The following is a 72,089-nucleotide window of genomic DNA, read 5'->3' as shown; positions in this document are numbered from 1 at the left end:
AAATGGAAAGTTGCCTACCACTACACAACGCATTCATTAAAATGAATGGCTGGCATAGATATCATTTTCTGGAGCATAAAAAGCTAAAAGGATCTGACAAATACAGTATATTAAGAAGTATCTTACGCCATGGTGGCTACAGGTTTAGGAGTATTCATTTCTCATGGTAGGTACCTACACTAGGTACCAAACAATTAATTTTCTGATTTATTATTCAACTGTCAATTGATTAGCCCTACTAAACAGAAGTTATAATATATGGATTTTTTAAAGGTATTAACCAGCAGATAAAGGATTAATCTGCAAGTTAAATGCATTATGAAGTGGCTCTGCAGCTCAACTGAAAGCGCCACTTTTCATTGATGCACTGTTGATTGGCTGTCAGTCAAGGTGCAGAGGTGTGGTTACAGCTGTTGCTCTCAGTGCTGTGACCGATGACTGTAGTCACATCAGCTCGCTTGCATGTCTGAAAACTGTCTGCTCTCAGTGGCCAGGCACCATCATAATGATATTAATCTGCAGATTAACCATTTATCTGCAGATTAATAGTGTAATTGGAGCTTTAGTACACACGCACTGTGAATTAAGATATCACCTGTGAAATTTGAATATGTTACTATGCAAGGTACAGAGTTATGAAACATGCCGCCAGATTGAGATCTAACATAGGTCTTTTTTTCTCTATGTGCAAAAGGTAATTGAGCTCTTATTTGAGTAGATGTTTATAGTAAAATAATCTGCAATAAACCCCTTTTGCCATTAACATACCAATAAACCAAGGAAATTTATGCTTCCAGTGTCATCCTCAGACCGAATCCCATTAGCTCAGTAATTGAAGCGGGCCCAGATCATATTTCACATTTTGCTTTTCCCCCGTGTGCGCATACAGGAAATGACTGCTCTTTATATTGTTATGTGAATAAAACCTCATATTACTGTTGTTTTGGCGTTTGGGATGTTCAACATTTTTACACGATCAGTTGAGGGAACACAAAAAGTCATGTCAAACTTAGCTAAGAAAAATTTGGAAGAACAGAAAGTTATGACAATATAGAAATTATACATATTCAATTTTGTTTTTGGTTATATTATTTAAAGAATAATTAAACTTTAATTTTGTTTTAAATTATTTTGTCCAGTTTTTATATTTCCTCTTGGACCTTCTCCTGTGATATTTGCTTGTCATATTCAGACCATGAAATGCAGGAGATATCAGGTCTAGAACCTCTATGCTGTTCAGGCTCTGTTCAGCCAGAGATACTAGTGTGGCTGGGCTATGTAATGTCACCCACTCTGACAGCATGGGTGTGTTCTGTGCTGAAGGGAAATGGAGCAGCACCACACCCTACTTAACTCCCTGCTTCTGTTCAGCCTGCTTGTTTAGTCTTTCCTTTTGCATGAGGTTTCTGTTCCTGTCCCTGACCTCCTGGTATTAATGTGACTTCTTGACCATCCTTGCCAGTTCACTGCATTAGCCAGTAACCACTTTATGAACCCAATCCAGGGGTCCTGTGTAAGTTCATATACCTGTACAAGTGTTAAAGTGTGAAGGTGTGACACAGTCTGGGATATGCTATGTGGAATGACTAGCACAAAATCTGTAAGTGGGGTCCCTATTAAGACATGCCAGCCTCTTGAGGACAATACTAACAGTATAACTGACCAAATTATGGATTATCTCCAGTTGGTGATCAATCATATGGAAGACCCGATCCAGTTGGTCCAGAAACTTGCAAAATAGATTCCACATCATGAAACCACTTAGTTCCACGTCACTACAGCATCTCCCATGACCGTTCCTGAACTTAAAATGAACCCAAATGACTAATTTTAATGTGATATTAAATGTATTTTTTAGGGAAAGTTGATTGTTTTTTGACCTATTTTGTCTGGCTATGAAACCTACCATGTAGAACTTATCAATTACCTGCTGCAGGGTGGCACTAGGCATGGGCCTTCGCCTTAAGGCCCTTTTACATTTAGCGATGCACCAGCGATCCGACCTGCGATCCGACCCGGTCAGGATCGCTGGTGCATCGCTAAATGATCGCTAGTGAGCTTTCACACAGAAAGATCTCACAGCGATGCAGCAGCGACGCAGCGCACAATACTTACCTTTCACACACAGCGATCCAGACGTCCTCCCGACAGCATCCAGCGTCGCTCGTCGTCACAGCAGGAAGTCTCAGCAGGAAGCTGACTATGAGAAATGGAGCCGGACATTCTCGCGCGATCAGCGATGGACAGCGGGGGAGCCGGTCGTTAGTAAGTATCACACATAGCGATATCGCTAGCAATATCGCTATAACGTCACAAAACCGGTGACGTTTTAGCGATATTGCTAGCGATATCGCTTAGTGTAAAACCTCCTTTATTCTCTGATGCTCCTGAACTCTGCACAGCTGACTATTTCTTTGAGGCTCTTGGGTTCCAGTATGATGACCTTGATCTTTGAGCCATGACAGAGAGTAAATTAGCCTTTCCATACCAAGGACAAAGGACTGGTGAAGAATACTGTAATGAGCTCCAGGACTGACTATGGAATTCCCTGGCCCTTTGCCATTGGCTTCATACTTGACTTTCTGACCAAATCAAGGACATGTTAGTACATTTCCATCCTTTTGACCTTTTGATTCTATTGGCACCTCTATTTCTTTTGGCAATCCATGTTGATTGTCAACTGTGTGAATGAACACAGGAAAAGGCTCCTACCTCTGGATCTCTACCTCAGATTTGCATACCTATTTCACTTTCTGAGGAACCCATGCAGATTGTGGTATCTTTCTCCCATCAACAACAAGGGGAAAGCAACACATGCTGGAATTTTATAGTGTACCTGCCCAAGACAGCTGCCAGAAAAGTGCCACATAGATACACAGGTATTTCCCTATGATTCTGTAAAACTATTGTTTCTTGTTTGTTTCTATAACCTTGAAAATTTGGCTTAAGGCTTTTGGTGATTTCAGTTCAACAGCAATTTATTGTTTTTTCCCAGAGTGACAAAAGATCTTGGCTTACCCTTGCAAAAATATATTTTAGTATAAAACTTACTGCCGTTGATAATACACCCAGGCTCTGGTGAAGTACGTCACTAAGGAGGTCTCTTTGCTTATTAATATTTTACATTTCGACTACTTTTTTGTTTTTTGTTCTTGAAAACCTGTTTGTGGCGGTGGAGTTGGGTACGTCTTGGTTATGTAAACATAATACGATATTGACTGACATCGAGGCGATATTATGCGCCGTAATGCTGAGTTTAAGAACTAATGAATATCTTTATCTGTGCACTTGTCAAAATCAAAATCATTACACAGAGGTTTATGTAAAATATTTAGAAATTTTGTGGTTATATATTCTGTATCTGAATCCACACACAGAAGTTATGATTATCCTATTGATGTGGCACCAAACTCCTGTTTTCCTTTGGGTAAAATAAATAAGCTTTCAGATCAAACCATGAAAGATTATATAGCATACATTCTGCTAAAAGAGTTTACCTAATTTTCCATGTCACCAGCAGATATTGGTTTCTTTTTTGCTGGTAAAAATTATGGTAGTCTAAGATCATTATCCTATTCCACTCATCTCTGCTCTTTATAACCAGTTGGTAGGAGCTTGTTGGTTCACCAAGCTTTCTCTCAGAGGTGCATATAACTTATCCTTAAAAGACAAGGAGATAAGTGGAAGACAGCATTAACACACTTGAGTGTGAATTTCAGCATCTTGTGACGCCTTTTGAACTTAGTAAAGTCCAAGACTTTTTTTTTTATTTTGTTAATGACATCATTGTTAATATACAGTGTGATCCAAAAATAGGTGGACAGTATGTGTAATAGGGTTATGAAGGGGGAGATTTATCAAACATGGTGTAAAGTGAAACTGAGCAATATTGCTTCCAGCCAGTCACAATGTCTAGTGGATAGAGATGAATGGACCCAATCTGTAAAGTTTGGGGTTCATACTGTGTCAGTTGCTGAACTCCAAACACAGACTTCTCCTAGAAGTCCATTTTAGTCTTTAGAGTGCCCATAAGAGAGGAAGCCCCAGCTCTTACTATGACCATCTTACAGCACCAAAGTTCTGATCTCCATTGACTTCTATGTGTTTTGGGTTCTGGTTCAAGTTCAGGGAGAGTTCCGGTACCCGAACCAAACTTTGGACAAAAGTTTGGTCGAACCTGACAAACACGAACATTCATCCTTATTTTTGGATGGTCTAACAAGAAATACTGGTCAGTAGACCAATATAAAGGCTGGTTTGACACCCAATCAGTAGTCCCAGCACCCTTGGTGTTTCATCTGCAGACAGCTTGTTATAGAGAAGACGAAGTTGAACAGATTGATATTTAATTTAGTGGGAGAAGTTTCAATACAACTTGTATTTTACCTATTGAAATCCCTAGTCTTTCTATTTTTAGGAATTCAGTGGGCGATATTATTTTAGGAGAGGAAACAGAAGGGAATTTCCCACTATTATCTTTGCAATAAAGAAAATCAAAGCATTGGGTATTATTTTCTATCAATACTTGCTAAGCCTGAAAAAGCATCTAAAGGGTAATCAATATATATACAGTGGGGCAAAAAAGTATTTAGTCAGTCAGCAATAGTGCAAGTTCCACCACTTAAAAAGATGAGAGGCGTCTGTAATTTACATCATAGGTAGACCTCAACTATGGGAGACAAACTGAGAAAAAAAAAATCCAGAAAATCACATTGTCTGTTTTTTTTTCATTTTATTTGCATATTATGGTGGAAAATAAGTATTTGGTCAGAAACAAGCAATCAAGATTTCTGGCTCTCACAGACCTGTAACTTCTTCTTTAAGAGTCTCCTCTTTCCTCCACTCATTACCTGTAGTAATGGCACCTGTTTAAACTTGTTATCAGTATAAAAAGACACCTGTGCACACCCTCAAACAGTCTGACTCCAAACTCCACTATGGTGAAGACCAAAGAGCTGTCAAAGGACACCAGAAACAAAATTGTAGCCCTGCACCAGGCTGGGAAGACTGAATCTGCAATAGCCAACCAGCTTGGAGTGAAGAAATCAACTGTGGGAACAATAATTAGAAAATGGAAGACATACAAGACCACTGATAATCTCCCTCGATCTGGTGCTCCACGCAAAATCCCACCCCGTGGGGTCAAAATGATCACAAGAACGGTGAGCAAAAATCCCAGAACCACGCGGGGGGACCTAGTGAATGAACTGCAGAGAGCTGGGACCAATGTAACAAGGCCTACCATAAGTAACACACTACGCCACCATGGACTCAGATCCTGCAGTGCCAGACGTGTCCCACTGCTTAAGCCTGTACATGTCCAGGCCCGTCTGAAGTTTGCTAGAGAGCATTTGGATGATCCAGAGGAGTTTTGGGAGAATGTCCTTTGGTCTGATGAAACCAAACTGGAACTGTTTGGTAGAAACACAACTTGTCGTGTTTGGAGGAAAAAGAATACTGAGTTGCATCCATCAAACACCATACCTACTGTAAAGCATGGTGGTGGAAACATCATGCTTTGGGGCTGTTTCTCTGCAAAGGGGCCAGGACGACTGATCCGGGTACATGAAAGAATGAATGGGGCCATGTATCGTGAGATTTTGAGTGAAAACCTCCTTCCATCAGCAAGGGCATTGAAGATGAAACGTGGCTGGGTCTTTCAACATGACAATGATCCAAAGCACACCGCCAGGGCAACGAAGGAGTGGCTTCGTAAGAAGCATTTCAAGGTCCTGGAGTGGCCTATCCAGTCTCCAGATCTCAACCCTATAGAAAACCTTTGGAGGGAGTTGAAAGTCCGTGTTGCCAAGCGAAAAGCCAAAAACATCCCTGCTCTAGAGGAGATCTGCATGGAGGAATGGGCCAACAGACCAACAACAGTGTGTGGCAACCTTGTGAAGACTTACAGAAAACGTTTGACCTCTGTCATTGCCAACAAAGGATATATCACAAAGTATTGAGATGAAATTTTGTTTCTGACCAAATACTTATTTTCCACCATAATATGCAAATAAAATGAAAAAAACCAGACAATGTGATTTTCTGGATTTTTTTTTTCTCAGTTTGTCTCCCATAGTTGAGGTCTACCTATGATGTAAATTACAGATGCCTCTCATCTTTTCAAGTGGTGGAACTTGCACTATTGCTGACTGACTAAATACTTTTTTGCCCCACTGTATACAGGGTGATCCAGGTGTCTTGATCTCAGTGCGGGTTTGTCTCGCACACTTGGGGTTAATGTCTGGAACCAGTGCTGATGACTGGCACTTCTGGGGTTAAATGTTATGATCCCAGTGCAGGCTCTTACCTGCACACCTGGGCCTATTATTGTGGCCTCTCCCTGGGTCTGGGAAAGCTTCTTGTGGCCTCAGGAAGCTCCCATCCCCGTCAGTTGTACTTTCGCACTTGGCAGAGTTGTGTTTGACCCCTGAGTGTTTTAGTGCTGTGTTCTTGTTTGCCTGTTACTCTGTGTATGACTAGGTCTGTTCTCTGGATACTGCTTGTTGGATTCTGCTTGGTACCTTCTATGTCTGTTTGACTTTGACCACTGCCTGGCCCCGACTCTCCGTCCTGTCTCATCCCGGGTACTTTATTGCTATCTCTGTGTATGACCCGGTTTTGTCTGACTTTGAATATTCCTGTATTAGTGTCCTGCCATCTCTGGCAGCAGGATGCTAATCCCCACCCCCTTGCAGTCACATGACCGTAGGTCCTTCACTGCTCACTGACTTCAGCTCCTCCAGGTCCTGTTTGCCTGAACTGTCTGGCCGTGTCTGACCCCAGGCCCCTCTGCAGTGTGGGTGAGTCCTTGCTCAGCGGTGGCTGCACGCTGACCCCAACAGGACCGTGACAGTAGGTGGACAGAAAATAATAGCATTTATTTTGATTTATATATAAAATTATATTTACTAACTCAAGCATAACATTGACAATTAAATTTTATTCTGAATAATAATACAAAAGCCCTTAAATTTTATCAACGCAGGTGCTCAAACTGTTTTCCATCACAATTTGCACAGCTTTGAAGTCTGCCTCTTACGCTTCGACAAACATTTTTGCTCTTTGGGTAATAACTTCTTGAAATGCATCTCTTATGGAATTTTTCAAATCACTGACACTTTTTGATTTTCAGCTATAAACTTTGTCCTTGAGTACTCCCCAGAAGAAAAAATCCATTGGGGTCAAGTCTGGTGAACGTGCCGGCCAATCAAGTGGGCCTCTTTGGCCAATCCATTTATCAGGAAATGTTTCATCAAGATACTCGCGGACTACTCTTGAATAATGTGGAGGGGCCCCATCTTGTTGGAAATAAAGATCATTTGAATTAGGCTGTTGCTGTAACAGGGGAACAACTTGATTCATTAGAATTTCGAGATACTTATCTCCTGTGACTGTTCCATCAAAGAAAATGGTCCAAAAACACCAAAACTTGAAATGCCACCCCAAACATAGACACCAGGCTCATTTAGTTGTTGCTCTAATATTAAATGCATGTTCTCATTATACCAGTAAATACAATTATGTCTGTTAATATGGCCAGATAATTTGAAGTTTCACCACTCCACATAATGTTATCTAAAATTACTGGATTTTCTTCAATTTTGTTAAGCATAATCTCACTAAATTGCAGACGCCTGTCTGGATCTTCCTCCAATAAACCATGAATTGGACATGGATGATAAGCTTTCCACCCAATAGATTTCAGGATTCACATGATGGAAGCTCGCAAAATTCCCAATTCTAAAGAGACTCTTCTGGTGGACTTTTTTGGACTCTGAACAAATGTTTCTGCAACAAGGTGTTTATTATTTTCTGTACAGGCTGTATTGCGTCAACCTGTTTTTGGAGCATTAAGGATTGAGCCAGTGGCATCGAACTTGTCATGAATGCGGTAAATGATTTGTCTCTTTTGGGCTTGAGTACCAAATGTTTCAACCCAATTTGCTCTGTTTCAGCATTTTGAGATTTCCAATACTCTTTTAAAATCCATTTTCATTGATCTGTATTTAAATTATTTGCCATTATGGGTTATCTGAATTATCTGAAAAGAGAATAGATTTGGGGGAGATTTATCTGTGAAAATTGGATCTGTGAAACTGACAGATTCCACCTTTCATTTTCCAAAGAGTCTGTGAAGAATGAAAAGTGGAATCTGATTGGTTGCTAAGGGCAACTGAGTCAGCTTGACTTTGAAGCCCTGTTCAATGTGCATGCACCGCTCTGCATCTCTTCTTGAACCACCTTGGATACCCAGAAACACGGTAAGTTTGTTTCAACTCTATATTTTTATTTTGTATGCCTATATATATATATATATATATATATATATTTATTAATAAATCTTCCTTAATGGGCATTAGTGAGAATATGTGCCAACTCTTGGCTTTGTCAAATTATCAGCAGATTGGCTGATATAACTTATGAAAATCACAATAATCTGGAATCAATCTGCTATAATAGTAAAGTGATGGGAATTGTGCCTAAATACTATAGCATTTATACATGGATACAATATTTGTTGTGTGCAAGTTTTCTATTTTTTTTAGTTGCAGCTACTTTTATTTATATATCTATAATTTGAAATAGCATGAAACATATCAGGTCTTTATCAGTTTTTATTTTATAATCAAAGTATTTATTGATCCTGAAACCATTTATCAAGGTTCACTTTGCTCATATGGTTGGTGTAATTTCCCCAGAGATAAAAATGGAGAATGAGTCAAGAGGTGAGCAAATAGTTTTTAGACCCCTCATAGCATCGTAAGTTTATTGCCAGTCCCCGTGATATCATTTTGAGATTGTCAATCAGCAGTGGATGCTGAGGATAATACCATATTATTCTCTATTTTGTATTTCTGCCGTAAAATAAAGCATTGGAACACAATGCATGAAGTACTCAAAATATCCCTCCCATCATGTGCCCCCAAAATAATGCATTGTATACAGAAAAGTCTGATTTAAATTTTATTTCAATCTAGTGGGTTTGGATAATAGTCATTTTGGTTAGAATGATTGTTGTCAACTTATTAGGTTGATTTCATATTGCATTAACATTATGCATTACCATATACTCTGGAGGATCTCTCATCACATATTTTAGATGCTTTCATAAACCCTCTTCATCCAAAGCAGACCTACAATCAGTGTTAGGGCTCATACTCACTTGCGAGAGACTTGCACGATTCTCGTGCGAGTCTCTCACATGAAAAACTTGCACTGCCGCCGGCACTCGGACTGAAGCGTGCGGCTACATGTATTTCTATGCGGCTGCATGCTCCGACCCAGTGCCGGCGGTAGTGCCAGGTTTTTATGCGAGAGACTCGTACGAGAATCATGCGAGTCTCTAGCAAGTGAGTATGAGCCCTTTTGGGTTCAACTATTTTTTTTTGTATAGAAAATGTTCCATATATTTGCAAACTTTAAAAAAGGTATAACATGGTGTAAACATGTTTATTTAAATGCCCTTCATAAGGTGATACTGTAGCTTCTTCTGCAAACATTGGTATTTGTTTCTAGCTGTTAACTGAAGGAAACTTATATAATATAAGTTATAAAAAATAATTAATATAACTAATTTTACTGAATTTTTGGCTGCTTTCAGTTTTACAGTTTGGCCATTTTTGTAAGCCAACAGCCAGAGAGGTAAGAAAAAAATTTCTAATTACAAGTTATCTAATCTTATGTTTTAGTCCTGGTTATGGTTTACAAAATATTAGTATACAATAATTATCAAAATGGCTATGATAGAAAAATGGGACATTGAGGTCAAGGTTCTGAAGGTAAGGGTTTGTGCAGATGGACATTGATTCTCTCATCATAAAGAATCTAGCTGATTATTTAAATTGCACTCTGATCAGAGTGTCAGCATAGTGTGACCTGATTCATTCAGATAGACGACAGAATCAGAGCACACTGTGAAGAAGATGGAGAAAAAGATTTCTCCATCTTCTCCATTGAGTCAGGGCACAGAAATTAGACTGCACTCGGGTTTTCCACGCACTCATTGACTTGCATGGCCAAGTGCAATCCGAATATCTGATCAAACTCAGCCATGCCACAATATTTTCCTCGGACAGACTCTGCAAAGGAAAAAAAATCAGACATATGTACGGATCCATAGACTACTATTGGTCCGAGCGCAATCTGATGTCTTGTTCAATCGCACATGGACTGAAAATACAATTGTCTTCACCTGCCTTTATTGGGATCCATTGTAAATTTGAAACGCTAACAGCAGTGTGAATTGTACGTCAGACCTCAGTTTTTGGTATGTGTGCTATCGGTTTTCTTCATGGATTTACCACAGACTGTATCTCATATTCTTTTTTTATGCAGACTGATTGTCAGCAAAAGGAAGCAAAAATAACAGAGACCTGTCCAACTTTGATGTGTTTTACAGTTCAAACTCACTAATGCAAGTCAATAGCCCCAGGAAAAAAAGACGGATCTTGACAAGATTTTCCTCTTTGTTCTCTCCATATGTACTGTATGTATAGTGGGTAGGAACAGATAAGAATTTTTTGTTTCTTATATGAAAAAAAGTATGTAAAAAATGACACATGGACCAAAAATGGGTCCAACAGCCTGACAAATATGGCCTGATTTCAACATATGAAGAAAAAAAACAGTCCGGCAGTCTTATATAAGTCAGTACTAATATGCAAAAGGATCTGATGCTATGTAGTGTTATTTGCATAAATCTACTAAATTATTTGCACATAGATTTCTCCTATAAGAGAGGTTTTACAGTTGTATTGCTATAAAGATTGCTATTCAAGTGCAGTCATACAGCTATTAAAACTCCAATTTAAGTGTAACAATAATCTCCACAACCTCAATATTGTGTGACCCGCCTGTAGCCTGTAGAACCTCCCTCTTACATGGGACACTAGAGTAACTCCCCAGAGGTGTAGTCATAGCTTTTTACCATCGTTTCTATTGTAATGAGAATCAGCTTTAATATATCATTTATCTTTTCTACATACCCCTTGGCCTGCTTTCAGAGCTATAGATTTTACAATCAGGTAGACTGACAACATTTCTTTTTATAAAGATTATGATTTGATATTCAAAATGTCTTCCCTTAATATGGTTGTATAAATTGAGTTAAAAGAAGCTGTCTCTTTAATTTTTTTAGAAAAAGGGCCAGTCTTGCCCACAGCAAGGCAGAGTCTTGGATTGCAACTCATCCCTATACAGTACAAGTGTTTGGAGGTGAGATGTGATATGGACAAGTTTTAAAGGGATTTCTCTGGGCATTAACATTGATGACAAATCCTTAGGATATGTTATCAATTTCTGATCGGTGGGACACCTAGCTAGCACCCCTGCTGATCAACTGTTCCCAGTGTTGGCGACAGCCGGAACAACCCAGCTATAGAGCTGCTCAGCATAGCTCTGCCAACTTTATGGTGGCCATAGCCAAATAATGCTCATCTGATCCCTATTCAAATCAATAGGGGCATAAGTGCAGTACCTGGCAACAAATACAATTGCGTTGATGAAGCTGTGCAGCTCTATAACTGAACAGTTTGGCTGCCATCAAAATTGAGAACAGCTGAGCAGCGGAGGTGCCGTGTTTCACAACTCCAGCTATTAGATATTGACGAACTATCTTAATGATAGGCTATCAATGTTAAAGTTATGGGCAGCCCCTTTAAAAAGGCATATCACAGGCATAAGCGACAAATATATGATCAGTGATGACCTGGCCTTTGGGTCTACCATTGACCACAAACTCTGAGGTCCTCTGAATGAGACAATTATTAGTTTGCATGGATGACCAACACTCCGTTCACACACCTACACTACTTCTCTCATAAACCCATAGAATTAAGTTGATTGACAATTGCATCCTCTATTCATTCTGCACATTGTGATCCCCATCTTTTCAATCAGTGGTGTGAGTTTTAATGGTCAGACCTCCAATGATCATACATTTTATAAATTACAGTAACTTTTATACTTTCAAAAATAATGTATCTCCTCCATTCCACATATTTTTGCTTGACTTCTTCTTACCATTGCAAGCATGCCACTTCAGATGGCAAATTAACAATCACAGCTAACTAGTTTTAAATCTCAGGCTGGACTTAAACACAGTGATTGTCTTACCACTGTTTCTAGCATCATGTCCTCCCTCTATCTGAAACTGAACCTGTCAAAAAATGAACTCTTGTTTCCTCTCTCTACGGACCTACCTATGCCCGACATTGCCATTTCCATGTGTGGTTCAACCATTGCTCCCCAACAACATGCCCGCTGTCTTGGGGTCATATTTGATTCTGAGCTTTCATTCACCCCCCACTCCGATCACTGTCATGCTCTTGTTATCTGCACCTCAAAAACATTTCTTGAATTCGACCCTTTCTTACTTTCAACTCTGCAAAAACTCTTACTGTTTTGCTTACTCATTCTCGTCTGGACTTTTGTAACTCTCTACTAATCGGTCTCCTTCTTACCAAACTCTCCCCTCTCCAATCTGTCCTGAATGCTGCAGCTTGGATCATATTCCTCACCAATCATTGTACCGATGCCTCTACCTTGTGCCAGTCCTTACACTGGTTACCCATCCACTCCAGAATTCAGTATAAACTTATAATCCTCACCCACAAAGCACTTAATGGCTCAGCACCACCCTACATCTCCTCCCTCATCTCAGCCTACCACCCTACCCATGCCATCCATTCTGCTAATGACCCAAGGTTAGCATCCTCAATAATCAGAACCTCCCACTCCCGTCTCCAAGACTTTTCACATGCTGCGCCAATTCTTTGGAATGCACTACCCAGGTTAATACAACTAATCCCCAATCCCCACAGTTTTAAGCGTGTCCTAAAAACGCATTTGTTCAGACAGGCGTAACGCCTCAACACATTAACCTAAATATCCCTCTGTGGCTCATTCAAAATATCTTTACCATAACCAGGTTCCTGGCATCATGTTCTCACATGCTTAATGCATTTAATAGCCCTCTGTGTCTGTGCTGATACACATGTAGACTGTTAACTGGTTCATGCAGCATCACAGGAACACCCGATTCTTACGCTATGGCTGGTCCGAACAATAAAAACAATTGTTACCATTCACCTTTCGCGTCTCCCCTTTTTCCTTATAGATTGTAAGCTTGTGAGCAGGGCCCTAATTCCTCTTGGTATCTGTTTTGACCTATGTGTTTATTGGTATGCTGTAATGTCTATTGTCTGTAGAAGTCCCCTCTATAATGTAAAGTGCTGCGGAATATGTTGGCGCTATAGAAATAAAATTAGTATTATTATTATTAAGTGCTCACAATGTGACAGCATTTTAATATCTATATTAAAGACTGAAAATCCAGGCCTCCTGCAGTCAGATGATAATGCAGACTCTAAAAGGGGACCTTTATCTCGGCTTTTCGAGTTCTGACTATATTAGATATTCTATAGGATTATCGACTGTTCCCATTGCCAATATTTCCTAAATAGAGCAGGGCAGTAAGAGGATCTGGGAATTCCCTGCAGCAGTTCGTTATCAGCCCATCACTAAACTGTAATCTGTTTTATGTTAATGTACAATGTGTCCCATCTGCAGACTATAGATTTTTGAAAATGGGTCTCTTTAGCTTGCTGCCAGATACTTTGAAGTACAGGGAATACATAATGTTCCCCTGTTGTCCTGCTCTATTTTGTTGGCAAAAGCAGTGATTGTGGTCTGAATAGTAACATTATATAGAGGGATTTTAAGCAAAATAATGTATCTTTACAATAAAATGCAGTGAAATAGTACAAAATAGCACTGCAACTATTTAAACATCCTTGCCCTTTCAAACAAAACCTGCAGAAATTCATGACCTTGCTGCTAAAACTACATCTGGTGCCTTTGCTAATCTAATACATATGGTATGACTAGTAACTGTCCTAATTCTGACGCTTTACTGGATATCTTTCCATACTTGTCTTTTCAGTGAAAGGTTCCACTCCATAGGCATGCTGCCAGCACTATAGGAGATGGAACTTCATTTCTTTCTTTTCCCAGCTCATATTGGTCCTTAAATTGTCCAATGGCTTGTTTTCTCAGATCTAAAAGCCCACCCCTCTGTTATGCCTTCAAAAAGTTTGACACAAAGGAGAGCAGTAGCAGAAAAAACAAAAACCTACCCCTGCTTTATGATAATCACCTTGATGTACAAATTAAGCAAAGGTTATAATGACTCCCAACACACCTTCTTGATGCCTCATCACAGAAGGTTATCTCACCTATGAGGATTAAGATAACAAAATTGCACAAGTCATTGACCCATGTCAAGTTGGGTGTTAAATTGCACATTTTTGGTGCCATGACACCCCAGTGCTGTTATCTGAGCCAAGATAACCTTTGATACATCTGTATTTGCCACTTACATTTAACAGAAAGTAGTGGACTACAAAGCAAGGGAGACAATTATGGGCCAATTCATTAAGGTTCAGAATTCTGGTGTAAAATACCTTATGCCACTAGTTTTTTGCACAACTTAGAAATTGTGCAAAAATAATGGAATGTTTGATGTTTTCACATCAGTCAGCTATGCCAATATGAGCATTGCATGGGTGAAATAAGGGCATGATGCAGCGTGGCTACACCAATCCGTCAAATTCATGATAAGATAAATCACCGTAGCGTTGTGAATTACTCCAGAATTGTACTCTAGTCACTAACTGGGAGAACTTTTCTGGCAAGGGTGTCTGCCTGTTATGACTTGGCCCAAATGTAAATGGTTGTTGTGCAATTCTAAATGATTTAGGGGCATTGTGCATCAGCGAGGCAGATTATTAAGATTGGTGGGTAAAATGCCACTCTTAATAAATTGAATTCTTCATAGTCATGACTTTGAGAATAGATGACATGATTTGTAAGTAACGCAATTTAATATTTTTCATAAAGTGCAAAGACAGTTTAGTTATTAATGGTGTTGGACTCTATTTTTTAACAGATGTGTTGTGGACATGATTATGTGGCACTTACTAATATATGTCTTAAAGGTTCTTCTTGTGTTAATGCTGCTTTCCTCATATAATAATAATAATATTTTTTATAGCGCCAACATATTCCATAGCACTTTATAATTTTAGAGGGGACTTGTACAGACAATAAGGACCCTGCTTGCAAGCTTACAATCTATAAGGAAATAGGGGAAACATGAAAGGTAAATGGTAAAATGTGCTTATATTGCATGAACTGGTCGCCAGCCAATATGTGTACTGTACAGACACAGAGGTCTATTACGTGCATGGATGGTGTGAACAGATGCTACGGGGTCATGATTTTGAATAAAAAAAATTATGGGTCAAATGGGGATATTTGGATAAGTGAGGTGGGGCCAGTCTAAAGAAATGCATTTTTAGGTCACACTTAAAACTGAGGCATTTGGAAATTAATCAAATTGCCCTGGGTAGTGTAATCCAAAAAATTGTCACAGCATGCAAGAAATCTTGGAGATGGGAATGAGAGGTTAAGATTACTGACGATTTTAATTTTGTCATTAGCAGAATTGAGTGCATGGGTAAGGTGGTAGACTGAGACAAGGGAGGAGATGTAGGGGGGTTCTTAACTGTGAAGCTCTTTGTGAGCAAGAGTGATGGGTTTATATAGAACTCTGTATTGGATGGGCACCTTGTGTAACTACTGGCACAGGGTAGAGCCATCGGTGTAGCGGTTGGAGAGAAATATGATCCTGGCTGGTGCATTCAGGATGGATTATAGAGGGGAGAGTTTAGTTAGAGGGAGACTGATTTGTGAAGAGTTGCAATAGTCCACATGGAAATGAAAAAGAAGTTGAGGAAGGGTTTTTATTTCTTTTCAAACATCATAATGAGCACTATGGTGTGAAACTATTTTGTGTACAATAAAAGACAATATTTTTGCAAAGTCTCTGTGAGTGCGGCTGATCACTCCCCACCTGACAACTTAGATCTGGTCATTCAGGCCAGCACCCCTACAAATAGCTGAGTGCACAACTGCGCATACTTTCTATTTACCTATAGTGTAGGGTTGGCAATTCTTTTGGAGGTGCCGTAGAGCTTAGCTCAGCACTGTCTATAATTGTAGGGTTTGCTTTTCCTTTGATTGTCCCTGTCACGATCCATTTCTTGGATCTGTGTCAGATCTGGATTTCGTCACATTTAAACCTTTTTTTCCTTTTCGTCCATTGGTTGTTAATATGAGTTTTGCCCTGGGTGGCCACTGGTGTTACTACAACTGTAATTGGTCTGCTGATGGATTTTCCCCCGGTGGCTGCTGGTGTTACTGCATGGTTACTGCATGGTGATTAATTATTTATGCAGGTGTTGACTACTCCCCCTCTTTCCTATAAAAGGTCATCAGGTGCTGTAGATCATTGTTGGTTATACACTTGCTCTTGGGAGACGATCCAAGCTGGAGTTCAGGAGCTGACAGAGTTCTGTGGTGCTTCAATTGTTTGCTGTTGTCAAGTGGCTAACTCTGTTGTCCAGGAGCATTGCAGCAGAGCAAACTAAGTTTTGTTTTGTTTTACGCAGTCTGTTGTATCTTTCCTTTGGGCTTTGTGCAGTACACTTTTTCCCTGTCTCACCTCCTGGGGAGGGGGTTGGGGCCTTTTAGCTTAGGGCTAAAAAAGGAGACAGGGCCAGGTTGGGGACATGGACCTCACTACCATTAAGTGTACCCCTAAGCTAAAGAAAGACAGGGCACCCCCTTAGCCTGAGGGGCAGTTCAGGGGCCCTGGTTCCACATCATCTGTTTCCCCCTTACTGCCCTGTGACAGTCCCATTGAGCACAGCCCAATACTTGTCTTTGTCTGTAATTGTATGTTTGGTATTTCCTTTGGAGGTATTATAGCGTTCAGATCAACACTGAATATGTCTGTTATTGTAGGGTTGCATTTCATTTGTTGGTCCCATAAAGCCTAGCCAAAACTTGTACTATCTGTATTTGTAGTGTTGGGATTTCCTTTGATGGTCCAGTAGAGCCAAATCTAATACTGTCCTTTTCTGTAGTTGTAAGGATAGCATTTCGTTTGGATGTCCTGTAAAACCCAGTCCATTATTGTCTATACCTGTAGTTGTTGGGTTGACATTTCCATTGGACATCCCATAGAGCACAGCCGTACACTGTTATTGTCTATGGTTGCATGCTTGGCAATTCCTTGAGCTCAACATTGTCTATGTCTGTTGTTTTAGGGTTACATTTCATTTGGTGGTCCTGTAAAGCCCAGCTCAACACTTTTATCTATAGTTGTAGTGTTGGGATTTCCTTTGATGATCCCATAGAGCCAAGTTCTATACTGTCTACGTCTGCAATTGAAGGGTTGGCATTTCCTTTGGAGGTCCCATAGAGTGCAGCCCATCACTACCTATGTCTATAGTTGTAGGATTTGCATTTCTGTCAGTGGTCCCATAGAGTTTTAGCCAGAAATTATATCTGCATAGAAATTTGATAAGTATTGTTCACTTTCTCAGTGTGTATGCAGTTTCTATAACTTTCACCAGTGGCAGTACATAAATACCACAAGGAGATTCTCTATATACAGTCATATGTAAAAGTTTGGGCACCCCTATTAATGTTAACCTTTTTTCTTTATAACAATTTTGGTTTTTGCAACATGTATTTCAGTTTCATATATCTAATAACTGATGGACTCAGTTATATTTCTGGATTCAAATGAGGTTTATTGTACTAAAAGAAAATGTGCAATCTGCATTTAAACAAAATTTGACAGGTGCAAAAGTATGGGCACCCTTATCATTTTCTTGATTTGAACACTCCTAACTACTTTTTACTGACTTCCTGAAGCACTAAATTGGTTTTGTAACCTCATTGAGCTTTGAACTTCATAGCCAGGTGTATCAAATCATGAGAAAAGGTATTTAAAGTGGCCACTTGCAAGTAGTTCTCCTATTTGATTCTCCTATGAAGAGTGGCATCATGGGCTCCTCAAAACAACTCTCAAATGATCTGAAAACAAAGATTATTCAACATAGCTTTTCAGGGGAAGGATACAAAAAGTTGTCTCAGAGATTTAACCAGTCTGTTTCCACTGTGAGGAACATAGTAAGGAAATGGAAGAACACAGGTACAGTTCTTGTTAAGCCCAGAAGTGGCAGGCCAAGAAAAATATCAGAAAGGCAGAGAAGAAGAATGGTGAGAACAGTCAAGGACAATCCACAGACCACCTCCAAAGACCTGCAGCATCATCTTGCTGCAGATGGTGTCACTGTGCATCGGTCAACAATACAGCGCATGCATAATGCCTTTTTGTATGACCAAACAACTCAATCTTTGTTTCATCAGTCCACAGGACCTTCTTCCAAAATGTAACTGGCTTGTCCAAATGTGCTTTTGAATACCTCAGGCGACTCTGTTTGTGGCGTGCTTGCAGAAACGGCTTCTTTCGCATCATTCTCGCATACAGCTTCTCCTTGTGCAAAGTGTGCTGTATTGTTGACCGATGCACAGTGACACCATCTGCAGCAAGATGATGCTGCAGGTCTTTGGAGGTGGTCTGTGGATTGTCCTTGACTGTTCTCACCATTCTTCTTCTCTGCCTTTCTGATATTTTTCTTGGCCTGCCACTTCTGGGCTTAACAAGAACTGTACCTGTGTTCTTCCATTTCCTTACTATGTTCCTCACAGTGGAAACAGACTGGTTAAATCTCTGAGACAACTTTTTGTATCCTTCCCCTGAAAAGCTATGTTGAATAATCTTTGTTTTCAGATCATTTGAGAGTTGTTTTGAGGAGCCCATGATGCCACTCTTCATAGGAGAATCAAATAGGAGAACTACTTGCAAGTGGCCACTTTAAATACCTTTTCTCATGATTTGATACACCTGGCTATGAAGTTCAAAGCTCAATGAGGTTACAAAACCAATTTAGTGCTTCAGGAAGTCAGTAAAAAGTAGTTAGGAGTGTTCAAATCAAGAAAATGATAAGGGTGCCCATACTTTTGCACCGGTCAAATTTTGTTTAAATGCAGATTGCACATTTTCTGTTAGTACAATAAACCTCATTTGAATCCAGAAATATAACTGAGTCCATCCGTTATTAGATATATGAAACTGAAATACCTGTTGCAAAAACCAAAATTGTTATAAAGAAAAAAGGTTAACATTAATAGGGGTGCCCAAACTTTTACATATGACTGTACAATGCAGTTTTTGCAATACGTTTTTATTTCTCTCCTTTGGTGTTGGCTATGTGCAGTAATCTGAGCCTGACTGACAGTTTTTCTTTACCCAGTTTCAAAAGTAACACTAACTGATTTCCCATTCCTGAGGTTTACTGAATTATTAATAATAGTACATTTTTAATAAAGCCTCAAGAGTTGATGTCAGGAAAGCACATAGATCAAAAAATTGATAAAAAACCTCACCAAAAGCAGTTCAGTTTGTCATTTTCAAAGCTTGTCTGTGGCCCTCACAAGCTGTGTATTTAATGGTATTCATATACTTTTGTAAACAGCTAAGCAGCGTTATTTATGTCTGAACCCAGTCCAGTGTAACTTTTTAACAAAAACTAGTATAAATGTGCAGCATGGTATAACTCATGTAGGAAATTTGGTTTATCCTTGTGTACAAAAAAAACTAAAGAGGTTGTAGAAAATTTAGAGTGAAGTTCATTAAAATGAAAATGTTCTTCTCAGATTAGAAATTAATTCTAGTCGTTATTTACTTTTTTGCAGTAGTTAGATGTAAATCTGCCCCCAAAATTTTTTTAGAGATGGCCATACTGATGACATACAGTTTTTTCTAGTGTTGTCAGTGTAGACAGTACTTGAAATGGTGCACTTTATGGCACCTGAAATGAATAAAAGTAAAGTTTATAGAAAAGATCAATACTGTATCATCCAGATATGATATGGGAGATATAAAGATATACTTAGCTTGGCTTTTGTAGCTTTTCTATGCTTCACCTACCTTCAACCTAGTCTGTCTTCTTTGATGGGAAATTGTACAATTTCTTAGAAAATTGCTTAAAGAATGTAGTAATTGTCAATTTTATACTTTTATGCTAGAAACATTGAAAATTCTTCATTTTAAATGTCAGTTATGCAGAAGCCATATCAACTTGTGGTCAGGGTTCAAGGGACCGTTGTATTCTGATGGATGTAGTTCAGAGCAATAAGGAATACAAGGTACCAAACTTTAAAGGGAACCTTTCAGCAAGCACAAAATAACTGTTCAAACCAAACGCAGACACTCAATGCATCATTAAAATGTTCAAAATATTTAGTCCCTATTTACCCCTTAATCTGTGATAAACACTTTGGCTTTACAGGAGGGCTAAAATAGTCATTTGCTAGGAAGGTGCCCTGAACTGTTTGTCCATAACAAGTGTGTACCAAGTAATGGTGTTTAGTTTGTACACTCATTTTGTGCTCACCGACTGACTCCCTTTTAAAAGTTCACCCACAATTATCATGTATCCAAATATAGCTCTTGACTATCCATGTCATCATGGCATGAGTCTGAGGATAGCTAACGTGGAATATCAAGAGGAAAGGAGAGAGTTTACTGATGAGCGCTTTTAGGGCATTTCGCTAGTGTCACATCTGTAGTTTAACTTTTGTTTTGTCATTTATGTTAGCTGCATAATTGGTGATTTAATGATAAAAACACATTTCCTTGTCCTCCAGCAGCATCAAAAAGGCCCAAACTTCAAACTCCTGCTTGATTGACAGTCCAGGTCATCAACATGTTTGCACTGCTTGCCCGAACTGTGGACTTTGAAGCTTTTATATGGGGCAACTTTGTCTCTCCAGCATTGGAGGGGCATAATAGTACTAAAGCTGGCAAGATCAGGAAAAAAATTGTGCTCCAAGAATCATAAAATCATAGAAAAGTAGAAATGGAAGGGACATCCTGGGTCATCTGGTCCAACCCACTGCTCAATGCAGGATTCAGAAATCATCCCAGACAGATGTCTGTCCAGCCTCTGTTTGAAGACTTCCATTGAAGGAAAACTCACCACTAGGGATGAGCGAATTTGCTCGGAAAACGATTGCCAAACATAAATTTGGCATGAATATGGCACATTCGGATTCGTGATCGGAAACCCGAGCAAAATTTTAAAAAATCGGTAAAAATCGGTAATATTCTGTAAAAGTGCGGGAAAATATTTACATTGCCACAAAAAATATTTTCAGCACTTTAGCAATGGTAATGGTGGTGCATCATGAGCGTTTGGCATGTGTTTGATGAGGGGAGGGGGTTTGCGGAGCTCAGCGGCTCGGCATTCTTGTAAGCACAGCAGTCTTTTTTTTCCTAACATTGTGTGTGCACATTGCGGCTAGCCAATCAGGGCGCAGGAAACACCCACAATGTCCAGACACAATGGCTTGTGTCATCGGCTGTTCAAGTCACATGTCCCTCTCCATATAATTAGCGGACATCTTGTTTTAGCGCCATTTTCACACTGTAACAGCACAGGGAGGCTGCTCCTGACGCTGGCACTGATAACAGCAAGATTTTAGCTCATTAGTTAGGCAGTTGTATATCAGTCAGATAGTGTAGCTTGATAGTTTCCAGTCTGGATGTAAAATTTACCTTATGGAATTTGTTTTGTTATTGGGGCCATTATTGAGGTCCACAGACAAAGCCAGCAGGGCACATGTCCTACAAGTGTGTTGTGCACTGCTTCTATTATGCTCCATGTATGAATATAGCATTCTAAATAATATTTTTTTCACTAGCTAAATGTGAAAAAGCCTGCTGTATCCCACACTTTAGCTACTTAGATAGGTGGTTGTATATCGGCCTAATAGTGTAGCGAGCTACTGTCCAATGTGGCTGCTAAATTTACCTTCCAGTATTTTTTTTCTTTTTTGGGCATTACTGAGGTCCACAGAGAAAGGCAGCAGGGCTCGTGTTGTGCACTGCTTCTATTGTGATCCAAGCATGAGTATAGCATTCAATTTCACATGTAGCTAGTGAAAAAATATTAAACAGCCTGCTGTATCCAACCTTGCCATTTAGTGCTGTGGTGATATAAAACTGTCTGCAGACCTAAGGCCCATAAAAAAGTTACATTTATTTCTGTTGCTAAATGTGAAACAGCCTACTGTATCCCACCTTGTCATTTTGTGACAGTGATATGAACCTGACTGCAGACCTAAGGCACATTAAAAAAAATTATATTTTTTCAGTTGCAAAAATTCAGACAACCCACCGAATCACACTTTGTCATTTGGTTGGGTTGAAATTAAGCTGTAGAGGCCTGATTCCGAGGCCACAAAAAATTCTTCTTCACTATGCAGTACCCTTATGTGAACAGCACCCTATGCGGGCATTCATTGTGCATTTGCATGCTGGGCAGTCACTCCCTCCATGAATGGGTAGGTGAAGAGTGGCTGTTGATCCAGTATTTTGCACCTGTGTTGCTAACATCTTGCTTTATGGACTGGCTGTACCCTGTAGTGCATTTGTTCTAAGATTTGGGCTGGCAAGCGGTGCTACCTTTTTTTCTGCTGTCTCTCTCTGTAGGGTATACTCTGTCTCGCCTTCCCCACATGTATTTTACAAGCAATTATAAGCTTTTCAGTATTGCGAATCGTGCAAATTTATTTGACACAAATTAAATTATTTGGGAAAATTCAAAGAAGTCAGTGAATTTGAATTTTAATAGATGCACTCATCACTAATTTTGATGCTATACATAGATAACACCTTTAAAAAAGTAACATTTTGAAAATATGTTGTGGCCAGTGCAAATCATAAAATCCACTAATGATCATGATGGATGTGGTAATATTGTTGTGCAAAATATATTAGTTATTTAAATAAATAATTTTCCTTATTTTATCCATTATTAGCTTGGCCAGTGCGAAATTTTCACACATTGGTCGTTGGGGCGCAGGCAATTTCAGGAAAGCAAACTGGTCAAATGTAACTGTATTTCATGAGCTGATGAACACAGACAGGTAATTATATATATATATAAATTGGTAAGACAATACATTTTTTTGATAAGTAGAGGCCAAAAAATGTTTCCGTTTGAGGTGCCACCTGCAGGTCATTGTGTCCTTCAGCAGGTTTTTGAAAATAAATGTTTAAACTGTATTTAGTGATAAAATTGTGAATGTGTGGTTTGTTTGGCTGTTTTCTTGCTGAAGGGAGCAAGTTTACCTTTAAAATGGTGTATCATGTGTGTGTGAGGCGAAGTAATCCCTGAAAAAGCAGTGCATGTGTACAAATGTGTTGGTAGTGTGCTTTGGGGTACTGTGGTGCCACCTGCAGGTCATTTTTCCTTACTGCAGGTTTATGAAAATTAATGTTTAAACTGTATTTTGTGATCAAATCGTGAATGTGTGGTTTGTTTGGCTATTTTCCTGCTGAAGGGGGCAAGTTTACCTTTCAAATGGTGTATCATTTGTGTGTGTGGATGCAGTATGAATGGGGATACAAAGGAATCACCGACAAACAGTGTTTAGAAATAATAGAATAGATTATATCTTCAACAATGACTAACTCTCTCAATCGATGTATTACATTGACTCAATTTTTTGCATAAGATAGAGTAATCTATGTAATAAAGTAGAGCCTCTTTATAACGGTTATATTAGAGTCACTAGACTAAGGTTTAACATCATTTAAGATGATGCAGTTCATTATATGGAAAGTTCATTTTCAAGCGGTATATTTGCGATTTTTCATTAGTAGTGCCATAATGGCTTTATATGGATTTGAATGATAAAGGTGTCCTTATAGAACTGTTATTATTCCATACCAATAATTCATGAGCACCTATTGAGTTCTGTAGAAATCAAAGAGAAGGGTAATGTCTGAGCTGAGAGAAGTGATGGAAAGCTATTGTTAACGTTAAATGCAGTTTCTGAGAACTAAAAATAAAACAGATTAAGGCGAGAAACTTCAATTGACATGAAGATGACAAAGACTTTAATTGCATTAAACTTGGAATGCTTTTAGATATTCGCAATCATTGTTAATTAACTAAAAATATGACTCAATTTTAAGGATGGTGAGAAAGCTTTTCTTTTAGGTTAAAGATCCACAAAAATGTTAATGATTGATATATTTAGATTTTTACTGAGTCATTTGAGATTTTGCTCGTAATACTTTAAATGATCGTGTTGCTACATTACTAAACAGTAGAGATGATGGAAGCAAATCAAATTTAGCAAAAAAAGTCTTCACATTTTAAATTCTGGTGAATCCCAACATTTTTGAGATTCAATTTTGAACAAATCTAGCAAAAATTTCAGTGATCACCAGTTCAATTGGCATTGTGGGTTTTAGTGCCAGTAGTGCCTAAGACCCTAGCAGAGAATCAGTGAATGGCAAAGGTGGCATAAGGTGTCAGGTGAGCGCTTAGGACAGGTGAGTTTATTGTGTTTTATTTTAATTTTCACTCCTTGCCCCCCATCAGTTTATTTCACTTTGGTGTCTGGAGAGACCTTCGATCCTAATAAGCGTGTTTATACAGTACAATACGTCCAGAAATATGTAAGGTCTTATCCACTTGATGGATCCTCTTGTTATTAAATTAATTTCTTATAAAACGATTAATTTTATGGATGGAAGTGTCGGAAAATCCTTTTTTCGTCTTTGATTCTACAATACAATTGTGTGAAGAAATGTTTGCCCCATTCCTGATTTCCTGTTCTTCTGCGTGTTTGTCACACTTAAGTGTTTCAGATAACCAAGCAAATTTTAATATTAGACAAAGATAAGGCAAGTAAAAGCTGAATGCAGCTTTTAAATGAAAGTCTTTATTTTTAAGGGAAAAATAAATCCAAACCTAAAGGACCCAGTGTGAAAAAGTGTTGCCTAAACCTAAAAATTAGTTGGGCCACCCTTAGAAGCAACAACTGCAATCAAGCATTGGCAATAGCTGACAGTAATTCTTATATAATGCTCTGGAGGAATCTTAGCCCACTCATTTTTGCAGCATTGTTGTAATTCAGCCACATTGGAGAGTTTCTGAGCATGAACTCTCTTTTTAGAAACATGCCACAGCATCTCAAAAGGATTAAGGTCAGGACTTTAACTAGGCCACTCCGAAGTCTTAATTTTGTTTTTCTTAAGCCATTAGAGGTAAACTTGATGGTGTGTTTTGGCTCATTGTTCTGCTGCATAACCCATAACCCTTCAGCTTGAGGTTATGAATAGATGGCCAGACATTCACCTTCAGATTTTTTGGTAGAGAGCAGAATTCATGGTTCCATTTATCACAGCAAGTCTTCCAGGTCTTGAAGCAGCAAAACAGCCCCAGACCATTACACCACCATCATATTTTACTGTTGATATGTTGTTCCTTTTATGAAATGGTGTGTTACTTCAATTCGAGATGCAATGGGACATACAAATTCAAAAAAGTTCAACTTTTGTCTCATCAGTCCTCAGAGTACTAGCCCAAAATTCTGAGGCATCATCAAGATGTTTTCTGGCAAAACAGAGATGAGCTTTTATGCTGCTATGCAGGCCATTTTTGCCCAGTCTTTCTTATGATAGAATGATGAAATAAATCATAGCACTACTGTGAGGGTGCTCAAGTAGGTTCCCAAGCCAGAGAAATAATAAGAAAAAACTTGGCACTCAACTTATGATAAGGAAGTCCAGAATTTTTAATATGCAGTCAAAATAACAGGACATTTTGGTCCCAGTTGGACCTTCATCAGCCTGACAATAATATATACAAAAGAGTAAAAATTAAACAAAAACAAAAATTAACGCAAATAAATATACTCAAATGGATAATTAACAAAGCAAAATATGCCATCAAATCTCATGATGAGGCAAGAATATAAAATAATATATACATCAAAAGACAAAATGAAAAGAAAAAAAAGGAGGGAGGGAGGGAAAAGGTTAAGGTACCTACCCGACTGCTGTGAGAATACGGAATGAAAGTAAGGCTATATGTGCCTGGAGTATAAGGAGAGCCCAATGTGGGCAACATTGTTGGATATAGTCCTGCAATAATTAAGAAGCATGCACATATAGATATTTTATAGTTATAGGTGTTCCCTAAAGTAAGTTCTAAAGGATATAAGTGCATACCTGCAGTTACAGCAAAAAATGTATGGGTCAGGATGACCAGGGGTAAGATATGTAGGCTGCAGAAAAAATGAGTTTCATTAAAATATGCAAAAATTGGGGGTCATGCCAAATGAATATGTTGGTTGTGTTATAAAGGAGAGAGATCTGGCCATTGTAGCCAAGAACCACCAGAGATATAGGGAGGTATACACAGGAGTGGATGGCTCCCTAGATCAGGAGTAGTGAAAATGCCTGAAGTAAGATTATTGGTGGCAGCAGTACTGAGGGATGAGGTAATGCCCATAAAAAGATGTATGAATATAATGAGGGATTAGCTTACCAGGCGCTGTAATTATTTGTTAATTATTCATTTGCGTATATTTATTTTTGTTTAATTTCTTATGGTAGAGTCATGAACGCTGATCTTAACTGAGGCAAGTGAAGCCTGCCGTTCTCTGGATGTTGTTGTGTGGTCTTTTGTGACCTCTTGCATGAGTTGTCAGTGCGCTTTGGGGTAATTTTGGTCCGCCGGCCTCTCCTCGGAAAGTTCTCTCCTGTTCCATAATTCACCATTTGGCTCTCACTGTGGTTCACTGGAGTCCCAAAGCTTGAGGAATGATTTTATAACCTTTTCCAGACTGATAGATCTCATTTACTTTGCTTCTCATTTGTTCCAGAATTTCTTTGGATCGCAGCATGATGTCTAGCGAAGAGATTTTAATATGCTGCACTTTGTCAGTCAGGTCCCATTTAAGTGATATCTTGATTGAGATCAGGTATGGCAGTGACTAGGCCAGTATATGGCTAGGCAATTTGAACTCTGCTTCCCATAGTTAATTTATGTTTTAAGGGTGGGGGGACTGTATTCTCAGTTCAAGTGTAATCCAACAGAATATCGGGTCACAGTCGGATACATTTTATTCTGTGGGGCTGTGCACATGTCATAATATATTCCTTGGACCAATCCAATCCGAGGAAAAAAAAAAATCGCAACTTGCTTGAGTAGGAATCCAATTTTTGGATTGCACTCGGCCATGTAAGTCAATGAGTCTGTGGCAAATATCAGACTTCACTCGGATGACAACCAAGTACAGTCTGATTCCCACTGACTGACAGAATGGAGAAGATCGAGAAATGCTTTCAGAGTTTGTTCCAACTATGAATTTCATAATTGCCCTGATTCTCTCCAATGAGAAAAATATAGTGGTATGAACCTAGTCTTAAAGTGGTGATACTTTGTATACTTGTAGTAGAATATCGTTAAAATAATTACTAATGAACATGTCAAGATCTACAATACTATCACATGATACATAGCATAATAATCTACAATACATACATATTTTGAACTGTTTATAGTAATAGGTAATGAAGTTTCTTTTCATGTCCTACATGCAGTAAGATTTAGATAATGACTTGTAGAATAATTCATTCTGGAGTTACTAAAAAACATGTTATTTTACGCAAATAATTTAAAATTGTGTATCCTAACCTACGTTGCCCTCTTGTAAATATTTTCATGTTCGATTATTTTGTCTATTGCAAACATTTGTTTCCTTATTTTGCATACATGATTTAATTTCACATGTTATACTTGTATCCTAGAATTATTTTTGGAGATTGGAGGGAATGTTGTAATTAAAAATTTAGTGTAGAATCAATGCAGTAATAATGCTACAATGGTGGTGACACAGTTTGGTATTAATGCGTCTTAAAATGGGTTTTCCAGGATTAAAAGCACATGGCTGCCCTTAAAAAATGAACACACCGCCCCAGTTTACAGGTTTTATACTGTAATCGTTTAATTTAATCCTGCACTAAAATATATATATATATATATATATATATATATATATATATATATATAGCAAAAATTAAGAGACCACCACATTGAAACTCTGTCATGGGCAGCCCATTCTCCAGACCTGAACCTCATTGAAAGTCTCTGGAATGTAATCAAGAGGAAGAAGCCATCAAACAAGGAAGAACTGCATGCATTTTTGTACCAGGAGTGGCATAAGTTCACCCAAAAGCAGTGTGAAAGACTGGTGGAAAGCAGCCAAGACGCATGAAAACTGTGATTAAAAATCATGGTTATTCCACAAAATATTGATTTCTGAACTCTTCCTGAGTTAAAACATTAGTATTGTTGTTTCTAAATGATTATGAACTTGTTTTCTTTGCATCATTTTAGGTCTGAAAGCACTGTTTTTATTTTTAATTTTGACCATTTCTCCTTTTCAGAAAAAAAAACAACTACATTTATTGCCTGGAAGTTCAGAGACATGTCAGAAGTTTGTAGACTAAAAGAACAACTTACATTTTATTCAAAAATATACCTATAAAGGGAAAAATCAGACAAACTGAACATTTGAAAGTGGTCTCTTAATTTTTGCCAGAGCTGTGTGTATATATATTTTTACATATATATATATATATACAGTGGGGCAAAAAAGTATTTAGTCAGTCAGCAATAGTGCAAGTTCCACCACTTAAAAAGATGAGAGGCGTCTGTAATTTACATCATAGGTAGACCTCAACTATGGGAGACAAACTGAGAAAAAAAAATCCAGAAAATCACATTGTCTGTTTTTTTTCATTTTATTTGCATATTATGGTGGAAAATAAGTATTTGGTCAGAAACAAAATTTCATCTCAATACTTTGTGATATATCCTTTGTTGGCAATGACAGAGGTCAAACGTTTTCTGTAAGTCTTCACAAGGTTGCCACACACTGTTGTTGGTATGTTGGCCCATTCCTCCATGCAGATCTCCTCTAGAGCAGTGATGTTTTTGGCTTTTCGCTTGGCAACACGGACTTTCAACTCCCTCCAAAGGTTTTCTATAGGGTTGAGATCTGGAGACTGCCTAGGCCACTCCAGGACCTTGAAATGCTTCTTACGAAGCCACTCCTTCGTTGCCCTGGCGGTGTGCTTTGGATCATTGTCATGTTGAAAGACCCAGCCACGTTTCATCATCAATGCCCTTGCTGATGGAAGGAGGTTTGCACTCAAAATCTCACGATACATGGCCCCATTCATTCTTTCATGTACCCGGATCAGTCATCCTGGCCCCTTTGCAGAGAAACAGCCCCAAAGCATGATGTTTCCACCACCATGCTTTACAGTAGGTATGGTGTTTGATGGATGCAACTCAGTATTCTTTTTCCTCCAAACAAAACACGACAAGTTGTGTTTCTACCAAACAGTTCCAGTTTGGTTTCATCAGACCATAGGACATTCTCCCAAAACTCCTCTGGATCATCCAAATGCTCTCTAGCAAACTTCAGACGGGACTGGACATGTACAGGCTTAAGCAGTGGGACACGTCTGGCACTGCAGGATCTGAGTCCATGGTGGCGTAGTGTGTTACTTATGGTAGGCCTTGTTACATTGGTCCCAGCTCTCTGCAGTTCATTCACTAGGTCCCCCCGCGTGGTTCTGGGATTTTTGCTCACCGTTCTTGTGATCATTCTGACCCCACGGGGTGGGATTTTGCGTGGAGCACCAGATCGAGGAAGATTATCAGTGGTCTTGTATGTCTTCCATTTTCTAATTATTGCTCCCACAGTTGATTTCTTCACTCCAAGCTGGTTGGCTATTGCAGATTCAGTCTTCCCAGCCTGGTGCAGGGCTACAATTTTGTTTCTGGTGTCCTTTGACAGCTCTTTGGTCTTCACCATAGTGGAGTTTGGAGTCAGACTGTTTGAGGGTGTGCACAGGTGTCTTTTTATACTGATAACAAGTTTAAACAGGTGCCATTACTACAGGTAATGAGTGGAGGAAATAGGAGACTCTTAAAGAAGAAGTTACAGGTCTGTGAGAGCCAGAAATCTTGATTGCTTGTTTCTGACCAAATACTTATTTTCAACCATAATATGCAAATAAAATGAAAAAAAAACAGACAATGTGATTTTCTGGATTTTTTTTCTCAGTTTGTCTCCCATAGTTGAGGTCTACCTATGATGTAAATTACAGATGCCTCTCATCTTTTTAAGTGGTGGAACTTGCACTATTGCTGACTGACTAAATACTTTTTTGCCCCACTGTATATTAGATAGATAGGTATATTTTGCCTTTGTCTTACTAACACCAGTTTCTTTTATTTTCCAGGTAATACTTTTGATGTTTTGTGTTTCCACGTAATAGAAAGATGTTTTACTTTGCATTTTGTTTTTATATATGTTAAGTATATAAATAAACATCTATATATCTTCCATATTTTATCATCTAACTATCTAGACATGAAAAACAAGTGGAGGCAGTACTTCAAAAATAGTGTAAAAAGTGTTTTTTAATGGATCATTGTGGTGATGTTTTGGTTTAGATGTGTGAGCTGCAATGGACCATTAAAAAACACTTTTTACACTATTGTTTTGTGGTGCTCCCTCCACTTTTTCACATCTGGATGATTTTGTTCTTGCCGGTGAGGCTTTGCACCCTCATGCTGGTGTTCATCTATCTATTTATCTGTGCAGAACCTGCAAAAGTATCCAAGTCTCATCTTTAATGGTCCATAATTCACACAGACATACTCTAAAAAGGTGGTGGGATGTTAAAATGATTTTTTTCTGTAAATGTGTGATATTGTAGTCATGGTGAACTAGGAATGTCTCACTCTAAACAGTTCACAACTTTGATTTGGCCATTAAAAACTGTAACTTTATTCTTCTTTTGAAAAACTATTTGTATGTTTTGGGTCATGGTCTTCTTACATGGCCCATGTTCTCTGGAGATTCAGCTCATGGACATGAGCTTAATTTCTGCTGTGATTCAGAAATCATGAAATGGGGAACATGAAAAAGAGTTCACGGTGTCAACTAGGCCTCCAAATTTCCAAGTTCTTTATCCAATAGAACCTCTGTTGAAATGTGCTGGGAGAACAAGTGTGACCCATGGAGACCACACCTCACAACTTACAGGACATAATGATGTCCTCCCATGAACTTTTTTCCCCTTAAACATGTATATGCGTATGTACTGTAGTGTTAGTTTGTTAATATATTCAGTCTCTGCTGTCTTTTCTGAGATCCAGCTTCTTCTGGTCCGTTTCTGAGTGATATCACGGCTTTTCAGACTATCCAGATTAATGTCTGGAGCTAGAAGTCTCTTTTACAATGTAAGTCTATGGTGCCTCGTTCTGGTACTTAAATAGGCATACATTGTAAAAGCCATTTTCAGGTTACAAAGAGCACAGTGTGACCTATAAAGACTGAAGATGTCAATCAGAAAAGGAACCGAGCAATGCTGGATACCGGAGAAGACGGTTGTGGGTGAGTATAATAACACACTTACACTACATTACATGCACATATGCAATACACATGTTTATGAGGGTGTTCTTTAAAGGAAATACTTCCAGATTCCATAGGTCACCTTCAGAGGTCTTGTAGAGTTGTTTTGACTTCACAAGGGAGAGGTTAAAGACTTGTGGCTGCTTTGTGTACATGATTTTACTGCAATTTTCCAAATTTTAGATACATAAAAGGAAAAAAATCAGTTTATACCCCCAGCTGCTATGGCATTATATTTAGAATACATTTTCAAATAATAATGTGAATTTATTACAAGTAGTAGATACCACCAGAATTATAAAGACTTTGAGGATGAAAAGTTCAGTTCCTTTGCCAACTGTAGTAAAGAAAATTTCCAATAATTATCTGAATCATCCTTGCAATTAGGTTTGTTCAAACAGAAACCATGCTTGAACTGTGTGCTGCATGCCAATGTAAGAGAGATGGTGAATATTTAAATGGCATTTGATTTATTGAAATGTCTGCTTCACATTTGGATAGAATCCAAATCCACAGTTGAAACAATATTTAAAATTTCTTTGGAGAACAGTGAAAATCAAAATTTATTTGGGAGGTCTGGCGGCTGGAAGTTAACTTTTCTTTTGCTTGGTGAAATTAAATTTATTTTTGCAAACAATGTAACAGTAAAAGAATACTGTAATCTACAATTAGAGAATTGTTGAATATTGCATAATAGACATGTGGAGGAATAAATTATAAGAAAATCCCCTTTTTATCATTTTGACTGTACTAAACTGTAGCTTGGCTGAATTAAAATAAAGCAATAAAACGTATTATGTTAGCAGCAATTATCATATAGGGCAAAATATTAAAAGCTTAAAGGGAATCTGTCAGCAGGATCAACCCTCCCAAGCTATCTATATGGACACACATATCATAGGAATCTGAATAAAATTATTTCTTGACATGTTTGATTCAATGTCCTATTCCAGAGGGATGCAACCTTTCCTATACGTAAATGAGCCATTGAGGGCTATCGGCCGGACACTGATCTACATCACACTGGTAACACCCCTTTTATTTAAACTATGGAGCCAGATTTTTAAACAGATCAGTGTCCGGCCCATAACTCTGAATGGCTCATTTACATATAAGAAAAAACTGGAATACACATTATGTATATTTTAATAAATTGGTTTTGGATGAGTTTATGGCACTTACTACTATATAAGTATAACTTATTTCCCTCCTGCAATAGTCAGTGATACCTTCTTTACAGACTATACAGTTGTCCTGTTCTTCAAATGCCGCTAGGGAGGAGCATTTGACCAGACTTGCTCATTGACAAATGGCTTTCCCATGTGTAATCAACTGATCTGTTCACATGATCCTCGACCTGCAGCCTATTTAAGAACAGAAAAATTGTGTAGTATGAAAGGAAGGCAATGCAGGAGGAAAGCCCATAATACTGTGTTCATGTTTGTTAAAATACCTATCCTGTATAATACATTATCCTGATATGCTAGCAAAACCTTTGACAGGCTACAATCCACAGTACAACCCCTGGGTGGACAAATATAGATAGACATAAAGTAGACATCTATTGACAGAATAAAACAAAAATATGTTATCTTTTCAAAGCTAGTCACTTTATACCACACTTTCCTGGATATATCAAGTCAAAAGCAAAAGTACAAAAAGGACACATCTGTACTTCAACACATTTATAGGTAACCTGTTGTACAAGAAAGTGTTATTAAAGGGAATCTGTCATCTATTTTTTTTACTTTAAGCTGCGGCCACCGCCATCAGGGGTTTATCTACAGCATTCTTTAATGCTGTAGATAAGCCCCAGATGTAACCAGAAAGAGAAGAAAAACAATTTATATTATACTCACCCAGGGGCGGTCCGGGTCTGGTCTTGGTCCGATGGGTGTCGCGGTCTGGTCCGGCACTTCCGATCTTCTAGCGATGATGTCCTCTTCTTTACTTCCCGTCGTGGCTCCGGCGCAGTGCGCAGGTGCCAGGAAAGTTCAGTGCAGTGCACCTGTGCCGGAGCCGCGATGAGAAGCAAAGAAGAGGACGTAATCGCTAGAAGATCAGAGGCATCTGACCGGAACACAACACCCATTGGATCAAGACTGGACCCGGACCGCCCCTGGGTGAGAATAATATAACTCGTTTTTCTTCTCTTTCAGGTTACATCAGAGGCTTATCTACAGCATGACAGAATGCTGTAGTTAAGCCCCTGATGGTGATGGCCACAGCTTACAGTTGAAAAAATAGTTGACAGATTCCCTTTAAATGGAGCCTGTCAGCAGGACTGTGCACAATAACCTACAGTGTCAGGTCAGCATCGTTATGCTGATTACAATGATACCTGGGTTGATGAAATCCATCTTGTTGTTTTTTAAACTTTATTTTCAGTTTTGAGTTAATGATATGCTCGTGCTCCAAGGTGGCCTATGGTGGCTTCATGTGGTGCTCTGATTAGGTATTCATATTGAAGACTGCTGACTGGTCATTGATCCCTTAGTAACCTGCCCCCTAGTTTACATATGTATATTTTATTATTTTGAAAAAAAAATACATTCATCATGCAGACATCAACGGCAGCACCTGCACTGTAGCATGATCGTAACTAAAATATCCTTATTTTCATTTTATTTAGTGATATAAATTTCTTGACAAAAAAGTCTTCCTCCAAGGTTTCATTTTAATCAGTATAACGGTGTCAAATTGACACTGTCTTTAGGTTACTCAGAACAATCCTGCTAATAGGTTCCCTTTCACCTGCAGAGGTTGAGTTAATCTGCAAGTAAATAGCATTCTGAAGCTGTGTGGCCATCTAACTGAAAACCGGCTGCTGGGAGGAGATTAAGTTTATTCCTTCCGACAGCCTCCAGCTTTCAGCCATAGAGATGCAACCGGCGTGACTTATGTCACTGCCAAGTATACAATGAGCAGGGGCTGTAACCACACCCTGGCACTGACTGTCAATTGGCTCAACTCTGATGCACTGCAGTGCCAGCCATCAGTCAGTGCCGAAACATGGTTACAGCCATCGCTCACTAGGTACTGAGCAGTGACTGAAGCAGAACCAGTCACATCTCTGTGACTGAAAGCCAGAGCCTGCCTGGAGGAATAAACTTCATTTCTCCCCAGGAGCTGGATTTTCAGTTCGGCATCCACATGGCTTTAGAAAGATATTAACCTGCAAATTAACCCTACATCTGTAGGATAATAGCACTTTTTGACATGACATGTTCCCTTTAATTAAATTTCCTCAGTTAAATCTAGACTTTCAGAAAAACCTCTTCAGCTGGTAAAGAAGCTCTTTTTAAATTAACTATCACAAAAAAATAAAACTGATAACCAATTAAATTTCATCAAATTTATTCTTAGCGGCATTGTTTTGATCACTGTCATCCAATTTTCAGAGTTCAGAACCTTTGTCAAGTTTGTCCAACAGGATAAAAAGACTTTCTCATAATTGGCTTTATACCACTGTTGCCATAAGCCAGACTTGGATTTATAAGATGGTTAATGCAGCATGCAAAAGTTTTAACATAATCCCTAATAGTGCACCCCGGCTGTTCTCCTTCCTCCACCTGCCAATTTCTCTTTGTCAATTGTTCCTTGAAAAGAGATTTCTCTATCAGTTTTTGGCAAGAGTTAAACAACATGAGGGACAGTCAGAAGGAGTAGGTATACTTAATATGAGAAAAGTGTATTGTCATGTTTAGTACCAATTTTATTGTGCCATTTTGCTCATTTCACAAGGATGTACCGATACTGGTCTCGGTATGAGGAAATACTCACTTTCCATAGTAAAGAGCACTTGGTTATTTTTCTTAACTCACTGAATGTTTATTAGTACCTTGTCCTGCATTTTACATTAAGTTACTTTCTGACAAGTTATATAGATCAGAATTAAAGTATTTAGGACTCATGTGTATTAGAGTCTTACAACTTCACTTTAGGGTGGTATAGAATCATAATATGATATTCACAGAAGTACTTTGATAGCACCATTTCCTATAGAGTTTGTTTTGTTTTGTTTTTTGCTTTGAATTACATATCCATCCAGCAGACTTGTGCCATGTGTGACCTGATGTCACTTTAAAACATCCTGCACCAAACGCAACCTGCTGCAGTTTGGTTGCGCCTGCGCACCGTCAAAAAGGCGCATGCGTCGCCAAACGCATACTGCGCACGGCCTGTGCCCCCAGTGATAAAGATAGGGGACGCAGGGCGCATGCAGCGTCATGCGCCAGTAGGCGGAGCTACCGGCGGGGGCGCGGCAGGGGGCGGGGCTTAGCGGCGGCCGTGCGCAGGCCGTCGCTGTGCTCAAAAACGCTAGTGTGAAACTAGCCTTAGACTGCAGAATAGAAAGGTTGCTCAGGTACTTCCCCAGTGAAGAGGAAGCATTATATACATAATGCCCCACAGCTATTGGCTGGGGAGGAAATAGCAAGTGTACACGTTGGTCCTTTAAGAGGGTGGGAGTGCATCCATGCATGCTCTAAGGACATGGCTGGAGGCCTGGCTGGAAGCATGCAGAGCATGGGGAAGGGAAAAATCAACTGCAGCGTGGGTGAGTGAAGTGACACTGGTGACCTTGCCTGTCAGAGCATTGAGCAAGCATGGTGCTAACACAGAGCATATGCAAATAAGTGTTCTTTAGCCAATAGCCAACTCTGTTATTGTATGTGTGGATTGCTAATCAATACTTTCTTGGGCAACAACTGGACTTTTGATAAATTCCTCTGGAAGACTCAGCAATGTCAAAATCATTAGCTTGAAAGAAATTCCACACTGTCTGTGCAATGATGGCGATGTTCAGTTGATTCATCAATTAGAACTCTACCACCATTAGTATAGTAGAAACTCCATTTATGACATTTTGTCAGTGTTCCACAATTGGGCATTGTCGTCTAAAGAAGTTGAGCTCACAAACACTGCCAAGGTGCCCAATCCATATCGTATTGGGCTGCTAAAGGCCCACCAATTACATTGACTCAAAGGGCCCACTGTTCAGCTGCATAAATATATTATATTACAATTTCTCTCAAATTTATCTGCACTTCTATATAATAATGATAAACTAAGTAGTTTTCTACATAAATGATGAGATGCTGTCTTAATCAGTACATAGCGAATGTATTGTGCCAATAAGTGGGGACCCCAGTCCTGCATAGTGGCCTCCCAGTGGATTACCCAGTTCCCCCGTAGGCCAGTGTAAGCCTGTGCTGAATTAATAAAGGGACTGGCCACTCCTTTACATGTCAGGGATGTTGTTCTGGTGCTTTGTGTTACTTCGATTCCCTGCAATATCCTTTACAGCACATAGTGCTAATTCTGTGGGTGATGCTGGGGAAAGAGTGGAAGGGTTTAGGCAGAATTACATGTTGCTACTCACTGCTGGCTTGCAGTCAAGTACAGTGAATAATGGGAAATGTAGTCGGAAGAAAAGAGGAATCTGGAGAGAAAGTGATGGCTGTGACAACGGAGGTGATGCCAGGCCACAGAAAGAGAAACAAAAAGGCATAAAAAATGAAATTTGGCAGAAAAAGTACAGTTATGTCCAGATATTTGAACAGAGACAACATTTTTCTAATTTTGGTTCTAGACATTACCACAATGAATTTTAAACAAAACAATTCAGATGAAGCTGAAGTTCAGACTTTCAGCTTTCATTTGAGGGTATCCACATTAAAATTGGATTAAGGGTTTAGGAGTTTCAGCTCCTTAACATGTGCCACCCTGTTTTTAAAGGGACCATAAGTAATTGGACAATTGACTCCTAGGCTATTTCATGGACAGGTGTGAGCAATCCCTTTGTTATGTCATTCTCAATTAAGCAGATAAAAGGACTGGAGTTGAGTTGAGGTGTGGTGCTTGCTTTTGGAAGATTTTGCTGTGATGGAAACATGCGGTCAAAGGAGCTCTCCATGCAGGTGAAACAAGTCATCCTTAAGCTGCAAAAACAGAAAAAACCCATCCGAGAAATTGCTACAACATTAGGAGTGGCAAAAGCTACAGTTTGGTACATCCTGAGAAAGAAAGAAAGCACTGGTGAACTCATCAATGCAAAAAGACCTGGGCGCCCATGGAAGACAACAGTGGTGGATGATCACAGAATAATCTCCATGGTGAAGAGAAACCCCTTCACAACAGCCAACCATGTGAACAACAATCTCCAGGAGGTAGGGGTATCAATATCCAAATCTACCATAAAGAGAAGACTGCATGAAAGTAAATACAGATGGTTCACTGCACGGTGCAAGCCATTCATAAGCATCAAGAATAAAAAGACTAGACTGGACTTTGCTAAAAAAAACATCTAAAAAAGCCAGCACAGTTCTGGAAGAGCATTCTTTGGACAGATGAAACCAAGGTCATCCTCTACCAGAATGATGAAAAGAGAAAAGTATGGTGAAGGCGTGGTGCAGCTCATGATCCAAAGCATACCACATCATCTGTGAAACACGGTGGAGGCAGTGTGATGGCTTGGGCATGCATGGCTGCCAGGGGCACTGGGTCACTAGTGTTTATTGATGATGTGACACAGGACAGAATCAGCCGATTGAATTCTGAGGCATTCAGAGCCATACTGTGTGCTCAGATCCAGCCAAATGCAGCCAAACTGATTGGTCGTCGTTTCATACTACAGATGGACAATGACCCAAAACATAAAGCCAAAACAACCCAGGAGTTTATTAATGCAAAGAAGTGGAATATTCTTGAATGGCCAAGTCAGTCACCTGATCTCAACCCAATTGAATATGCATTTCACTTGTTAAAGACTAAACTTCAGACAGAAAGGCCCACAAACAAGCAGCAACTGAAAACCACCACAGTGAAGGCCTGGCAGAGCATCAAAAAGAAGGAAACACAGCGTCTGGTGATGTCCATGAGTTCAAGACTTCAGGCAGTCATTGCCAACAAAGGGTTTTCAACCAAGCACTAGAAATGAACATTTTATTTACAATTATTTAATCTGTCCAATTACTTTTGGTCCCTTTAAAAACAGGGTGGCACATGTTAAGGAGCGGACACTCCTAAACCCTTCATCCAATTTTAATGTGGATACCCTCAAATGAAAGCTGAAAGTCTGAACTTCAGCTGCATCTGAATTATTTTGTTTAAAATTCATTGTGGTAATGAACCAAAATTAGAAAACTGTTGTCTCTGTCCAAATATATATATGGACCTAACTGTATATGGGTTTTTTTTACTGGCATTTTTTACTGGTTATTACACTTGGGGTTATTTAGTTTGGAGAATCGAAGGCTTAGGGGTGATCTTATTACAGTGTATAAATATATGCGGGGACAATACCAAGACCTTTCTAATGATCTTTTTACTTTTAGACCTGTGACGGGGACAAGGGGGCATCCTCTACATCTGGAGGAAAGAAGGTTTAAGCATACTCACAGACGCGGATTCTTTACTGTAAGAGCAGTGAGACTATGGAACTCTCTGCTATATGATGTTGTAATGAGTGATTCCCTACTAAAACTTAAGAAGGGACTGGATGCCTTTCTTGAAAAGTATAATATTACAGGGTATATACACTAGTTTCCTTAATATTGCGTTGATCCAGGGAGCTAGTCTGATTGCCGTATGTGGAGTCGGGAAGGAATTTTTTTCCCCAATGTGAAGCTTACTGTTTGCCACATGGGTTTTTTTGCCTTCCTCTGGATCAACATGTTAGGGCAAGTTAGGATAGGATATGGGTTGAACTAGATGGACTTAAAGTCTCCCTTCAACCTTAATTACTATGTTACTATGTTATTATCTTCCTTAGGCATTTGTGGCAAAACAGTAACTGTGTCAGGGTAGTGTAAAACCTCTTTAAGACCGCGTAAGATTTACTGATTGGAAAAGCAAATTTAATGTTGGTGTCTCTATAGATTAAAAATATAACACACTATATGAACTTATTCTTGCAGAACAGAAAAATCAAAAAGACTAAGGTTGGTTTCATACATCAGTGAAAAGCAGACCATGCTCATATCAAAATATCTGGCCTGATTACCAAGTCTCCAGACCTTAGCTAAATCCATTATATATTTGTTCTAGGTAGTTAACGCATATTAGGTGATACAACAGAATATTTCCAGCCAAGCAAGGTCTGTGTTTCACGGACATGTGAAACTGGCCTTCTAGAGAAGCAACAGAGTAAATCAAAGAGTGGGTTAACATGGTCAATTATGGCTATGAGAAACAGCCAAATTTAATATTGTTGCACTCATTAAAAACTATTCAGCATGACACAAGGCACAGTAATATTTACAATACAAAATGCATAACGGTAATTTATCCTTTGTAAGTACTGAGCAGGATAAAGTTAATTAAAACAGTTATGACTTTATACAAGTACATCACATCCACTCCTCCCTGTCATATCAGCTGGGAAGTTTTACTTAAATGTATTCAAAGAGATCTTGTCCTTGGCAACACGAAATGACCTGCGTAAATAATTTCACATAGGTCATTATAACATAATGCCAGTAACTGCTGAATGCGTAACGTAACATATCAGTGGTAGGCATGCACAAAAGTAAAAGGAGATACATCTTCGTAAAGGAATAAAAAAAAATGAAATTTCACAAAAAAAGATAAATTAAACATTATACCATACAGTACTCAAAAAGGGTTGTCCAGTGAAAACAGCTGATCACCTGTTCACTGAATATAGTAGGTGCTAGCTTGCTGATCAGGGGGTTTCTTACCACTGGGACCCACACCGATTGGCAGAATGGGGAATTTTTATATTTAATGGAGAACTTTTATCGCCATTAAAAATTGTACACCCAACCTCTGCTTCATTCACTATTTATGAGCTGCCAGTAAAGCTAAGCGTAGCCCTCTGCAGTCCCATAGGAAATGAATGGTGCAGCGGTTAAGCATGCTCACTACCGCTCCATTGCAGTGGTGATGACATGTCTCCAGTCTGTCAAATGGTGCAGGTGCAAACCATCATACCCCCACTGATCAATAAGTTATCATCTATCCTGACAACCTCTTTTGGCTCTTTGTTTTTCTCTCTATAATTTCTCATATTGCAATTTAAAAGAAGAAAAGCATTAAGAAATATTCAACATACTGCATGTGATAGAGATCAGCCATATTGACCCTCTATAACAACTAAAGGACCATAAAAGAGTAAAAGAAGTCCATGTTATTATAAAAATATAAAGATTTTTATTAAACATGTATCATAGAGGGAGTACAGACAATAATACACTACAGGACCAGGTAGCGATGGCCAAGGTCACTTTGTATAAAAATATACAAAACGCTGCAGTGCTCCAACAGAATACAGACACACAAACAGGGTATATAAGAAAATCCTTATTTAAACCATAAACTCCATTACAAGTGTAGAAAGAATATGATGGATTATCCAAGCGAAGTGCTTACCCATATTGTGTCAGCCTGGACCCAAGCCCGCCACTACCAACGTGTGTTTCGCTGCACTTTATCACAGTACGATATAGTATGTCATAGCAGGCCACCATTATATAACCCCAGAAGCAGCTGCTCTTCATCACGACGCATGTGTCAGGTGTCCGCCCCGGAGTTACATCACCCGTTGGCATGGCTACATGACGCCGCGTGCCGGTGTAATCACTGACATGCGGACGTCACAGCCTGGCACCACAAGCGATGCTCCATAATGCCTGATTCCCCAGACATGCACACTCAGAGCCAGTCAGACATCATGAATACAAAGCAGAACCCGGAATACTAATAGAAAACCGAGCGCCATAAAGCGATACCACATGATGCTGAAGAAACCTCGATTATGTGCACAGTGTACAGGCATAAAGCCATAATGTATAATAGGGGAGACAAAAATAATAAAAATTATACACATATAATATAATGCATATGTTATATACATAAACCACATAGTGATTAAAGCTATAATAGCATATAAAAATTATCACAGTGTATTCATGAACGATAATTAAAAATACAATATATAATAATTAATGTGTATTACAAAAATACAAAGTACCACATGAAATATACTAGAAAACCACAAAGTGGAGAATAATTCCCATTAAGTGCTAGAGAGAATAAGGAGTTAACTTCAGAAGAAAAAATGCTTCAGGAGGAAAAATGCACGGCCCGTGATAGATCTTTATCTCTTCAGCCATTCACGGCGCATGGCGTCATGTAGCTATGCCAACGGGTGATGTAACTTCAGTCGGGAAGAAGGCACTGGTTGGGGAAATACAGTTGGAGTGACAGAAGTTTCAGATCTACTAATAACTGCAGAACATTTGTATATCAATTCAAATGCTGATTTCTCAGAAATGGATGACAAAACTGGCCATCTAAAGATGTTGCCGGACTTGTCTTTGAGACACATGTGCATATAAACATTTTGGGTTGTGAAATCATGCTGACACATTCTCTTTAAAGGGGTTATCTGATCAAAACCGATAAGTCTGCTTTCACTCTGTGTGACTGCAGACTAATGAATCCCCCCAGTGCACACACTGTGCACTGTGAGAATTCAATGCTTTCAGACCCTTGAATAGAGGGTATGTATGAGTTATTTTAATGACCCGAGGCCACTTCCCGACCAGTGGGTGTGTCCGACTAGAGGGCGTGTATGTCTAGAAGGCGCATCCAACTAGAGGGTGCGTCCAACTAGAGGGCGTGTATGATTAGAAGGCCCATCCGGCTGGACATGGGCTGGGGGGATTCATAAGTCTGTTGTCACTCAGAGTGAATGCAGAGTTCTTGGTTTTGACCGGACAACCCCTTTTTAGCTATTTTGTGTTCTGCAACATTTTACTATTAAGTTACTTATTCATACCAGATAATCTCCAAAAATGTAATTATATTCACATTAACTCAGCAGGTCATATAACTTTGTATAAAAATGTGAACATGAAATATTATGGTATTTTTTAATCAAGGCTATTTAGAAGGAAACATGTTTTTAACAGCTTTGCAACATTACAAAATGCTGCAGTGGAAAAAAGTTTTATTATTTTTGTATGAATATAACTGTACATCACTTGTCTGTTCATGAAAGGGCAAAATACTATTACTGTTTCTACAGATTTTTGTACTTTCAGTCCATCCCTTCTTTGCGGCAGGCCCGTGAGTTATAGTTTATTTCACAAGACAAAAAAGTAGCATCCCAGATGTAATATCTAGTCTTTTCTCCTTCTCTTATTACTTTATATGGTCTCCTACAGATATAATTGGCATATACAGTAAAGTAGTGCAAGATGTAAAATTCTTACTCTCATGAATAATTAATTTGAATCAAGTGGATAATTTCAATATTATTCCATATAAACAGGCAGATATTTGTATCTTTGTCTTTAATATTTATTATTGACTTTGTATTGTAGATGCATAGCTGATAAATTGGACAACTGGTAGAACACAGATAAGGGCTTGATCGCTTGGAACATTTTTTATGCTTTTCTTTTACAAATGCACCAAAAACACACACAATTTATGTGATAGATTTCTTCCCACAGACCGTATTTTTACTGCAGAAAAACAATGAATCAAAAACAATATGTGAGAAAATACCTATCCACCATTAAAATTATTTTATACTGTCCCACTGCACGGAAAAATGATGGAAAATGAAGCAGTATTTTAACACGTATTAATTACAGATGGACAAACCTGAGTGAATTTCTCCAGAATACACACTTTTTGTGATTTACGGTGCATGAATTCATCAAAATGTCAGCCAGTTAGATCTGCCATTTTGCATGAACTGTAGAAGGGATAAAAAAACAAAACATAATACTCAGCTCACCATTCACTTGTCTTGGTACCCCCACTTCCTCTGTCAGGGCTTCTTCTTTCCAAAGTTGTGTATGAGAGAAACAGGTCTTCGAGCCAAGTGAGAGTCCAGTTTTGAGTGAAGACAACAGACCTTGAAGATCACGGTGCCAATCCCATGGACCTTACGTGGATTGGAGGTTGAGCATGCGCCACTCAAACTAGACTCTCATCCCCCTGCTCTCGTCATCAGTTTGGATCCCATCACTCATACATCCAGTGATCAGTAACTTCCCATCTAACCTCCTGGTAGTTTTAGAATTCTTTGGATCCCTACAAATGGATAATACTGCTAAATAGGTAACAAGAAAACAATTTTAAGCACATACAAATGTTAACAAAGATACTGTTGGCATCACTGGCCATATGCTAAGGCTGGTTTCACATTTGCGTTTTTTTTCGCGGTAATTTAGCGCTAAATAGCGCATGTGTTTTTTTTCCCTATACTTTGCATGGGATGCGCTTATGTGCGCATACACATGCGTTTGTACGCGTTTTACCGCGCATGCGTTTTTTTGCGGTATGCGCTCGGGCGCACAAAATGCAACTTGTTGCATTTTTTGTGCGTCCGATTTGCCTCAAAAAAACGCATGCGCGCGCAATGCGTTTTTTTACAGCAAGACACCCAATATAAGTCTATGGGTGCGCATATGTGCGCATTGGCATGCTTATGTATGCGTTTTTTTGCACATGCGTTTTTTTTTGTTAACCATGGAATTTAGGGGTTTGGGTTAGAGTTAGGGTTAGTTAAGGGGGTTTAGGGTTATTGTTAGGGTCAGGGTTAGGGTTAGGGTTAGGGTCAGGGTCAGGGTTAGGGTTAAGTATGGTTTGGTTAAGGGTTAGGGTCAGGGTTAGGGTTAGGGTCAGGGTTAGGGTTAGGGTTAAGTATGGTTTGGTTAAGGGTTAGGGTCAGGGTTAGGGTTAGGGTTAGGGTTAGGGTCAGGGTTAAGGTTAAGTATGGTTTGGTTAAGGGTTAGGGTCAGGGTTAGGGTTAGGGTTAGGGTCAGGGTTAGGGTTAGGGTTAGGGTCAGGGTTAGGGTCAGGGTTAGGGTTAAGTATGGTTTGGTTAAGGGTTAGGGTCAGGGTTAGGGTTAGGGTCAGGGTTAGGGTTAGGGTTAAGTATGGTTTGGTTAAGGGTTAGGGTCAGGGTTAGGGTTAAGTATGGTTTGGTTAAGGGTTAGGGTCAGGGTTAGGGTTAGGGTTAGGGTCAGGGTTAGGGTTAAGGTTAGTTAGGGTTTGGGTTAGGGTTAAGTATGGTTTGGTTAAGGGTTAGGGTTAGGGTTAGGGTTAGGGTCAGGGTTAGGGTCAGGGTTAGGGTTAAGGTTAGTTAGGGTTTGGGTTAGGGTTAAGTATGGTTTGGTTAAGGGTTAGGGTCAGGGTTAGGGTTAAGTATGGTTTGGTTAAGGGTTAGGGTTAGGGTTAGGGTTAGGGTCAGGGTTAGGGTTAGTAAAGTCATGGTTTGGGTTAGTGTGAGGGGCCACCTAATGTTGGAAAAAAACGCAAACGCGGTAAAAACGCACTAAAAACGCATACAAACGCATAAAAACGCTGCGTTTTTTTCATGCATGCTCATAAAAATGCTTGAAAAAAACGCAGCAGTTGTATGCTTTTGTATGCGTTTTTCAATGCGTTTTTTTGCGGGAAAAACGCGCTGCAAAAAAAAGCAAGTGTGAAACAGGCCTAACAAATGTAAATGGTAATATTCTTATGTTTAAAATTGTTTCCTTGTTGCTTATCTAGAATAGCAGTTTTTCACATTTGTGACAGATTTTTTTCATGCACCGATATCTATGGATGGAAAACTTTAAAAGCAGATTTGTCACTAGATTTCTGAATGTAAACTGTGTACATTGTTAGCTACAGTAGATCTCTCAGAAATGTTGAGGCTGTGTACTTACTGTGAAGAACCATGTTTGGATGACAGCATATTTTGAGAAACGTTCTGATAGACAGTAGCTAGCATCCATCCTTCCTTCTGTTGCTGAGCTCTTACAATGCTCAGTACAAGCTGCAGCTCCCAGTCAGGTTAGGTGGGTGGTGACTACATACACTTGTACTCATGAGCTCTCTCACTCTTTAGCTGCCCTCATAAAATTCTAAGTTTAACATTAGTCATTCTGACATGAATTTTCATCATGCACCTAGCCTCATTGGGTCTATGAGATGTATTCAATGATGTGTGCAGTTTGTAATGTAACAATCTGGCAACAGATCCAAGTAGAGGACACAGGGTTCGTGGCTATAGATAAAAATTAAGATTTGCATAGAACAAGGTATATTGTATATTACCTTGGAGATGCATAGTTTAGGTCTTGGTCATGTGGTCATGGGACCACCCGGTCATACCAGCAATGCTGGAGAAACCTGATAGCACATGGCGTCATGACTGAGCTAATTGCAGTCACATAGAGTGTTTGCACACTCTTGTCCAAAGTCTGGACAATTCCATTAATTTTGCATTGCAGGTGCATTAGAAGATTAAAATGTGGGCTGTAAAGATGAACATAGTCTGTATTAATGATGACTTAATTTTTGAAGTTGCAATTTAATTACAGTGATACATCCATAATTTGGCCATTGTCAACACAAGATGAACGTTGCTGTGTCTACACAACGAGCCCTAGTCACTGGGTGATTGTAATCTAAACTTACTGTAATTACCCCTGTTATAAATTGGGTTCACAATAATGTGACAAATAAATGAAGTGAATAATGGATGATTAACGCAAACATAACTTATTGCTAAGTTAACCCTGCTGTACGCACGCTAATATCTGCTAGATTATGTCCTCATTACATGTCAAGGCTTCTCTATTTGATATCTTTATGACTACTTAATCCATCTGCTTAATTCCTTTTACTGTCAGACTTGATCTTCATCCTTTGCCCTTTCCTGAATGAAACCCATATGCTCTGCCAGCATTGGGTGGCAGCAGATTACAGCACAGCTATGAACTCCAGCTACAGATATGCAGATAGATAATCCTTTATCCGGTCTATTGTGTATTTATGTTTTTTTACTATTATTTTAATGGCTACATGTTAAGTAAAGCCTTTTTTTGCAAATTTAAATACATGAATGTTATCAATAAATGGTAATTTCTGTTGAGTACTTTCCATGAAGAACAAATTAGCATTTCTGATATCCAGCATGTGGTTGACTGTGGATAGCCACTCGTTTAGTTGCCCAAATTCTCTACAACTGATCATTAGGCTGTGAACATAGACAGTTTTGACTACTGCAATGCAGCGGTGTTCACACAGTGCAGTAAAGTGACAGTGACTCAGGTTAGTCCAACTTAAAAGTCTTAATTTTGGCTACTTACAACAAAACAGGCAAAATTTATCCTCCGGATCGCAGCCGGATTGTCTGTCACAGTCCGTAATCTGATTGCACCGCCGTATCCCATGTGTGTGCGTCAGAGGCTTTGCTTCGTGGCTCTGGCCTGTGTTCAGACTCACACATACCTGTCCTGCACAGAGCTCCCTAATCTGCTGCTAGTAAAACAAAAATTGACACTCCCAAACCTCAACTCAAAGTTTAAATGTGAAAAGTGGACATGGGCCACTTGCAAAATCGGGATAGGAGAGAGGGACCCGCCCCACTACCTCCCTGCAAATCTCTATAAAAATAAAAGCTTGATTCAGGTTTTTTTAAATCTTACTTGGTCAAATAGTTTGACCAAATCCACACTTTCCCTTATTTTGCATTGTAACCACAGCTGCGGTTGTGCTTACAGTACACTCCAGCGGGTTCAATATGCTTATAAGCACATTCTAGGGGATACATAATGGCCCTTGCATATAATTTTTTCACCGTCTCACACTACCTATAAACTAATCTGATTGGTTTGTTAGATGCAGTCATTTTTAGATAGAAGTGAGCCTTGTCTGACCTTTGTTTCCATGAATGGATCTTTTTTGCTTCTACCATGCTGCTGGGTGATAGAAGATACTGCCCAGTGACTAAGGCAATAGATTACCACTGCATGATCAGTGAGGGTGCGACGCTTGTTGTCCCCGCCGATCACCTGTTCCCGATGTCGGAGGCAGCCAGAACTGCTCAGTTACGGAGCTGCACACCAAAGCTCCGGCGACGGAATAGTGGCTTTGGCCTGATACTGCACATTTACTCCTTATTGGTTTGAATAGAGGGTGGATGTGCAGTACTTTGCCCAGCCACTATACAGTCAACAGAGCTGTGCTATTCTGCTCTGTAACAGCTGATTGGTGGGGGTGCAGGGTGTTCTCCCCAATGATCAGACATTGGTGATTTATCCTAAGGATAGATCATCAGTGTTAAAGTCCCAGACAACTCCTTCAATAAATACAGCACAAATAATGTTAAACTGCCATATATTCCTGGAGATTGAGCAAGTTCTTTTAAAGGGAATCTGTCACCAGAAATGTGTGGGCTATGTAAATGCCCTGAGTCCGGTCCGATGGGCGGTGTTTCTTCTTCTTTTCTCCACCCCATCCGTGGCTGCCGTCCACAATATTTTCCAGAATTAGACTAGTTCTCCATATTTCGTGCGTTTGTAAAGCAATCTTGCCGCGCGCACTCGCAGTATGCTTTGCCCAACTGCGGGCAAAGCCAAAAATCATTGAGAAACTGGGTCTGAGCTGAAAAAGTAAATTAATGTGTATGCAAAATGTAAATGCATATAAACACATGACCTTTACACAGAGAAAAACAAAAACAAAAAACAAATATCCTGAAATAAAAAAAAAGTATTTTGAAGTGTTCCGGGACATAGTGCACCGGCGCATGCGCAGTAATGATTTTCGGCTTTGCCCACAGTGCGCGAGGCAAGATTGCTTTGCGCACGCATGAAATATGGAGGAGAACTACTCTAATTCCGGAAAATATCGCGTACGGCGGCCACTGATGGGGTGAAGAAAAAAAGAAGAAACACCGCCCATCGGACTGGGCACAGGGCGTTTACATAGCCTGCAAATTTTCGGTGACAGATTCTCTTTAAGGGCTAACAGTGGTAGCAGCACATCCATATAGTCAGAGGGGCCCACAGGTACCCCACATGTGACAGTGTTTCTGACAGTACTTTATTTGGTAGCATGTGCATAGAGACTTGGACTCCTACTCTCCTGACTCCTCCAATCTGACACCAGGCGCCACGTGAGGAGGAGTCAGGTTACAACTGTTCCCAGAAACCATGATGCGTCACACAGCTGAGCAATTAAGAAATAGGGTTTCTCTTCTCTTTCAGTCATTGGAAATAACAGCAAGGACATTCTGGATCCCAAAACATATGCCTCAGACTGCAGTGGCTATTATTATTTTTGGTAGGACTAAAACTCTGTGATAGGCTCAAAGTTGGATTTTTCCTTTTGTGGTGTGAGAATGGCACTATTGGTGTACACCGAGAGATACAGTATATTGAGATCATATACGAGTATGTATGAAATCAACAGTGCAAGTATGAGATAATCCTTACTACAACTTCAGCAGATTGCTTGAAAGTCAAAGAAGTGTCCAAAATGTCATAGTAAGGGCTTGGTAACAACCAATAAGTCTGCCATTATTGCTCCCAGTTCTAGTCTACCGAAGGTGGCAGCTGAAGGACTTATATCATTTGTTTTTTTTTTATTTAAATGAAGAATGTAATACAATCCTCTCGCAGACAGGCATGCAATTATCGAAAGTGCTGAGCAATTATGTAACTCAATGCTTTCCAGCCTCAAACATAATTCTCAACCCTGTTAACTGCTAATTTCATAATGGAGACCAAAAGGACTATTAAGAATGAAAACATATTTCCCATAATTGTGCAGATTTATAAACTCTTTATAATGAACATGTTCTAAAAAAAAATGTCAAATTCTCTTTACATTTACTAGCAGCTATCAATTTTACCACTGGCTGTGATAACCGCATCACACTCTGAACATATGTTCAAGGACCAGCACAAAAATCTCTAACCTGTTGCTCTCCAGCTGTTGCAAAACTACAAGCTCCAGCATTCCCTGGCTGCAGCTTTCAGGACATTCTAATAGTTTTAGTTTTATGACAGACTGAAAGTCACGAAAGGCCAATGGTCAAGCAAGAGAAAATGTATTGTTTAATATATAATGTTCACAACTGAATGTGTGTTACATAGAATATGAAAAAATAAGAAATAAATAAATAACTGGTGCCAGTTACAAAATGTATGTATAGATACACATTTGAGGCCATGTATAAACAGAATTATTTGACTCTTCAGTCCCTCAGTAATAGAGTGTATGGAGTTTTCTCTCATACACACAGTGCTGCCACCATAAATTTCAATGCCCCATACTGGCAAAACTTTCGTGGCCCTCTTGAGACTCCACCTAGGCTCCACCACCAGTTCTGAATCCACCCTAGCTCCGCCTCCACCTTGTGAACCTCTACTGAGCAGCCTCCCCTCACCCTGTTAGACACATCTCCCGGTCCCCACTAGCCTTCCCTGGGCCCTGTCGGATGTGGCCCACAGTGCCCACTAGCATCCCCCTGGACACTGTTGGACATGGCCCCTAGTTGCCACTAGCTTCCCCCTGGGCCCTGTTGGATGTGGCCCCCAGTCACCACTAGCCTCCCTCTGGGTCCTGTTTGATGCCATCCCCAGTCCCCACTATCCTCCCCTTGGGCCCTGTTGGACGTGGCCCCCAGTCTCCACTAACCTCCCCCTGCACCATGTAGGATGCGACCCCCAGTCACAACTAGTCTCCACTTGGGCCCTGTTGGACATGATCCCAAGTCCCCACTAGCCTCCCCTGTGCCCTGTTGGATGTGGCCCCAGTCCCCACTAGCTTCCCCCTGGGCCCTGTTGAACGCAGACCCCAGTCCCCACTAGCTTTTTCCTGGGCTCTGTTGGATGCAGTCCCCTGTCCCCACTAGCCTCCCCCTGGACCCTGTTGGACATGGCCCCAGTCTTCACTAGCTTCCTCCTGGGCTCTGTTGAATGCAGTCCCCAGTCCCCACTAGCCTCCCCCTGGACCCTGTTAGACATGGCCCCCAGTTCCTACTAGCCTCCCCTTGGCACTGTTGGATACGGACCCACAGTCCCCACTATCCTCCCTCTGGGCACTGTTGGGTGAGGGCCCCAGTCCCCACTAGCCTCCCCTGGGCCCTGTTGGATGCGGGCCCCCAGTCACCACTAGCCTCCCTCTGGCCCAGGGAGAGGCTAATGGTGACTGGGGTCCTGCGTCCAACAGAACCCAGGAGCCCTGAACCCTGTTGCACGCAGGCCCCCAGTCATCACTTGCCTTCCCTCATCAGCCACATGCTACCTGATGCAGCCACGATGAGACACTTGAAGCGTCTACTCAACGGAGAGACCTGACGCAGTCTCACCCTGCTCACCCACCTGCTGCCTCATCCTGCTCATCCACCCATCGCCTCATCCTGCTCGTCCACATGCCACCTCCACCTGCTCATCTTGTTCACACGCCTCCTCTGTCTGCTCATCCGTCGTCCGCTGTCTGCCCACACCACACGCTGCTTTGCTCCGGAATGAGGTAATGCAAACACCGTGTGACGTCAGGACCATGATGCACCCGGGTCGGCCACAGCTTAAAGGTACAGTACATATTTCCATTAGTCGGATGCATTAATAACACTGTAGGTGTATCTTTAAATCACCACAGTGTTTTTATGCATCAGGCATTCGGCAGGCTAGAACAAAATGTCTAGGGGCCTAATAAGCAGATGCAAAGAGAGGGGGGCCTGAGCAGACCAGGTTGCAAGCGTGTTCGGGCCCCCCATTTTTTATTCTGGTCTCTGGGCCCCACACAATAGTAAGGGCATTAATGCCCTGATTGCGGCTCTGCTTACACATGACTTAGGGCGGTAACTTTGTAATGCTGAATTGTAAAAAAAGAAAAAGTCAACTAAATAATTCTAAAAATGAACCTTAGACTCTTAGAACAAATTTTCATCATTGTTGCCACTTCACTAACCATTGGCACAGCAGCAAAACACACTCAGGTATTAGGGTACCAATCAATCAGGAATTCCTGGACAAACAGTAAAGATAGAGAATTTTTTTCCAGTGTCCATGAAAAAAAAAGATGCTTCTGTGATTTTTAAGACTGGTAGGACCTGAGTAGATTATAGTAATCATAATCATCATCATTTTTTGGGGTCATATCAATATATTAACCCCTTACCTACAAATGGACGTAATATTCCGTCCATGTGACCCTGGACCTAATTACCATGGACGGAATATTACATCCCAGCGATCAGCGGCGCCCACGTGGTGAGCGCCACTGATCGCGGCCGGGTGTCAGCTGATTATCACAGCTGACACCCGGAACAATGTGTCAGGGGCGGTTACGGACCGCCCCCGACACGTTAACCCCTTGTACACCGCGATCAAACGCGATTGCGGTGTACCGGGGGTTAAAGGGAAGAATCGGCAGGGAGGGGGCTCCCTCCTTGCTTCCCTGAGCCCCCCACGGCAGCGCAATGTGCAGCGCTGCTGCAGGGGTCTCTTTCCCTACAGGCCCCCCGGATCCAAGATGACGACGGGGGCCTTCGGGGGCCTGTAGGGAGCTGACTTCCTCACTGCCTGCAAAGCGCAGGCATGAGGAAGTCTGCAGAACTGCCTGTGACAGATTGCTGATCTGTCACAGTGATCTGTGATGTGACAGATCAGCGATCTGACACAGGACAGTGATGTCCCACCTGGGACAAGGTAATAAAGTAAAAAAAAAAAAAGTGTTAAAAATAATTTTTAAAAAATCACTAAATAAATTAGTAAAAAGAAAAAAAATATTCCCCAATAAATCCATTTTTTCAAAATAAAAAAAAACAAAAGTACACATATTTGGTATCGCCGCGTCCGTAGCGACTCGCCCTATAAAACTGTCCCATTAGTTAACCCCTTTAGCGAACCCCTTAAAAAATAAAAAACGAAGCAAAAAATAATGATTTATTATCATACTGCCAAACAAAAAGTGTAATAACGCGCGATCAAAAAGACGCATATAAATATCCATGGTACCGCTGAAAACATCATCTTGTCCCGCAAAAAACGAGCTGCCATACAGCATCATCCGCAAAAAAATAAAAAAGTTATAGCTCGCAGAATAAAGCGATACAAAAATAATTATTTTTTATATAAAATTGTTTTCATTGCATAAAACCGACAAAACATAAAAAACGACCTAAACGAGGTATCCCTGTAACCGTACTGACCCGAAGAATAAAACCGCTTTATCAATTTTATCGCACGCGGAACGGCGTAAACGCACCACCCAAAAGAAATTCATGAAACGCTGGTTTTTGTTCATTCTGCGTCCCAAAAATCGGAATAAAAAGCGATCAAAAAATCTCACGTGCCCAAAAATGGTACCAATGAAAACGTCAACTCGTCCCGCAAAAAATAAGACCTCAAATGACTCGGTGGGTCAAAATACGGAAAAATTATAGCTCACAATATGTGGTGATTAGAGTTGAGCGATACCGTCCGATACTTCAAAGTATCGGATCGGAATGGATCGGCCGATCTTAAAAAAAAGTATCGGTATCGCCGATTCCGATACCGGAAGTCCCATTCAAGTCTATGGGACTTCCGGTATCGGAATAAGAAAAACCCTGTTTGGGAATTTCCCACGCAGCAATGGCATAAAGTGAGACTAGGGACTTTTTTTTTTTAAGTGGCGGAGGAATACAGTGTGGAAGGATACCTACCTTCCGTCATTGGATTCCTGCCGCCCGTAGAGAACGGCAGCATCAGCTGATGCTGCAGTTCTCTACCCAAGATCGTCGTGGGACACACTCGTGGACTGCTTCGGATCGTGGGTGAGTATTTTTGTGGTTTGTTATGTTAATATTTATTCCGTAAAAGACAATGGCTTCGGGGAACAATGTGACAAGTATTGGTAAGTATGTTACTCTATGTTATATGTACTGTATGTCTATGTATGTATTGTATGAATGTATTGTATGTAGTATGTATGTAGTATATATGTGGTATGTATGTAGCATGTAGTATGTATGTAGTATGTACAGTCATGGCCAAAAGTATTGACACCCCTGCAATTCTGTCAGATAATACTCAGTTTCTTGCTGAAAATGATTGCAAACACAAATTCTTTGGTGGTATTATCTTCATTTAATTTGTCTTAAATAAAAAAACACAAAAAGAATTGTCCTAAAGCCAAATTGGATATAATTCCACACCAAACATAACAAAGAGGGTGGACAAAAGTATTGGCACTGTTCGAAAAATCATGTGATGCTTCTCTAATTTGTGTAATTAACAGCACCTATAACTTACCTGTGGCACCTAACAGGTGTTGGCAATAACTAAATCACACTTGCAGCCAGTTGACATGGATTAAAGTTGACTCAACCTCTGTCTTGTGTCCTTGTGTGTACCACATTGAGCATGGAGAAAAGAAAGAAGACCAAAGAACTGTCTGAGGACTTGAGAAACCAAATTGTGAGGAAGCATGAGCAATCTCAAGGCTACAAGTCCATCTCCAAAGACCTGAATGTTCCTGTGTCTACCGTGCGCAGTGTCATCAAGAAGTTTAAAGCCCATGGCACTGTGGCTAACCTCCCTAGATGTGGCCGGAAATGAAAAATTGACAAGAGATTTCAACGCAAGATTGTGCGGATGTTGGATAAAGAACCTCCACTAACATCCAAACAAGTTCAAGCTGCCCTGCTGTCCGAGGGTACAACGGTGTCAACCCGTACTATCCGTCGGCATCTGAATGAAAAGGGACTGTATGGTAGGAGACCCAGGAAGACTCCACTTCTTACCCCGAGACATAAAAAAGCCAGGCTGGAGTTTGCCAAAACTTACCTAAAAAAGCCTAAAACATTTTGGAAGAATGTTCTTTGGTCAGATGAGACAAAAGTAGAGCTTTTAGGGCAAAAGCATCAACATAGAATTTACAGGAGAAAAAAGAGGCATTCAAAGAAAAGTACATGGTCCCTACAGTCAAACATGGCGGAGGTTCCCTGATGTTTTGGGGTTGCTTTGCTGCCTCTGGCACTGGACTGCTTGACCGTGTGCATGGCATTATGAAGTCAGAAGACTACCAACAAATTTTGCAGCATAATTTAGGGCCCAGTGTGAGAAAGCTGGGTCTACCTCAGAGGTCATGGGTCTTCCAGCAGGACAATAACCCAAAACACACTTCAAAAAGCACTAGAAAATGGTTTGAGAGAAAGCACTGGAGACTTCTAAGGTGGCCAGCAATGAGTCCAGACCTGAATCCCATAGAACACCTGTGGAGAGATCTAAAAATGGCAGTTTGGAGAAGGCACCCTTCAGATATCAGGGACCTGGAGTAGTTTGCCAAAGAAGAATGGTCTAAAATTCCAGCAGAGCATTGTAAGAAACTCATTGATGGTTACCGGAAGTGGTTGGTCGCAGTTATTTTGGCTAAAGGTTGTGCAACCAAGTATTAGGCTGAGGGTGCCAATACTTTTGTCCGGCCCATTTTTGGAGTTTTGTGTGAAATGATCAATGTTTTGCTTTTTGCTTCATTCTCTTTTGCGTTTTTTCATTTAAGACAAATTAAATGAAGATAATAATACCAAAGAATTTGTGTTTGCAATCATTTTCAGGAAGAAACTGAATATTATCTGACAGAATTGCAGGGGTGTCAATACTTTTGGCCATGACTGTATGTAGCATGCATGTAGCATGTAGCATGTATGTAGTATGTATGTGGTATGTATGTAGCATGTAGTATGCATGTAGCATGCATGTAGTATGTATGTAGTATGTATGTAGTATATATGTAGTATGTATGTAGCATGTAGTATGTATGTAGCATGCATGTAGTATGTATGTAGTATGTATGTAGTATATATGTAGCATGCATGTAGTATGTATGTAGTATATATGTGGTATGTATGTAGTATGTATGTAGTATGTATGTAGTATGTATGTAGCATGCATGTAGTATGTATGTAGTATATATGTGGTATGTATGTAGTATGTATGTAGCATGCAGTATGTATGTAGCATGCATGTAGTATATATGTAGTATGTATGTAGCATGTAGTATGTATGTAGCATGCATCTAGTATATATGTAGTATGTATGTAGCATGTAGTATGTATGTAGCATGCATGTAGTATGTATGTAGTATTTTTTTTTTTTTTTAACATTTAACACATTAGCCGGATGATGGGACTACTACTGTCCTATCATTGGCTAATGTGTCAATCACTGTCATGGTAGCAGGCATCGCCAGATGGGACTTATAGTCCCATCGGACGATGCTTGCACAGACCCCCGGACATCAGCACAGCCCCCCGGCAGGCCGGTACAGACCCCCACAGGGTGCACAGACCACCGGCAGGCCGGCACAGCCCCCGGCAGGCCAGTACAGACCCCCACAGGGTGCACAGACCACCGGCAGTCCGGCACAGCCCCCCGGCAGGCCGGTACAGACCCCGGGCAGTCCACACAGCCCCCCGGCAGGCCGGCAGAGACCCCCGGAAGGCCCGAAATGACGGCGCATCATGATGCGCACACACTGCGCATCATGATGACGTCAGGCTGTCAATCAACTTTGAACTTCCGATTCCGATGCCGACTTCCGATATTGAAAAAATATTGGAAGTCGGTATCGGAATTCCGATACAGCAAGTATCGGCCGATACCCGATACTTGCGGTATCGGAATGCTCAACACTAGTGGTGATGCAAAAACTATTTTTACAATAAAAAGCTTCTTTTAGCGTGTGACAGCCGACAAACATAAAAACCGCCATAAATAGTAAATCAAACCCCCCGTTATCACCCCCTTAGTTAGGGAAAAATAATGAAACTAAAAGAAAATGTATTTATTTCCATTTTCCCATTAGGGTTAGGGCTAGGGTTAGGGCTCAGATTAGGGTTAGGAGTGTGTTAGGGTTAGGGTTGGAGTTATAATTGGGGGTTTTCCACTGTTTGGGCACATCAGGTGCTCTCCAAAGGCAACATGGCGTCTGATCTCAATTCCAGCCAATTCTGCGTTGAAAAAGTCAAATGGTGCTCCTTCCCTTCCAAGCTCTGCCATGAGCCCAAACAGTGTTTTACCCCCACATATGGGGTATCAGCCTACTCAGGACAAATTACAAAACAACTTTTGGGGTCCAGTTTCTCCTGTTACCCTTGGGAAAATAAAAAATTGGGGGCAAAAATATCATTTTTGCGGAAAAAAATGATTTTTTGATTTTCACGCCCAGGCGTTATAAACTTCTGTGAAGCACTTGGGGGTTCAAAGTGCTCACCACACATCTAGATAAGTTCCGTGGGGGGTCTAGTTTCCAAAATGGGGTCATTTGTGGGGAGTTTCAATAGTTTAGGTACATCAGGGGCTCTCCAAACGCACATGACACCCGCAGACCAATCCATCAAAGTCTGCATTCCAAAACGTCACTACTTCCCTTCCGAGCCCCGACGTGTGCCCATACAGTAGTTTTCTCCCACATATGAGGTATCAGCGAACTCAGGACAAATTGGACAACAACTTTTGGGGTACAATTTCTCCTGTTACCCTTGGGAAAATAAAAAAAATGGGGACTAAAAGATGATGTTTGTTGAAAAAATACGATATTTTTATTTTCACGCCCGGTCGTTATAAACTTCTGTGAAGCACTGGGGGGTTCAAAGTGCTCACCACACATCTAGATAAGTTCATTAGGGGGTCTAGTTTCCAAAATGGGGTCACTTGTGGGGGGTTTCCACTGTTTAGGTACATCAGGGGCTCTCCAAAAGCAACATGACACTCGCAGACCATGCCATCAAAGTCTGCATTCCAAAACGTCACTACCTCCCTTCCGAGCCCCGACGTGTGCCCATACAGTAGTTTTCTCCCACATATGAGGTATCAGCGTACTCAGGATAAATTGAACAACAACTTTTGGGGTCCAATTTCTCCTGTTACTCTTGGGAAAATAAAAAAATTGGAGACTAATTGATCATGCTTGTGGAAAAAATACGATTTTTTTATTTTCATGCCTGGGCATTATAAACTTCTGTGAAGCCCTTGGGGGTTCAAAGTGCTCACCACACATCTAGATAAGTTCCTCAGGGGGTCTAGTTTCCAAAATGGGGTCATTTGTGGGGGGTTTCCACTGTTTTGGTACATCAGGGGTTTTCCAATCGCGACATGGTGTCCGATCTCAATTCTAGCCAAAAACGTCAAATGGCGCTGCTTCCCTTCCGAGCTCTGCTATGCGCCCAAATAGTCATTTACACCCACATATGGGGTATCAGCGTACTCAGGACAAATTGCACAATAACTTTTAGGGTCCTGTTACCCTTGGAAAAATAAAAATTGAGGGTGAAAAGATCATTTTTGTGGAAAAAATATGATTTTTTAATTGTACCGCTGTACGTTATAAACTTCTGTGAAGCCCTTGTGGGTTCAAAGTTCTCACCACATATCTAGATAAGTTCCTTGGGGGGTCTAGTTTCCAAAATGGGGTCACTTGGGGGGTTTCCACTGTTTAGGTACATCAGGGGCTCTCCAAACGCGACATGGTGTCCGATCTGAATTCCAGCCAATTTTGCATTGAAAAAGTCAAACGGTGCTCCTTCCCTACTCAGGTCTGCCATGCGCCGAAACAGTGGTTCCCCCCACATATCAGGTATCAGCGTACTCAGGACAAATTGCACAATAACTTTTGCAGTCCAATTTCTCCTGTTACCCCTGGTAAAATAAAGAAAATTGAACCTGAAGTAATTTTTTTGTGAAAAAAAGTTAAATGTTCATTTTTTTTTTAAATATTCAAAAAATTCCTGTGACGCACCTAAAGGGTTAATAAACTTCTTGAATGTGGTTTTAAGCACCTTAAGGGGTGCAGTTTTTAGAATGGTGTCTCTTTTGGGTATTTTCTATCATATAGACCCCTCAAAGTGGCTTCAAATGTGATGTGGTCCCTAAAAATAAAATGGTGTTGCAAAAATGAGAAATCGCTGGTCAATTTTTAACCTTTATAACTTCCTAACAAAAAATTTTGGTTCCAAAATTGTGCTGATGTAAAGTAAACATGTGGGAAATGTTATTTATTAAGTTTTTTTGTGTGCCGCATTGCTGTGATTTAAGGGCATAAAAATTCAAAGTTGGAAAATTGCGAAATTTTCAAAATTTTCGCCAAATTTCCATTTTTTTCACAAATAAATGCAAGTTATTTGAATGAAATTTTACCACTAACATGAAGTACAATATGTCACGAGAAAACAATGTCAGAATCACCGGGATCCATGGAAGCGTTTCAGAGTTATGACCTCATAAAGGTACAGTGGTCAGAATTGTAAAAATTGGCCCGGGAGTTAACGTGCAAACCACCCTTAGTAGTGAAGGGGTTAAGCTGCAACAAAGTATTACATAAAATATAATTTATTATATTTCCAAATTGATTGAAAAAAAATGATTTCGGTGGTTTTTCCATAGGTTGGTTAGAAAACAGACAGTAATAGTTCATATAAATAACATAGGTTATTTAGTTAACGCTAGTTTGATCAAAAAAGATCTTAAAAACCACCCCACTGTGACAAGGTGTACCCATTTGGGATAGCCCCAGCCTGTCTCTAGTATTGAAACATTACCTTATGTCAATGGACCTCAATGTGAATAAGAGTAGAAACAGCAGAATGAGCAGCAATAGATCAATGTCTTTTATGCAGATGTGGGATCCTTGTCTTCTTTATACAATTTTGATGTTGAGGCTTTTCAATACTCAGAAAATTGGACCAATAGTTTTTTTCAGAAAGTAGAGCTGAGCAAATAGATTTGTAATTAATCAAATTCAATTTTTTTGGCAAATCAGAAAGTTCATGGAATTTGGTTCATATGAATCCAGCAAAACGCCAACCTGAAGGTATCCATTTTTCTGTATTTTTTAAGGGCAGGTAAAGGATTAAAAATAATAAAATACAATATACTCCAGTTATTGGCACCATGATTGGATGATGTCAGTTAAGTGAGTTATCTCTTCTATGTGCTAGAGATACATATAGCCCTCCTAGATAAGAGATGAGATGCCCAAGTAGGGTTCCAACCCTAAGTCAAAGTAAATTAGGAACTAGCACTCAAAAAGTTGCAGTGAATTAAACAAGTTTTATGGCAATCTTTATAGTTGTTAGCGTTTCGGTCCTGAAAATGGACCTTTTTTCAGAACTGTATAAAAATACATAAAGAAGGATAATAAATGAAAAGTGATCATGATATACACATATTTTCATATACAAAACACTTCTTTCGACCGAGTGTTTAGAAAATACAGGACACAACAAAAATATATTCATTGTTAGATGTGATTTATTCAGTAATCTTAAAAGACTGTAATTTCCACAAACTGTTGTGTATCAGAGTCAAAGAAAAATCTTTTAGCAAAACTTTAAATTGAAAATACATTTTAAAGGATATCAAGAAAGGATATGATAGTGACCAAGCTGGATCCCTTATTATCCTTTTTTATGTGGTTTTGCACAGTTCTGATGAAGGTCCATGTTTAGAACCGAAACATTAACAGCAATAAAGATTGCCAATAAAACTTTGAGTGTCAAGCTCCTCATTTACTTTTCTTATCCTATGTGACCACATGAGGCTAATAACTAGATTCAACCATAAAAAAGGAGTGCTAGAAGGAATGAAAGGCGGGCATGGAGGATCTGTGTTGATGGTGGAGGTGGTATAAGGACAGTTGAGGGTTTTGGTCAACTGAGCTGAATATATTTTTACTTTTTTTATCCCTCCTTTTATTAAGTTTTCATTCAGAAAAATCTACTCATTTTTAATCTGAAGGCTGAATCAAGCATTTTTGGAAATTTGGTTATGTCTGTTTTGGAGGGCTCAGTTGTCATTTGGTAGAACTGTCTGTAATATAGCTATGCTACAACTGACATTAGATATATAAATGATAGCTGGACTAGAATGGAGACCTGTTATGTTAATATAAATTTTATCTTCTCCTTATTTCTCCTCTAAGCTCCCATACCTAGTACAGCAGTCAGCACTGTAGTATCACATTACATCCTATGATTCCGGAACATCTAAAGGATATGGGAGCCTACAAGAAAAAGGAAGATATCTTGTCTCCTAATGTAGTCATGAGCAGAGATGAGCGAACATCGTCGGCTAACTCCTTAATTGGGAAGCTATAGCGCTTACCGAATAAGCTGCATCGGGAACCCGGATACCTGGAGCGCTCCCAATCATCAGCTGTTTGCTACTGCAGCTGTATGTGTCGCAGCTGTGTGACAGTCACAACAAACAGGCTCTCCATGCATGTGTTGTGACTGTCACCTAGCAGCGACACATGCAGTTGCGGCACCGAACAGCTGATCATTGGGAGAGCTCCAGGTATCCGGGTTCCCAATGCAGCTTCTTCGGTAATGCTATAGCTTGCCGAATAAGGAGTTAGCTGACTATGTTCGCTCATCTCTAGTTATGAGCAGCCAGTAGCATGGACCACAGCCGGAAAAAGTTTTCTATATAATAGCAAGAAATATTACATGCAGTCTTTCATAAAAAAAATTGAATTCCAATTTTAGGGTGGGGACATGTATTAGAACCCATCCTTACTACCTAGTATTAGCATTGTAGGTGTCAATTTTCTTTTAGTGTCTACAATCCTGACATGACTCATTCACCATATGGCATACCATAAAAATGGAAATAGCACTGAGACAATGTGCTTTTTATTCTGTTTTATCAACAAAAAAGCATTTCACAAAGAGAACTAATAGCCATGTATTGGCAGTGTTTTCAAAGAGAAATCTGGCAAATGATCTATAATCTAATTATAACACATTCCTAGACTCAATGTGATTGCCTTCTCTTCTAAAGTACAAAACAAAAAGCTTCAATTTGCTATATATGTTAAGAAATAAAAAATGCATCTCAGGTGGAGGGAAGGAAATAGTGTCCAAGTTTTCTTCGAGCAGAGGTGGAATATGGAGGATTTATGTTAAAATGAACTATAATGACTTTTGGGCGTATACATTAATACTGCTGTTAAATCAGTTACATAAGAAAAACTTGAAACGGCTTAACACATAAGGTACTGTCACACTTAGCGATGTACCAGCAATCCAGACCAGCGATATGACATGGTCAGGATCGCTGGTGCATTGCTAAGTGGTCGCTAGTGAGCTGCCACACAGGCAGCTCTCACCAGCGACATCCCAGGGTCGGGGGTCACTACTTACCTGTCAGACGTGGCAATTCTGACGTCCTCCCGCCCGCGTACACGCGTCGCTCGTCTCCACAGCAGGAAGCCCCAGCGGGAAGCTGACGACAAGAAGCGGTTCAGGACGTTCTCGCGCGATCAGCGATAGCCAGCGGGGGAGCGGTCGGAGGTAAGTATCAGACATAGTGATATCGCTAGCAATATCGCTATAACGTCACAAAAACCAGTGACGTTATAGCGATATTGCTAGCGATATCGCTTAGTGTGACAGAGCCCTTTAGAAAACTGTCATGTAATTGTTGGACTCACAATAAATGTATTGGCGCAAATAGAGCTGGTATTGCTCTAATGAACATTAGGAATATCCTTTTTGGCTTTACTTTTCTGCTAGAAGTGTTTCCTGAATATTAACTCACCATAGAGAATGCAACTGCAGAAACCACCAGTGATCATTTTTAATCTATTGCGAAAGTTGTTTGAATTTCCATCCCAGCTCCAAATTAATCAAAAAGCCAGACAGTGTTTGATGAATTGACACAAATTGAAACATGCTTTTTATACTTTTTTTTAACTTTTTGCAGCTTTTTAGAGTGAAAAGTCACATGATGTAATCAGGAAAGAGCCAATAGATAGTCAAATATTTAGGTTTGAGAGTTCTCAGTTGATACCTTTTAATGGCTAACTGAAAAGATGGTAACAAATTGTGAGAGACCTGAGTAGTATCGAGAGCTTGCAATTTATTACCATCTTTTCAGTTAGCCATTAAAAGGTTTCAACCACTGAGAACTCTCAGATCTAAATATTTTTTAATGATATAATCAAGAAGTTTTGAAATGCTGCCTGTTAGTCTGCAACTGTGCAAAAATGAAATAAGACTTCAATCAAGTATTGAAATCCAATTGCGTAGACCTACTAGGTATCTAAGTGACATTGCTGGCTTCTAAGAGTGAGCAATGCCTGTATGCTGATGGTGTGTATGCTCATTTGTACTGCTTGTATCTGGCTCTATGTACACACAATGACCGGCGCATTCTCCTCCCTGTCATCTTTCTGCTAATGTCGCTCGCTACACTAACACTTGGAAGCATAGCGAGAGGTTTCAAAAAGCTCCCTCTTCTCTGAAGCCACTCACCACACTTGTGGATGTATTAGTGTGGTGAGCGATATAGGCAGAAAAAAGACCGGGAGAAGAATGCAACCGGCCACTGTATCCTCATGTGGCAGGGCACATGCACAAACACAATGACAGCAAGCACTGTCAATAAAAAGTGGGGATGAAAGGTAACAAGTACCAGTAAGAGTTACAGTGCCAGTATGGTTTGTATAAGGGCTACGTCCCCGTCAAAACTATACAGCCCAGTTAAAAGTCATTTTGATGGAGAAAGACTCCCTTTAAAGGGAATCTATCAGGATAATTTTACTACTGAAATTAGTAAGTGCAATAATACTTTTTTTTGCAGTAACATTGATAAATCAAGCTTTGAAGCCATATGCAAATTAGCATAAAATTACATTGGGGTGTGTCAGTGCATCAACACACCCTAATGCACTTCCAGGCTAAGTGTCTAATCTGCATGTGGCTTCAAAACCAGATTTCTCAGAGATGGCACATCAGATTACTACAATTACTTTTTACTATTGCGTTAGGACCTATGCCACAATAACACAAATTTAAGTCGGAAAAATTGTCCTGACTGGCTCCTTGTAAAGTTTAAGAACAGGTTTGAAAACTGCAAGTGAGAAGTGCTGCTAAAATATAGTGCATCAAACAGTGTATAAGTATATCATGGCTATAGTGAGTAGTTGGTTAGTGATTTCATATCCTGGTCTTCAAGTTCATTCTTTCTCCACCTTTTTCTTTCTCAATTTTTTTTCTCTCCATCTCCTCCTCCTTCGTTAAACAGAGCCCAGTAAATATTACATTACTTGTCCATGGCTTGTTAAATTGATTTAAAGCAATATAACCACAGATATCCGTATCTTATGCATGTTATCTTAGGTATATAATCAAGCCCAAGGTTATAGGGTTATGACATAGCTTCATGGTCCAGGTAGATCTTACCCTGCTGCTCTGAAATCTCATTGTAAATCATGTTATCAGTACCAGATGTTCTATCTCTGCCTGCTACAAAGCATTGATTTGGAATTTAGTTAGCCTTACAATCTATTCTGACTTTAATTTGCAATATTTTTCTAAACCTTTTTAATATATGCACCCAAGAAAAGTACTTTTTCCAACATTTTTAGAAACTTTTTTTTGCTTTACCACCAGTAACTTTTTTGTGTTTTATAGTTTTTGTATTTTTTCCTTGTGGATCTTAGTTATTAACTAGCTGCATCATTGCTCCAACTGTCCACAAGTGATGCAGTCCCAGTGTTTAAAATGCCAATCTATACTCCAGTACACCAGTGTCTGCTACTTGCCATGGCTATTGGCAGCTTTGGTGAATTTATGTACAGCAGAGTACACATAAAACCTCATTGTAGTAGGACAATAATGCAATCATGACTTATATTCCATTGTGCAGATAAATAAAAGAGATTTTCTTCAGCAACACTTGTATCATTAAATTTACTGGTTTGCTTTTAATATTGCATTTTTTGAATGTGTTTAATTAGCCATGTACTGTTCTACTCTATATACACATACAGATAAACTAAGCAGCTTCTTAGTACACCAGCATTTTCTCAAGGCTGGTACTCTTAATGTGGCCACAAATCTGCGGTCACTCTGACTACAGATTTGTGAATCTGCACATCGCATGTACTGCTCGCTGTGAGTAGTCTCTGGTTCCGATGCCGTGAGTGGGCAGTCATATGTGATGTAATTTGCATACATTCGGCCACATTCCAACTAGACTGTGTCCTGCTTTACACTTGCATTGAGCGAGTCCACACACATCTAGTTGGCATGTGACTGCATTTATTCAAATCACATAATTGGGGTAATGAGCCTGCTGCTCCCGATGCTGGCACTGGAGAATCATCACAGTGAATGCGATGTGAGTTTTCACAAGTTTGCAGCCACATAGAGTATCTGCAGATTTGTAGCCTAAGGCCACGGAACCCTTTTAATGAATTACTCCTTTACATTTGCTGGTTTTCTCATAATTCAATGCACCACATGAATACAGCAGACATTGCGGGAGAAGCATTGATTATGCTAAGGAGAAGAGATCATAGTTATGACCAATAATTGCTTCCCACAGTCATGTGATATCAGATCAATTTTAACCATGTAGCCATGAAGCCAAGAAGCAGCGAGAAGTTCAGTCTGGAATAAGATGCAAATTTAGATATAAAGTACTTACTCTAATAGTCACTTCATTACAGACCTCTCCGGAACTGGTTACTGGCATTTCCTCTGCTTACTTTCTCCATTTCTGGTCATGCCGTGTGGTCTGGCACCATGTTAGCACTGCCAGCGATCTCTGGCCACAGCTGTGAAATATCATCTTTCTGAGTGTGCAGTTTATATGCCAATGAACAGTGACAGATTTTAAAGGGTATATATATATATATAGTTGTTTGACAAATATTAACATTGAAACCCCCCCTTGAATTTTGTTGCATTTTTATTCCATATATTCTACTATATTTTCCCCTGCACAAAGCAAGTTTACATTGTTAATACAAATTTTCTCCCATTGCACATTCACGGCTTTAGTAATTATTACCATCGTAGACTAGTAATGTAGAGGTTTGCTGAGCTGGCGGGACTTTAGTGAAATATTACAGTCCTGAGCAGCAATTAGACCCAGTGTGAGAGTCAGCGTGTATATAATTTTATCGCATCGTGGTGGGCAAAAGAGCAAGCAAGGGCAAGCGTGCAGTATGCTCGGCATGTTGTGCAGATGAACAGTGCTGATCTTGACATGGCCACCAACATGGGCTTTGCAGAAGATAATAATTATGCCTTCACTCTTTCATAGCAGCAAGCAGGCCCACAGCTCACACAGCACCACCACAAAGACAGGCGTAGTTAGACCCCCGGTCGGTTAATGTACAAAGCCTAGATGTCAGCCTGGCCAAGAGGAAATAATCTATAGCAACAGGCCCTTAGCTCTGTACATGTAAGGCCACAAGGTCAGGTGGAATGAGCTGCACAACACCTGTCAAGACAGTTTTGTGAACAATCATTTCTCCAGCCATGCCAACAAGCAAACAAGCGGATCTGAATGGTGAGTGCAACGGTGAAAACAGAATAATGGAAAACAACATAAAATATGTGTCTGCGATTTGTGCTGTGTGTTATGTGGAAGATTTCTGAATGTAGCTGTACTCAAAAGTATATGTTTTATTATATGAATTATTAATTTGGTAATAATTAGGTGTTGTGGGTATGTGATACAATTTATATACATTGTTTTATAAAGGCTATTCTTACAGCAAGAGCAATTGCTCTTCTTCAGCAAAGTAACAGTTAATAATATCTATAATTTTATAATATATTTGCTAAATTGCTTTATGTTATGATATACTGCAATATATATATGGGTCGCCCTCCCAGGGCATGTGGGGTACTCGGTACTGGGCCAGCGGATCTCCAAGAGGGGGTTTTGTCACGGCAGCTGTGACCCGATCCGTGGCCCTGGGCGTCCATTGTAGACAGCGGAAATGTTCATTGCACGTGTGGGCAATGGTTGAAATTTGGTATAGGAATGATTCGTGACGCCACCTGTGGTGTTCGGCAAGAGAGGTGTTAAGCCGACGCTACGAACAGATCCTCTGGGACAGATGGTGTAGTGCAGCAATGATGTTGTGTCCCTCCACAGGTAGGGCAGTAGTCCCAGGGCAGTGTAGGTGAGGAGATAGAAAGGAGACGTAGATGGTGCAGTGCCAGGCACAGAGATGTAGCAGTGCGGAATGTGTTGGTGCAGGAATAAGCGGAGGACACCAGGGCATGTAGTTCCAATGCTTTACTCACAGTCAGTGATGGTACAGGTGCCTGCATCCATGCCATGTCCTCTGGGTCAGGAGCTCAGCCAACCTCCAGGAAAGATGAAGTACTCCCTTCCAACACTCCACCAACATGTGCCTTTTCTGAACGTCTCCCTTTTTGCACCTATAGTGAAGTACTCTCAGTACTGAGTTACACTGGAGTTCCTCCTGTCAGATGTTCCTATGAACTCTACTTGTACGGCAGACAGCTGTAGCCTGCTTCGGGGACTCCTTGCTACTAAGTTCCCGGCTCACTCACGTTGCTGTTGTGCCCCCAAGTCTTGTGTGGGAATAAAGTGGTGACAACTTCTATTCCTCCGGTGTCTGCTGCAGGACCGTTAGTATCCATACAACCTCGGGGACCGGACCCCGGCCTTGCGCTGTGAACTTGGGAAGGGTTCTGCTCTAACCCTAATCCTCAGTCCTCCTCTTCTCCTTATGTTCCATTCAAAACTATCTTTCTTATAAAGAGTCAGGCTTTCCCTCAATGTCTCTTTCCTGTGCCAGCAGACCCAGGTCACTGAGGTCCGCTGCAGCACTTCCTTCGTCCATCCCACTCCGGGGATCTTCTCTCTCCTTCTGACCCTGTCATACTCACTAAATCCTAAACTCTTCCCAATCTTCTGGTGCAGACTAAGCTCCTCCCACCTCCCAGCACTCTTCGAGTTCCAAGCAGGGAGCCACCAAAGAGTGATTTGCTACACTACTATGTTGTGTGGGATGCAGGTGTTGGAGTGTGGTCAGGTGTCCCCACCTTATCTGGATGGTGGGGTACCACACCTCAGGAGGAGGTGCAGTACCTCAGTGGCGACTGAACCATCAGGGGCGCCACATATATATATATATATATATATACACAGTTAGGTCCATATATATTTGGACAGAGACAACATTTTTCTAATTTTGGTTCTAGACATTACCACAATGAATTTTAAACAAAACAATTCAGATGCAGTTGAAGTTCAGACTTTCACCTTTCATTTGAGGGTATCCACATTAAAATTGGATGAAGGTTTTAGGAGTTTCAGCTCCTTAACATGTGCCACCCTGTTTTTAAAGGGACCAAAAGTAATTGTTCAGATTAAATAATTGTAAATAAAATGTTCATTTCTAGTACTAGGTTGAAAACCCTTTGTTGGCAATGACTGCCTGAAGTCTTGAACTCATGGACATCACCAGACGCTGTGTTTCCTCCTTTTTGATGTGAATTGTTTTGTTTAAAATTCATTGTGGTAATGTCTAGAACCAAAATTAGAAAAAAAATGTTGTCTCTGTCCAAATATATATGGACCTAACTGTATATACATATATGTACATTAATGTACTGCAGAATGAAATTTGTCCTGTGGCACACCTCTGCCACTCATATGTATGACATGGTATGTGTTAGATATATATATATTTATACTGTAAATAAAAGAGAGAGAAAGAAGGTGATGGACCCTGGGACAAGTTTGCTCTACAGTACATTATATATATATATATATATATATGTGTATATATATATAGAGAGAGACAAATAGCAGCACATGTGCATGAATCTAGGCCATGTAAAAACACAGAAACACATTAAAACCATTCAATTTGGATAATAATCCTCAAAAATATTTTTTCCAAAAAATGTTTTAAAAAACTTACAGTAAGATGAAAATGAAGGTTCTTAGTGCACAAATTGGCCAATTAATGTAAGCCCATCAACCACGGCAAGGTGACCTCCCCCTGATGTGTCCCTGCTCTGTAGGGTCAGAGGGCCGAGCTGGGGGGGTGGTCTCTCTTCTTTCCGCGCAGAGACGAGTCAGAGACAAAGACAAGATGGAGGCAGGTACTGGGTACAACAGGTCCAAGTTTATTTCTGCGAACTGTCCATCCGACGGCCCTCGCAACACATCGCCATATCGCTCCCTCTCGGCCCTCCGCATCCGGAGCCGCTTCACGACACGGTACAGTACCTCACTCATGGCCCTCTATATACAGAGCCGCTAAACACACCGTCTTCTCGCCAGGGACATATCTATACATTCTGTCCTTTCTCTTTCTCTGACGTAGTTACTAGAGTTGAGCGACTTTTGGTTTTTTAGGGTCGCGTTTCGTTTCGTGAAACCCGACTTTTCCAAAAGTCGGGTCGAGCAAGATCGTCCGATTATAGGGAAAAGTCGGGGTCGTCCCGAAACACGAAACCCAATGTAAGTCAATGGGGAATAAAAGTCGGCAGTGAGAGGAGGACAGGAAACACACCTACAGTGCCCATTTGAATGCCAAAAGCATCAATTCTTCTTACTTAAGCTTGTCAACCTTAATTAACTTCATAATACAAGTCACGCACTGAAAAATGGGGGTTATTTGGCTAAAGTTGTGGGGGGGGAGGGCTGGCTGCAGGTTTTCATGTGCCCTGGGCGAAAGAGCGCCCCTTTAACACATACCACAACTCATCATGCTCCGATACGGCAGATAAATAGCGGTATAGTACAATGAAAAATACCTCACTTTTTACATCTCATGACAAGGCCCATCTATTTCTCCATACAGAATCATTGGTCCCATATAATGTTTGAAACAGTATATGATGAGCTCCACATAATGCTACAGTATATGATGGTCCCCATGGATGAAGCTCCACTGTCTTATGGGCCCAAATAATGCTCCAAACATAATGGGCCCCATTTCTAATGCTCTAGTGTATAATGGGCCCTGTAAATGCTGCTCCAGTGTCTGATGTCCACCTTTGGAATGTTCCAGTGTATGGTGGGCCCCATCTATCATTCTCCAGAGTATAGTGCTCCCCAAAAATTGCTGTCCCAACATTGAAAACAATCAAATAAGTCTCCTCGCTAGGGAATCCCTGTACTTGTCTGGACAGGTGCTGTAGCTTGCTTAACAGCTCGCCAGCCGTTCTCACGCCCAGTATGGATTGCACGTGATTGCACAAAGGTTAGAAAGGGTACCGTATCCCTGGATAACATGTATGGATAGCGTACACATTCAAAATATATGTCTCAGGAGGCAGGCTCAGACGGAGTCAGGCACAGTATGGATTGCACGTGATTGCACAAAGGTTAGAAAGGGTACTGTATCCCCGGATAACATGTATGGATAGCGTACACATTCAAAATATATGTCTCAGGAGGCAGGCTCAGACGGTGTTAGGCCCAGTATGGATTGCACGTGATTGCACAAAGGTTAGAAAGGGTACCGTATCCCTGGATAACATGTATGGATAGCGTACACATTCAAAATATATGTCTCAGGAGGCAGGCTCAGACGGTTTCAGGCCCAGTATGGATTGCACGTGATTGCACAAAGGTTAGAAAGGGTACCGTATCCCCGGATAACATGTATGGATAGCGTACACATTCAAAATATATGTCTCAGGAGGCAGGCTCAGACGGTGTTAGGCCCAGTATGGATTGCACGTGATTGCACAAAGGTTAGAAAGGGTACCGTATCCCCGGATAACATGTATGGATAGCATACACATTCAAAATATATGTCTCAGGAGGCAGGCTCAGACGGTGTTAGGCCCAGTATGGATTGCACGTGATTGCACAAAGGTTAGAAAGGGTACCGTATCCCTGGATAACATGTATGGATAGCGTACACATTCAAAATATATGTCTCAGGAGGCAGGCTCAGACGGTGTCAGGCCCAGTATGGATTGCACGTGATTGCACAAAGGTTAGAAAGGGTACCGTATCCCTGGATAACATGTATGGATAGCGTACACATTCAAAATATATGTCTCAGGAGGCAGGCTCAGACGGTGTCAGGAACAGTATGGATTGCACGTGATTGCACAAAGGTTAGAAAGGGTACCGTATCCCCGGATAACATGTATGGATAGCGTACACATTCAAAATATATGTCTCAGGAGGCAGGCTCAGACGGTGTTAGGCCCAGTATGGATTGCACGTGATTGCACAAAGGTTAGAAAGGGTACCGTATCCCCGGATAACATGTATGGATAGCGTACACATTCAAAATATATGTCTCAGGAGGCAGGCTCAGACGGTGTTAGGCCCAGTATGGATTGCACGTGATTGCACAAAGGTTAGAAAGGGTACCGTATCCCTGGATAACATGTATGGATAGCGTACACATTCAAAATATATGTCTCAGGAGGCAGGCTCAGACGGTGTCAGGCCCAGTATGGATTGCACGTGATTGCACAAAGGTTAGAAAGGGTACCGTATCCCCGGATAACATGTATGGATAGCGTACACATTCAAAATATATGTCTCAGGAGGCAGGCTCAGACGGTGTCAGGCCCAGTATGGATTGCACGTGATTGCACAAAGGTTAGAAAGGGTACCGTATCCCCGGATAACATGTATGGATAGCGTACACATTCAAAATATATGTCTCAGGAGGCAGGCTCAGACGGTGTCAGGCACAGTATGGATTTGACGGCCCAGATTACACAGCGGAGGAGCAGGGAGAGGTAAAGATTGCAAATGCTGGGGCCCTGCCCAAGCAAGGGGGCCCACTCGTGGGCGTCGGTACTGGCACTGGGCCCCTCATAGTACAGCGGTGTGTCTGACGGCGGGTTTGCACCACCACCGTCAGAGACACTTGATTGCACTATGAGGGACCCTGTGCCAGTGCCCGCGCCCAAGAGTCGGCCTACCCACCTGTCCAGGGCAACGGCACTCGCACGGTGTCGTGCGGTAGGTGGTGACCCCGGCCATGGGGGGGGGAGGAAGCACAGTTAGGGAGTTTTAGAAAGTGGCATATGTTGATGTTGGACATTCAGCTGATGCAAAAGGTGAAATAGGTGAAGTACCAGGAAGAGGTGGACCAAAGCAAGCCATTTTTCTGTCACCCTATGTGTCATCAGGGGAAGGTGGGACAAAATCCTTGGAAACCCATGCGTGGTTCATTTTAATGAAGGTTAGATCATCCACATTTTGGGTTGACAGACGGGTCCTATTTTGCTCTTGCCACTACCATCAGATCCACCACCAACACCATCATTACCAGCTGCCAACCCCCGCCCAATTCCACGGCCTCTTCCACCAGCCTTCCTCATTTTTGGTAGAAATGTAGACAAAATCCAACAAACTATATAGTAATGTAAAACAAGGTACAAGGTGTCTATAGGACAGGGGAGATTTAGAATTTCTGCACACACTTGTGGACAGTGGACACTTTTGGATTGTGTGAGGCCCACTGATATCTGAGCGCTATGTGACAGGCTCGATGGCACAGCTGCCTGTGACCAAAGTGACGAGAGGATAATGGAGATTTTGAATCTCTGCACACAATTTTGGACACTGGACACTTGTGGATTGTGTGAGGCCCACTGATATCTGAGCGCTATGTGACAGGCTCGATGGCACAGCTGCCTGTGACCAAAGTGACGAGAGGATAATGGAGATTTTGAATCTCTGCGCACACTTTTGGACACTGGACACTTGTGGATTGTGTGAGGCCCACTGATATCTGAGCGCTATGTGACACGCTCGATGGCACAGCTGACTGTGACCAAAGTGACGAGAGGATAATGGAGATTTTGAATCTCTGCGCACACTTTTGGACACTGGACACTTGAGGATTGTGTGAGGCCCACTGATATCTGAGTGCTATGTGACACGCTCGATGGCACAGCTGCCTGTGACCAAAGTGACAAGAGGATAATGGAGATTTTGAATCTCTGCGCACACTTTTGGACACTGGACACTTGTGGATTGTGTGAGGCCCACTGATATCTGAGCGCTATGTGACAGGCTCGATGGCACAGCTGTGACCAAAGTGACAAGAGGATAATGGAGATTTTGAATCTCTGCGCACACTTTTGGACACTGGACACTTGTGGATTGTGTGAGGCCCACTGATATCTGAGCGCTATGTGACACGCTCGATGGCACAGCTGCCTGTGACAAAAGTGACGAGAGGATAATGGAGATTTTGAATCTCTGCGCACACTTTTGGACACT

Source organism: Dendrobates tinctorius, unplaced genomic scaffold, assembly GCF_039654945.1.
Source record: "Dendrobates tinctorius isolate UK_male_01 unplaced genomic scaffold, ASM3965494v1 ptg000084l, whole genome shotgun sequence".
Taxonomy (NCBI): Eukaryota; Metazoa; Chordata; class Amphibia; order Anura; family Dendrobatidae; genus Dendrobates; species Dendrobates tinctorius.
This window is presented reverse-complemented; position numbering follows the sequence as displayed.